We start from the raw sequence: 60,779 nt of genomic DNA on the forward strand, positions 1-60,779 counted from the left end.
TTATAAATTGAGACATAATGCTAAAGATACTGAAAATAGATTAAGGATTAAAATGCACTTTAAAATGGCCTATATCACAGATCTGCAGCCTTGCTACAGGTCTTTCTTCTCCATTCCCAAAGACCAGCAGGCATGCTGGTACATGTAATTGTATGGATTTAGCTTTTAAGGTTGTGCTGTTAACTGTTATCCCAAAAGACTGCTTAACCACCTGCTTTCGGTTCAACTAGCTACATGCCCAGCCAGACCATCTCCCCTTTATTTTAAGGCAGGGTATAAAAGTCCAGTTTTTTATTCCATTCAACAAGCTGGATGAATAAAAAAAAAAAAAACCTGACAGATCCCCTCATCAACACAAATGATGTGAGATGCAAGTATCTCCCCTGCTGCACTACTGGCTGGCAGCACTGATTGAATGCTGGGTTTCCAGCATGACCGTTCGACAGAAGCCGGTAATTAGGTCCTGCTGAACCGGACAATTGTGTGTCGATGTGTACCCTACATAAGCTGGGCTCTTTCTTTAGGCCTTGCATCCCTAGTGCCAGGTCCCTCAGTGATTTCCAAGAAGATTCTGAATGTACCCCCTGGTGCTTCCTTGTATTTCTGGCTTCCTAAGTGTTCCTAGTGTGCTCCCAGTACTTCCTCATGTCCCTGGCTTCCCCAAAAGATCCTAAGTGTGCCCCCCCCCCCCCCCCCCGGTGCATCCTTGTGTTCCTGGCATGATTCCCAGTGTATTCCCAGTACTTACTTGTGTTATTGTCTTCATGAGAAGATTCTTAGTGTACCCCCAGTGCTTCCTCATGTCCTTGGCTTCCTCAGAAGATTCCAAGTGTACCCCCCAGTAATTCCTTGTGCCCATAGATTTTTGAGAAGATTTCAAGAGCTTCATTATCTGTATACATATGTTATGACATTGTTGGTACAGTCATGCCTTGCATTTGTTTCTCATGCACTTTTCTATTTTTATTCATGTGTTCCATTTTTCTATTGTATTCATCTACATGGACTTGCTGTATGCCTATGTTTGACATTCAATAAAAATTTTTGTAAAAGAGAAGATTTCAAGAGACCGCTATAGTCCTTCTGATCCCATTATTCCTAGTGATGCTGCAGTGGGACCCCCCTTGTTCCTATGTCTTTCAGTCTGTCCCCAATGAATCTCAATATGTTCCCCTTTGCACCTGTACCCTTATACCTGTTGTGTCCTTTGAACGTTCCTGTGTCCATGTGTGCCTGTTTCCTTTGTGTACCTTTGCCAGTGTAGTGTTACCCCCAGAGGAGCCGCTGAATTGTTTTGTGATTTCTCTGCACACCTAAAGATGACACAACTTGCTCACCCAGCACTTACTGGCACACCTTGAAAAGAATTCATTAGGCCAAGTATAGCCTTAAAAGGAACAATTAGCAGCCCTTTTCCTCCTCTTCTGGGGTCCCCGGCTAGTGCTTCATCCTTCCAATTTCCCCCATAAGAAGCCGCTTCCTATGGGGAATGGACTGTTTGCATCTATTCAGACACAGCCTTCCTTAGCCCTGCTCCCTGCTCTCTGCTCACAGATTTTGACTAACAGCAGTTGGAGCCAATGGCACCCGCTGCTCTCAGCCAAGCCTGTAAGAGCAAGGAGAGGGGAGAAGAGCTGCTGCTGACGTGCACAGCGCTGGATAAAGATCACGCTCAGAGGAGTATTTAGGGGGACCTGGTGGGAAAGGGGTGACTATTATAAGGTTTTAAACCTTAATGCAGGGAATGCAACAGGGTAAAAAACCCTTTACTCTTACAAGCACTTTAAACACCTGCAGTGTTATGAATACCAGCAATTAACAGAACTAAACTTCATTTACCTAGCAAAAGTATAGAAAGACAGTCCTAACTCTCTATAACAATCCCAGTTTTATCCTACTGACTAGTGATTTGTAAAAAAAAAAAACTGTTTGTCGGCAAAGTTGGGGCCCTAAAGAAAGCACAGCAGTTCCCCAGCAGACAGCAGATTAAGTTGTATGATGTTAATCTCTTACCAGATCCAGGGTGTCCTTCTCTGGGTCTCCTGAAAAATGGTCTGATACAGTAAAAGTCAAGTTTAAGTCAAGACCACAAGAGCGGAAGTTGCTGTGATATCTCTCTTTCAATCCTGAGACAGTGCCTTGTTTCCTTCCCAAATCACGGTTAGCAGGCCATTATGGTAACACCAGAGTGATGCATGTTTGAAGTGTGTTTCCAAAACATGCGACAAAGCATGCATTATCTGTGTGGGTTGCCAAGCATTTGGAAACGCTCAGATGTGAATGCACAGCAATGCAAGCACGATGCCTGTTTGCAGCACGTCTCTGATACACAGATGCACAGATTTGAATGCAGCCTAATTGTTCATGACAACCCAATCACAACAAAATGTGCTATAAATGCGCCAAATGCGACACCCCACAAGTTCTTAAACTTCGTTGGGGCATTTGTCACGCATAGGGCAACCCATTCAAGTTAATGGACTGCCCTATGCGTGTCACACGTTTACGCATGAAAAATGCACAAAAATGCAAGCAGGACTGTGCTTTTATGATACGTTCAGGTGTGAATGAAACCTGCTTGGGAGGAGACTTTTTAGCCAGCAAAGATGAGCTGGGAGGAGAGATAAGGAATAAAAAAAACACTGATTTCATTAAATCCTCTTAGGAAATGCTTCTTATCCATGCTGATGCCACTTCTGTGAGTTAACATTGAAGTCTATGGGGCTGAAATCGCACACCGGAGTGGCACCAAAGTAGTGCAGGAACCTTTTTCCAAAATCTCTGAATGCTGAGTGTCATTCTTTAGTAGTATTCTGCTGCGCTTCCTACTGAGTATTGTAAAATAAAGTGCTAATATGCCATGACACTTAATAACGCATAAATCAAAATGTGCATAAATTCATATACCATGTGAAAAAAATTCATCAATATACAAAGATAAAATAAAATTCATCAGTATAAACGTGAAATCAAAATGAAAAACTCTATGCACTCCATAAATTCAAAAAATAAGCATGTAGCCAGTGGAAAAAGTGCAGGAAGATACGTTTATCCTGATAAGTTTTATTTTTTAACCTTGTATATTGATGAGTTTTTTTTCACATGGTATATGAATTTATGCATATATTGATTTATGTGTTATTAATTGACAGGGCACATTAGCACTTTATTTCACAATATTCAGTAAGAATACTTCTAAAGTTTGGCATCAGGGTACAGCTACCATTAATGCTGCAGCTTCCTAGAGGTGGATAACTAGTGGATTCTACATTACCCACATGCACATTCATTTTTTTATTCATTTTTCACAACTTGGTAGGGTTTTTCACACTCTGCACTAGTGACATTTATAACACATTAGCTGAGTGCCATTGATTAGGACTGGCACCATTGAAAACAATGTGATTTCTCTCGTCAAGTGATTCTGTGCAACTCAAGTCGCTTTCTAAGTTGCACTAGTGAGCCTTAACTTTAGATCAGCAACTAAATACAATTGTTTCCATTTGTTCCCCACTGTACAGCCATGGCCAAAAGTTTTGAGAATGATGCAAATATTATTTTTCACAAACTCTGCTGCTTCAGTGTTTTTGGATCTTTTTGCCAGATGTTACTATGTATATGTATAGGGGATATGATCAACATGTATAAATACATAAGGGGTCCATATAGTGAACTTGGTGTTGAGTTGTTCACATTAAGGTCAACACAGAGGACAAGGGGGCACTCTTTAAGTCGAGAGGAAAACAGATTTAGTCTCAAAATACGGAAAGGTTTCTTCACCGTAAGAGCTGTGAAAATGGGAATTAGATTCCCTCCAGACGTGGTTCTGGCTAGCTCACTAGATTGCTTTAAAAAAGGCCTGGATTATTTCCTGGGGGTACTTAATATAAGTGGGTACTAATATTTATAGGTAAAGTTGATCCAGGGTATATCCGATTACCTCTCGGGGGATCAGGAAGGAATTTATTTCCCCTGCTGTAGCAAATTGGATCATGATTTGCTGGGGGGTTTTCGCCTTCCTCTGGATCAACTGTGGGTATAGGATTGTGTATATGGGATTTAATGGTTGAGTTCCCATTACTGTTTTTTTTTTTTTTTTTTTTATTGGTTGAACCAGATGGACTTGTGTCTTTTTTCAACCTGAGTAACTATGTAACTACAGTATGTAACTATGGTATACTGAAGTATAATTACAAGCATTTCATAAGTGTCAAAGGCTTTTATTGACAATGACATAAAATGTATGGAAAGTGTCAATATTTGCAGTGTTGACTCTTCTTTTTCAAGACCTGCAATTCGGCCTGGCATGCTGTCAATCAACTTCTGGGCCACATCCTGACTGATGACAGCCCATTCTTCCATAATCAATGCTTGGCATTTGTGGGGGGGTTTTTGTTCGTCCACCTCTTGAGGATTGACCAAAAGTTCTCAATGGGATTAAGGCTGGCCATACATGATACAATTTTCTTTCAGTTTTCTGTCAGATTTTCTTGAAATTTACCTTCAAGAATGTAGTACGAAGGCTTGCCTAATTGGATACAAGTGAATGTGTTGTTTAGCTTTGACCTCACATTATGTGGTTTGTGGTAGATCTGACAGAAAATTGTACAACAAAAGTTGGACATGTATGGCCAGCCTAAGGTCTAAGGAATTTCCTGGCCATGGACCTAAAATTTTCGATGTTTTGTTCCCCAAGCCACTTAGTTATCACTTTTGTCTTATGCTAAGGTGCTCCATCATGCTGGAAAAGGCATTGTTCCTCACCAAACTGTTCTTGGATGGTTGGGAGAAGTTGCTCTCGGAGGATGTTTTTGTACCATTCTTTATTCATGGAAGTGTTCTTAGCCAAAATTGTGAGTGACCCCCCTCCCTTGGCTGAGAAGCAACCCCACACATGAATGGTCTCTGGATGTTTTACTGTTGGCATGACACAGGACTGATGGCAACACTCACTTTCTTGGGCACCCTTCACAATTTTTCAAGGCAAAAAGGGACTTTGCAATTAATTGCAATTCATCTAATCATTTTTCATACATTCTGGAATATATGCAAATTGCCATCATAAAAACTGAGGCAGCAGACCTTGTGAAAATAATATTTGTGTTATTCTCAAAACTTTTGGTCATGGCTGTATGCTTTACTGATATTCAAAAACAGGCTGAAGACAGGGATCTTTATTTCCATGTGTCTGTTTTCAGTACTATTTCATTAATTACATAGTAAAATCATGCAAAAGAGAATGACGACGGCTCTTAGGAAAACAAAGGACAAATGTATGAAAGAAGCTCCAGATATTCATCCAAAGAAGGCACTGCAACCTTAGACAGGTACATTTTGTATTCTATATTCTATTACTATTGATCTAGAATAGACTAGATTTATGTTTTGTGTTGTATCACTCATACAGTAACCGTTTATCGGGACTGGTAGAGATGATGCCTGCAGAAGGGAATCTGAAACTGATGACACACATTAGGGCTCGTTCATTATACTGTACATGCATGAAAACTGATGGGAAAACTGCACAGATTTCACTTACAGGGCATACATCAGTTTAGGATCAGTTTTCATGTGCGTTTTAATCAGTTTTTATGTGTGTCAGTTATGTGCCCCGTTCACACCACAGTGTTGATGTCACGTCAGTTTTTTTTTTTTTTTTCTGTGCAGAAAACTGCATACATGTTGCAGATTCCTGCGCAGAAAAATGCGCATGTGATACCATTGTTGTGGTGTGAACAGGGCACATAGAGAACAATTGTTTTTTGTTTTTTTTTTATCCTTGCAGAACACATGTAGAAAAATTGACGTCTCTGAACATGGTGTGAGCAAGACCTTACATCAGTGCCAGTCACCTGCCTGCGGTCGACCAGTAGAGCGCAAATGATGGGTTGCTGACCCCGCATTACATTGTACAAAATATCCTGTAGATACACACTCGACTATGTATGCAAGTGGTGCAAACGGACCTTCAGCATTTATCATCACTGTTCAGGCTGGGTTCACACTGCTCTGACATGACTTTTGATCCAACTTTGCCCTGCAACATTGGTCAGACATCAGTCTGACTTTAATGAACAGGATCCGACTTGAGATGAGTGCAACTTGGGTCTGGTATGGATTTGTTTTTTGTTTTGTTTTTAACATTTTTTGCAGTACCAACATTGCCTCTGACCACAAGTTGCATGTCACAAGTCGGATCAGTTGAGATGCTGATCTGACTTGGATACAACTTCAATGATATTCAATGGGCTGAAATCGGACTTAAGTCGGACAAAAGTAGGGCAGGAACCCTTTCCAAAGTCGGACCGACACAATCTCATAGGGATTCACTGATTTATACTGTACAAGTCATGCGACATGTGCTCTCAAAGTCAGAGCGAATCTGGCACCAGTGTGAACCGGGCCTCAGACATGAAATAGACAAATACAACGTAATATTGTTACTTTTGAATCTACTCTGCTTCAGTCATCTGCAGATCAAGGGGATAAGCTTATATCTGCAGATAATGTCAGTTAAACCAACACAAGTTAAAAAAAAAAAAACATTTTTTCCATAAAATGTGTCTATTTAACCCATTATTATCACTTAGGTTACTCTGTCAAATCTCTAATTAGCTCCCTATCCACCTTCACTCTTTAACTATTGTTAATTTTTTTAAATTGGATTTAACAAATTTTTAATTTATTAAATTTGATTTTTTGTTTTTGTTTTTTGGGGTTTTTTTTGGTTTTTTTATTAAGCCATTATTATTTAAACTTTTTTTTGTTTGTTTTTATTGATCATTCAAAATGAACAATTAAAAACAAACAAAAAAAGTATAAATAAAAATAGGTAATTATTGTGTACATGAACAGTAAATGAACAATAAAAACAAACAAAAAAAGTTTAAATAATAATGGATAATTATTGTGTCACATTTAAAAGAGCTTAATTGAAAGTAAAAAAAAAAAAAAAACATTATTTCTGTTGTAAATAACCTTGCAATGCTTTGTAACAGAGTCATAGTTTTAGCATCATTTTCAAAAAAAAATTACAGAATAGAAATTATATGTTTATTCTACAGCAACGCCATTTTTTTTTCTTTTTATGAAAAATGGTAAATTTTAGCTTTGTGACTTTAATGTCTAGAAATTGTATAGGAAAACGTTTTGGAAAACAACATTATGAAAAGAAAACGTGTTTGTCCTTAAAAAGCAATATATAGTATGTGTTACTTTGTTATTTTTAAAGTGGTTCTAAAGGCGGAAGGGTTTTTTAATCTTAATGCATCTCGATCCAAGGATGTTGCACAAGAGACTCTCCTTCCTTATTGGCTGAGACACAGCAGTGGGCACCATTGGCTCCCGCTGCTGTCAATCAAAGTCAGTGAGCCAATGAGGAGAGAAAGGGGACGAGAGAATGGACACACAGAGTAAAGGCTTGTCTCAGGTGCCCCTATAGCAAGCTGCCAGCAGGAGGAAGGGAGGGACCAGGAGCACCTGTGAGGGACCCAAGAAGAGGAGGATCTGGGCTGCTCTATGCAAAACCACTGCACAGAGCAGGTAAGTATAACATGTTTGTTATTTTTAAACAAAAAAAAGAGACTTTACAATCACTTTAAGTAATGTTATTGCCGAATAAAGAAAACCACAGCAGAAATATAAAATCTGCTCTGGTCTATAAGGGAATGTAATGGTGTGACAGGGGAAGTGGTTCAAGACCCAGGACACCTCTATGTACAGTACTTTTAGAATATCATGGCAAGGGGGTGTCTTTTTCTTGCAACCCATATCATTAGTTTTCTCCTCCTTTTTCCTTTATGATTCACCTTATGTTGCTCTGTTTTGATATTGCACTGGCCTGCCATTACTTCTCTGTATCTGTGCTGACACACATCATAAACCAAAGAACCCAGATTCACAAAAGGTTCCTCATACAAATCCACTGTTTACATTCCATCTTGTATTGTCCGCCCTAATTAAAGTGATTCTAAAGGATGGAATTAAAAAAAAAAAAACAGTGATACTTATGTAGCACTGTCCCCGTGGGGCTTTCTGTGTGAAGACTTCTTGGACCTCTTCTGATTACTTGCAGACAGTCACTTAGGGACAGTTCACTCATCCATCCTTACTCCCAGTTGCTCGTTAATCAATAAACAGTCCAGGGGTTTTGGTTTTTGGTATTTATTGTGGAACTTGGATGGGAGAAGCGAATAGTGGTATACTCCTACTTGAACTATTTACAATTGATAATGACAATTCTCACTTGGGCTCATCAGATTACTTGTGGAAGCAGTCACGCTGCTTTAACCACTTTACCACCGGAGGATTTTCCTGCTAAAAGACCAGGGGTTATTTTGCGATTTTTTACTGCGTGACTTTAACGGACAATCGCGCGGTCGTGCGACGCTGTACCTAAACGAATTTCACGTCCTTTTTTTCCCACAAACAGAGCTTTCTTTTGGTGGTATTTGATCACCTGTGCGATTTTTTGATCACGCGCTATAAACAAAAAAAGAGCGTAATTTTTGCAAAAACAACAATATTTTTCACTTTTTTTTATATGAAATTCCCCCAAAAAAAAATGTAAAAATCAAAATTTTTTAAAATTTTCGGCCAATTTGTTTTACGCTACCTATGTTTGGTAAAAAAAATCGCAAAAAGCGTATTTTGATTGGTTTGCGCAAAAGTTATCGCGTTTACTAACAAAGGGAAAGATTTTTGTCATTTTTGGTGTTTTTTTTTTTAACGAGTAATGGCGGCGATCTGCGATTTTTTTTGCGGTACTGCGACATTGTGGCGGACAGATCGGACCCTTGACTGACATTTGTGACACTTTTGGGGGTACCAGTGACATTACTGCAGTAATCAGTGCTATATATATGCACTGTTACTGCAAAAATGACACTGGCAGGGAAGGGGTTAACAGTATTGGACAGGGAGGGGTTAAGTGTGTCCTAGGGGCGTGATTCTAACTGTGCAGGGACAGGTCTACTAGTGTAAAAACAAAGATCAACAGTTCTACATAGTAGAACTGTTTGATCTTCACTTTTACACAGGGAGAACTGACAGGTGGCTTGTTTACACAAGCCGCTCTGTCTTTCTCCCGCTGTACCGACGATCGTAGTGTGACCGGCGGACATCGGGTCCGCCAGTCACACTCCCGCACTCCTCCGTGAACGAGCCGAGGCGGGCGCGCGCCTCAGCGGGCGCGCGCCCGCCCGCTATTGGCTCTGGAAGGAGTGACAGGCGAGCGACGTAGACCTACGTCACTCTGCCTGGCCGGGGCTGACTGCCGCAGTAAATATACTGTGCGCAGTCGGCAAGCGGTTAACCATACTGCCACTGGTATTGAAGAGTTAAGTCTTCTTGCTCTCTCCAGCAGCGGACTTGATACAACTACATAATCTTCAGGACACTCTCTAGAATCCCCTTGACTGAAACCCGTCCACTGACTCTTCTAGCTGAAAAGATGGTCCTCATAGGACAGGCCCCATGACACAGATCTGTACTCACTGTATGCAGAATCAGATCCTTTCCAGTGTCTCCCTTCTAGTCAGCTCTGCAGGACATCCGGGTTAAGCTCCTCTCTCACTATCAGGCCCTCAGATCGACCACCTGAGGCCGCATGGCAACTTCTACAGAGGAGGGGCAGCGGCCCCCTCCCTCAGGGACCCCTCTCTCCAGCTGAAAGACCCCCAAGCACATGTGCCCTTGGCATTTATATAGTATCGTTGTGAAAAAAAGAAAGTGCGCTAGGTCTGTGATAAGCTGCTACCAGAAAAATAATGTGAAATGTCAAAAATGGGTGGTGCGCTTTATCAATAAATGTGAATGCATAAACTGTGCATGAAATAAATGTGCAAATCAATATACAAACATATAAGGCACATATAACAAAATCAAAGTCCCAAAATTTTCTTGATGAGAATCCAAATGAATATTCAGTGACTGATGTAAACTGGTGATGACAAATCAAAAGTAACAGTGATTCCCTCCACCAGTGTGAATTCCTCCTTACCGGACGGATAAAATAAGTGCTCCTCTATACAAATATTAGATGTCTGTGCTCAAGCCCAAAAAAACGATCCGTGTTCACCACCGTGCATGCTTATAAGCCTGCTTGGCCCCTTACCAGATCGATATGGAAAAGCACTTTGCCACAAATTCCTGGACCGCAATGGCTGTCTCTCAAAATGTCCAAGCAACCGTAGGGAGGACTCGGCAGGAAGATGGTATCATCCAACAATTGCATGTAAGAGAATGACCGCTATAGTGCATTACCTTTTAAAAATTATTTATTAAAAGAAAGATACACTTACAAGTATGCGGATTAGACACAGCGAATGAATGTAGAGGAGCAATGAGGAATTCTAATGAGCCCGGGTCCGGCTGCAGCTCAGATCCCGAGCGACGTCGTGACGGCACGCCTCCTGTCTAACGCGTTTCCACCGATTGGTTATCTTCTAATCCGCATACTTGTAAGTGTATCTTTCTTTTAATAAATAATTTTTAAAAGGTAATGCACTATAGCGGTCATTCTCTTACATGCAATTGTTGGATGATACCATCTTCCTGCCGAGTCCTCCCTACGGTTGCTTGGACATTTTGAGAGACAGCCATTGCGGTCCAGGAATTTGTGGCAAAGTGCTTTTCCATATCGATCTGGTAAGGGGCCAAGCAGGCTTATAAGCATGCACGGTGGTGAACACGGATCGTTTTTTTGGGCTTGAGCACAGACATCTAATATTTGTATAGAGGAGCACTTATTTTATCCGTCCGGTAAGGAGGAATTCACACTGGTGGAGGGAATCACTGTTACTTTTGATTTGTCATCACCAGTTTACATCAGTCACTGAATATTCATTTGGATTCTCATCAAGAAAATTTTGGGACTTTGATTTTGTTATATGTGCCTTATATGTTTGTATATTGATTTGCACATTTATTTCATGCACAGTTTATGCATTCACATTTATTGATAAAGCGCACCACCCATTTTTGACATTTATATAGTATCCCAGCATGCACCAATGCACTTTCCTCTGCCAATTACCGGGGCTGTACTAAATTCCTGTGCACTCATTTGCCAGGTTTCCTCCCACTGTCCAATATGCCTCCCTAATGGACCAGTGTGAAACACTTCAGACAAACTGAGCTGCACCTGAGCACCATGAGCAGACCTCACTAGCAGATCCTGCTCTCTGGTAGGCAGAGAACAATATAGATTTACCTGGCAGTCTTTCTGGTAAGCAGAAAAGATCCAAAACTATATTCTCTCTCTCTCTAACACCTACCTAGGGAGGTGCTACACTTACCTGCTCTGTGTGCAATTGTTTTGCAGAGAGCAAGCCTCTTGGTATGGGGACACTCGAGCAGGCTTGCCCCTGAAGCCGCATTTCTGTGTCATGCACAGAGCGTGGCTCACCCCCACTGCTGTATTAGCCAATGGAGAGAGACAGGCGCGGGAGAGCCACTGTTCTCATGCACATCACTGTATTGAGATGGGGCTCAGGTATGTATAAGGGGGGCCTGGGGGGGGAGCTGCACCCAGGAGGTTTTTTAACTTAATGCATAGAATGTCCATACCATAGTCAAAGCTATGGTATTCCCAGTAGTAACCTATGGCTGTGAAAGTTGGACCATAAGGAAGGCTGAACACTGAAGAAATTATGCTTTTGGAGAAGACTCTTGAAAGTCCCTTGGGCGGCAAGAAGTTCAAACCAGTCAATCCTGAAGAAAATCAATCCTAAATATTCACTGGAAAGACAGATCCTGAAACTCAAATACTTTGACCACCTAATGCGAAGAGAGAACTCATTGGAAAAGACCCTCATGCTGGGAAACATAGCAGGAAAAAGGAGAAGAGGGCGACAGAAAACAAGATGGATAGATAACATCATCGAAACAATGAACATGAAGTTAAGCAAGCTCTGGGAGGCAGTGGAGGACAGAAAAGCCTGGCGCGCTATGGTTCATGAGGTCACGAAGAGTCGGACACAACTAAACGACTGAACAACAACAACAAAAACCTTCTGCCTTTAGGACCACTTTAAGCAGCATTGTAAGTTGTTATCTGTGATTGTCTTTCATTGTTAATAAAAACCCCCCTTGAATAAGATCTGGGTCTAATACAATCTATTTTACAAAAACGTATGGAACAAAGTTCAGGAAAGGTGTCTGTTTCTAGAACACAATTCCTGGGGTGATGACAACAGTTACTGCAACTGGAGACCTGGCGCACTTTATAGATGATCAGGGACACAAGCCCTGGGTGATATTGTCTACCAACACCCCTTGCTTTCGTGTAGTGCCAAAACATATTGAGTGCTGAAAAAAAATACAGTGGAAATGCCTTTAGCGCAGCAAACAAAGTTCAGGAAAAACAAAATTAAACACAATTTTCCTAGCAACTGTAGACTTTATTTGTCTATGAAAAGTGATAGAGCATGAATGCAGAATGCAGAATCCATGAGGTTCCCATAACACACAGCCTGTGTCACTAGAAGCTTTGATAACCCTGCAAGCAGTGCAGGGAGGGGGTGGGTGGGTTGTCTTGTAAACACAGCAGAGAGGGACTCTTACTGTTCAAACATATAGCGATCGGGTGAATTCTCAATATTTAAATCCATTTGAACAGTACAAAACAATTAAAACAACTAGGTCAAACTGGAAAAAATGGTTGCTGCAACCTACTTGTGTATTTTACTAAAAGCTTTATGTTTTTTTTTTTTAAATATCATTCATTGTACATATTTGAATCCCGATTTTTACATTTTGGGTCAATTGAAACTGCAGGCAGGTTTATTAATACCTTGGATAGGCTTATCGTGTAAACTTATTTTGTAGAAAACACAAGAAATCAGTTTTAGAATTTTTCTTTCTTTTGTTTGTTAGAAGCAAAACTGCACCCTTTTTATAAAATGATTGAATCACTTTGGGACCTTTAAACATTCTTACATGAGATGAGAACGTGTCCTTGTGCACATTTAGTTGTGCAGCCATGCTAACTTCAAATGCACCACTGGCAGTTTCATTTCCAGTCCTGCGGTTATTTTACAATTCCACGAATAGCAAATTCTAGAAACTCTTTAGTAATGACCTTTATAAAACTGCTTTATCTACATATTCCACATGTTTCAGAATAGAATTTATTGACAAAAAAAAAAACTGGCAGGCCTTTTTTTGTTTGTTTTTATTAATTTATTACAGGTAATTTTATAGTGCCATCAATTCACCTAGCGCTTTACATACAATTCATTTACATCAGTCCCTGTCCTCAAAGCGCTTACAATCTAGCACCCTCTTCTCATATAATTACTGTAAACACACATATTAGGACCATTTTAGTTAGAAGCCAATTAAAGAAGAACATCAGTCTTCTTTTAAAAAAATAAATAAAAGTCAGCAGTTACAAATACTGTAAAAATAAGGTACCTATCAGTGCCTGGGGTCAAGAGCTGTCTTTGCTGGGCACTGGCACGGACATTTTGGAAATGGGAGCAAACTGTGACTTCCTGAGAATTCATGGCCTGCTCCCCACATGCACAAGATTGTGTGGCACTGTGGGGCCGGTCCTGCATCCTCCTGGAACATCTGATGTGTCCCAGAAGGCTGTGAGCAGGGGGCTTGCCCATTAACTGCACATCGTTCTTGCCTAGGTGACAACTGGGACAATGGGAGAGGGTACATGTTAAAAAAGGCTACCCACTCACCGTGAAAAAAAAAAGTCAAAAGAGTTAAGGCCGGGGGTGGGAAGTTGAATAAGCAGCACTTTCACTTTTGAATGAGGTCTGCTTTACCTTTCCAATATGTCTTTGGTATGTGGGAGGAAACTGGAGTACCAGGCTGTAAGAAACCCAGAACAGCATGCAAACTCCATACAGATAGAATTCTGGTCAGGAATCAAACTGAGGACCCCAATGCTGCAAGGCAGAAGTGCTAAACATATAGCTAATGTGCTGCCCACTATCTTCAGTATTAAAGAGATAAATACAGCAGAAGAAAAACTGTACCAAGTTTGTTGTAACCAAAATCGTGATAAATCAGGATAATCATGGATAACTGAGACCCAGCAGAAGTCATTAGTGCTATAGCACAACGATAGGGAAATGTAATATAGTGTACAATTCATAGATGTTACCACAAGAGCTTAGTTATATAAAAATTGAAAAGGGCTATACTATACTACTAATAGTATGCCAGTTCCATTGGTCAAAGTGGACTCACAAGGACAGAGAATAACTGGGTTGATAGAAGGATGTGGGAGAAGAAGAGGATGACTTAAAAAAAGGAGAGGGAAAGGAAGAGGAAAAGGGGAGGTTGCTTGGTAATGGGAAGGTATCTACAGGGGAGTGATTGCAAGACCTACAATACTGGTGGTGATTTATTAACAGGAAATAGGCAGTTCACTTTGCAAGGGAATTCGCCCCACAGTTAGTGAATGTGGTGAAGTTTCACTTTGTAAAGAATACCAAATCACATGCAAGGAAAATTTTTAAAAAGTCAGTTTTTACTTGCACATGACTGGATGATGGAAGTCAGCAGAGTTTTCCTCATACGCTAAGCTCTCGGATAAATTCCAATGCAAAGTGCTAAATCTATCTCATTAACTGTTAAATTTATTTAAATTTTTAGTAAACTCCATATGTTCATAGAGTCATTTATCATAGCTGATAATATCCTAATGAACACTGATTAGGACATTCTCACTTCTCAGTGATGTCGATACCTAAGCTATTACTAGCTTAAATGCTGTACACAGAGTGGCTAGAAAACAAAGCTGATTTTTTAAGTAGTCCAGTTGCTAATTGAGAAGATTTTCTAGTGCCCTGGTGCCCAACCTGAGGCCCGAGGGCCTCATGCAGCCCTTTGGCACATTTGTGCAGCCCTTGGTGTCATGAATCTACACAGTAATGTTTCATGCTCTGACTGTCTGCTTACCTCCCTGGTCTGTGTATCAGCTTTAGGGACCGTGCTCTCACACCTGTGTGTTTAAGTAATCTTCTCTCTTCATGGCTCCACCCCAGCCTCTAACAGGAAACACTATATTAACCCGCACACTGCAAGCCAGCTTTGCCAGAGCAACAATTGTGTGAAGGCTTCCCTGAGTGGTTCTTGCCGTGTGCTCTACATCTGATCTCCGTGTACTGACTTTTACCTTGTTCACCTTAATATCCCTGTCTGCTTGTTGCCCTGACCTTTGGCTCCTCCTTTTGACCATCCCTGTCTGCTTGTTGCCCCGACCTTTGGCTTGTTCTCCCGACTATTCCTTGTTGCCCTGGACTGGTGCTTCCTCTCCATCCACCAGAGCCAGCCGTGAGCATGAGCTGGGAGACCCTGGGGGCCGCGACCTGGAGTCAGCTGCAGCCAAGTCCATCCTCACCAGCAGAGGCTCTGGTGAAAACTCGCTGGCTCTTAGACTCCGCGCCCACGGGAATCTTATGCTCTAGCTCCCTGTCCAGGACCATGGCTGCAACCCTGTGTAGCTCCTTCTCTGAGTCATCGACCCTAAGCAATTAGCTGTTGGGTTTACAACTGCCACAGTGCGTTCCCCGTCACTTGGTCCTGCAGGTGACGCTGACACTTGGGTCCCCTGAAGTTTCTCTTTTGCCCTGTTATAGTACTGATTCTAGCAGCCTCATGTAATGTCTCCAGTCTATCTGTTTTATTAAAAATGTCCTCAGTCTCTGACCATCTCTTGTATTATGTCCATAGTCTTTGACAATCTCTTCTATTAAGTCCACAGTTTTTGATCATCCCTTTTATGTAGTCTGCAGTCCCTGACTGTCTCTTGTATTATGTCTGCAGTCTATGACGATTCTTGTGCCATGTCTGAAATCTTTTACCATCTCCTGTATCATGTCACAAAACTCTTACCATCTCTTGTATCCTGCCATTAGTATTTGGCTATATCCTGTTATGTGTCTGCTTTCTCTGACACTGAAAATTCACTAAATTTTATGTGCAGCCCTTGATGCTGGGGGCACTTGAGGCCTCGGATATCAAAAAAGTTGACCACCACTGTTCTAGTGGTTCTAGTCTAGTGGATCTCAAAGTATGCCTAAGATGGGGTAGACTAATCAGTAGATTCTAATAAACACAATTTTATCTTGGAAAGTGTCGTGGAAATTAATATACGCTTGATGAAAAAATAACTCTGTTGTGCTAATAAGTGCACTTGTGGATATTAATATATGTCAAGTGGAATAAATCCCGTTGTGCTAAACAGCACAGTTCGCAGCTCTTTTGTATAAGGCATTGGAGAGCTCTCACCATCCTCAGAGACACAGACACAAACAGGCTGGTTCAGTTTGGAAGTTCCCAAATTGGCCTGTGATGAACAATCGTCCTTGTTTTTTTATGGGGCAATAAAAGAACAGAGACAGGAAGTGATGGCTACACCACATCAGCCAATGGCACACTTGTATACATTCAAATGTACAATAGAAATGGGAGTGCATGTACATGAACCAACTTAAGCTGTGTGCAGGAGTTTCCAGCTGGTCTGTATACAATGGAACCAGCATGGATTCTCATGAACACCACCATGCCAGTACATACGCATACACTCACGTCATAACCTGTTAGAGTGAATCCTATATAATATAGTTCATAAAAACCATATTTGATAGTGACTATGCTACTATTTCAGTAAATGAGACCAAATCTGCAAAGAAAAATAGCAGCAGTATTTCAATCATGCGGATCAAGCATAATAGAAAGCTACCAGCCATTATTCCAGCAAAAGGGCAGATATTTATCAAAACGATAATAATTCCACATCACAAACATATCTCCGCCAATGAATATCGAGGCCCCTGCTGGCTGATATACCTTGTGGAGTTTGCATCTCACTGCCATAGATCCGGATCGGCATTCTCTCCAGCGGTAGCCGCTCAAAGCGCCTGCTGTTCAGGAGATCAGGTGAGTGGTATGCAGTTTCCATTCAATGGAAGGTTTCCACAACTACAGGTCTTTCCTCAATGCCAGTTAAAGCCATATTCATTGTGCATAGCGATTACCGGTAAACTGACACTGGGAGACATACTGGCAATTTAAATAAAACACTTCCTGGAAAATGTCCACACAAATATTAATAAAATTTCCACAACAGCCCATTCTCTTTGTCATATACTCCCATGTGTCCCTCAATGAATCTTGATCTTCTTCTTTGAAATAAACAGAAAAACAATCCATTTCAAAGAGTTAAAAAGAAAGATAACGGGTCAAAAGGAAACGAATGTTGACACATAGGTTCCATTCCTCGCGAGGGGACTCAGAGGGAGGACATGACATGAAGGGACGCATTGATCGTCGGTCGGACTGGGATCCTTGGTATCTGATGCAGGGGTAGGGTTTCGGGGCGTCTTGTCTCAGCGAAAGGATGTGTTCATCTGATTGGGCTTGGGTGACTCAGTGGACCAGATAACAGGACAATTTCACTATGGCATATAGTAGGAATAGAAACAAAAACAACATAAGTATATATACTCCTATTTCCTTCAACTAAGATCCAATGGAGAACAAGAAATCCACAAAACCTCCAAAAGCTCTAAAAAGATTACAACCTTCGCTAGCTATAGCTCTGGATCTGCCTTGCAGTGAAGTTACCTCATCCATATGGGCCTGAACCTTATTACTGGTGTCTGTAATTCCAGGTACAACAGTCGTCTCCTATGAATTCACAGAAACCCCCCTTGGAAGTGAAAAGATAATCTAGTGCCATTTTCTCCTGTTGTACTAAAGTCTTCATTTGTCTCTGCTCTTGAGTAATTTCCCTACAGCTTTAACGGTTTCATTGAACATCTCATCCACAATGGATGAGAAATTATTCAACCATTTCATCAGCTCGATCCCCCACCCAGTCCAAGCCGGGAACCATGCCCATGCCTGATCGCGAGAAGAAAACAGTTCTCTGCAAGTCCCGCCTTGCACCCTTGCCCTCCTTCGCAATAACAGATCCTCACGATCAGCAGCAATGTATGATGTGGGTATGAGCTTCACTAAAGCACACAATCCTTTCGCATTTGGGGGCACTACCTTATAAGCTGAAGAACCACACAAAAAGTAATAGGGACCTGTCAACACCGTAAATGAAAAATCGGTCACAGGCACTTAGGAGTAACATAATAGACTGAGGGATTGCTCTCTTAGTCTGTACATCGCAACTGTCCTTCCAGCAGATATAATCTGGTCTTTTGGCGTCATTAAAAATACCAGGAGTTTCATTGGTGAGATTGACTGTTGTACCTGTCCCACATGTTGTAGATACTACCTAATTGTCCCGATACCCAAATTGGATTGGCCAGCAAAGAGCAAGAGTCAGGGCTAACATTAAAACTATAACTGATGTTACCCTCTAGGAATGTGTCATTAAATTCTATGGACAAGTGTCTCCTGGTTGTCTTCCTGTCAATACCAACGTCTGCCATTGCTGGGGTGTAATAGCTAGATGGGGGGTTTGGAGCACATCCAGCAATTAGTTCTGTTTGCCGCCTTAGCCAGCTGAAGTTGCATTTTAAACAGTAGGTTGGGATGCTTGCTGTTCATCATTACCCTTGCTAAAATACCCTAAGCTAAAAACATAAATAAAAACAATACCGCTCATTATCATTCTTGGACAGAGTTGAACAGGTTTTTGCAGTGGCTGGCATGGATCCAGTTAAGCTTCAAAGAAGTTGGCGTTATTAGCTGAACCTGGTATGGCTCAGCTCCAATTCCGTCCTTTGATGTTTCCTCACAATGACCCAGTCACCTGGTTGAATGGTTGAACAGAATGTACACCGGTTATCATGCCAGGGCCTGGGAGAGACTCCCGAACCCTATGATGGACAATAAAAGATGGCAATAAAAGAACAGAGACAGGAAGTGATGGCTACACCACATCAGCCAATGACACACTTGTATACATTCAAATGTACAATAGAAACGGGAGTGTATGCGTGTGTACTGGCATGGCTGTGTTCATGAGAATCCATGCTGGATCCATTGTATACAGACTAGCTGGAAACTCCTGCACACAGTTTCAGTTGGTTCATTTACATGCACTCCCATTTCTATTGTACATCTGAATGTATACAAGTGTATCATTGCCTGATGTGGTGTAGCCATCACTTCCTGTCTTTGTTCTTTTATTGCTTTTATAAACGAGGCTGATTGTTCATCACAGGACAATTTGGGAACTTCCAAACTGAACCAGCCTGTTTGTGTCTGTGTCTCTGAGGATGGTGAGAGCTCTCCAATGCCTTACACAAAAGAGCTGAGAACTGTGCTGTTTAGCACAATGGGATTAATTGCGCTTGGCATATATTAATATCCAAAAGTGCACTTATTAGCACAACAGAGCTATTTGTGTATCAAGCGTATATTAATTTCCACGACAAAAGCCCCACCATATATTTTTAACATTTCTTGACGAAGGCTCAGGAAGGTTATGTGAGGTGGAGTTTTTAGAAGAACCAATGTTTTTCTAAAGATTTGTAGATATAAATGTGCATGTGGTAAATGTAAATCTGCCAATCAAAAACTGTTACTACTTTTTGAAGTATAGTTTGCAATATACATGTACATGGGGGGGATCAATATTCTTCTATTTCTATTCTTCTATTCTTCTATTACATGTTCAGCTTTCCTTCGATGCTTGATTAACATAAAATTACAATGCTTTGCTTCCTAGTACATTTTTTTCAGTAACAACTCATTTACTCTGGCTTTGTTTTTATTTTTCTCAAGAATTGTTCTGCACCGTACAAGACTCCATTTGGTTCACCTATATGGGAAAATTTAGGTCGACATACCAAAATGCATAATGCACAGTTATTTTTACAGTACAAATCATTTTAGTGTTTCTACTTGAAACCTTGGCTTTTGTCACATGCAGTTTTTACTGCACCGAAAGAAGCAGCAAATGACTGTGCACCTACTATGGAGAAGCCCTTGCAATTCTTACAATAGGATCTATAATGCAGCCCATTGATGATTTGATTTTCTTTTCTTCCACCACGGCCCCCCGCATTGCTATTATGTTCTTCCGGCAGGGAGGTGGTGGGACGCAGGGAGCCTTCCTGGCTGGCAGAACACATTGATTACTGCTGGTGGCTATAGCCACGAATGGGGCAGATAATTCATGTAGTATTTACTTCCTCTAATCTATCTGTCCTTAGCACAGGAACACAGGCAAGAGGGTGTGCAGGCAGGAGGGGAAAAAAACGGGCATGAAGACTGGATTGCATGACATCATTTTGGCCCAGGCCAGAAACCAGGAAGCAGCTGCAGAAATATAAAAAACATGTTTAAAAATTAACTCCACTTTTGTTAAGAAAAAAAAACATTACCTTCTGGGTGATTTGTGTACATTGCAAGGATTTTACCAACCTTTGTTGCAGATTCCTACCTTTTGTTATTCTGAAGAAATAGCCGTTTGTTTGTCTGTGTCCATGTGCTAAGTGAATCTGTATGGGAGTGGTTTTATAATTATCATTTAGCTGCACCTGCAGGGCTCTAATGAGATAAGCTACAGGGTCTGCATCCCATTCCCTTTGTGAGTATCACTTCAAAAATTACATTTTTATTGCAGGGGATGCTCAAAATCTGATCTGTATCTTAGTGCAGACTTCTGGGAAAATCATTAGGCAAATCACACAAGCAGGAAATGACATTTCTGGGGAGGTGTTCTGTACACATCTGTGTACAGAACACCTCCAGGCAGCCATATTGCATTGCGTTTTACAGAACATTACAGAGCTGCAGTTTGAGAAGGAAAGTTCATTTTAATACCATTTAATTACAATATGACTTGTGTCACAATTGTATATGCAATATTGTGTTTTTTTCTTTTTTAATTTGCAAATTTTTTCTCCCACGAAAGTGGAGTTTCCCTTTAAAACAAGTAAATATAGTATACCTTCATATCTTTTTACCAATGCTAGCAGCATAAGAATTAAAAATAATTAATGTTGATTGAAAGAGTTTAGTTCCGCTTTAAAATATGTTATCATGTGACTTTTAAATAAATTGTTTTTTTTTTCTACAGAATGCTATCCACATTGACCCTTATATTTTTATCGGTTGTGTACACAGGTATGTATATAATATATAAAGCTATAGATATAATAAAAAGAGAAACCCAGGCCTACGTACAACCCTCACCTTTCCACCTAACAGTCACCCCTTGCTGAATACCTACCTGTTGATACTGCATAGGATCCAAAAATATTACATCTGTGTTTCCAAAATAATACACAGAGTAGTTATGTGATAATATGATTTTTAAAATTATAATAGCAAACACACACAGACTTTGATTTATTTCATGTTTTTAGCGGCTAAAATCGCTATTGCATCTGCATGGAAAAGTCCAGTTATTGATTTTGCCTTGATGAAGCGCAAACTCACCTGGATCATGCTGAACGAAAAGATTGTGAGTGTCTTACGGGACAAGCAATCACGCTTTAAAAAAATTTGGTCTCTCTGGCTTAGCTATTTGTACGTATCAAACACGTGGTGTTGACCCCCAGGCTCGAGAGAGTCTGACCCCTGGGCGGAACCACATTTTTCCTTTTCTTCCTTAGGCCTACTATTCTCTTTTCTATTCTCCTCCAGTATCTCTCTATTCTTTGACTTCCCTATTCATTTTTCCATGTACATGGTACTCCTAGTACTAGTGGAGGGGTCCCTACACCCAAATACCTGGTCGAACAGATGTTTGGATCTGGCCCTAGAATGTTACTGGTTATAAGATGAAAGTATTGCTGTTGTATTGAGCTTTTGACTGATGTTCAGTACTAATGAAGCCCTAGGTTTTAAGGGTTTTTATATTTTCTACTTTGAAAGGCAATGTTTCCCTCCCAAATAGGATCCTCCACATCATAGAACTGCTCATTTTCTTACAGGATGCGTCCAACTTACAAGCTGGCCTCAGTGCACTGTTTCATTGAGCAACTATGTGGCAAATGAGGTTTAATGTTGATAAATGTAAAGTTGTGCACTTGGGGGCTAAGAATATGCATGCATCATACATACTAGGGGGAGTAGAACTGGTGGAATCCATAGTAGAAAAGGATCTAGGGCTTTTTGTAGATCATAAACTTAATAATAGCATGCAATGCCAAGCTGAAGTTTCCAAAGCAAGCAAAAGTCCTTTCTTGTATTAACAGATGCATGGACTCCAGAGACAGAGAGATATGTGTGCTCATCAATGCTATACCCGTCCATTAAAGTCCTTTGTTCTGGTAATCCACTGTATGTCTAGGTCCCTTACACAGTGAGATACTTACCTTTAACAATTCTTCTATTTAAATTACTTATGGATGTGGACAGGGGTCTAGCAGTTCCTTGATTAGCTGCAGCTTCATTACTTTTACTTACAGAGAGATATCATTTTGCCCCTGTACAAATCATTACAAAGCACCAGTTCTCAAAAAGGATATCGGAGAACTGGAGAAAGAGCAGAGAAGGGCAACCAAACTGGTAAGAAGCATGGAGGAGCTCAGCTAGGAGGACAGATTAGAGGAACTGAATTTATTCTCTCTTGAGAAGAGGAGATTAAGGGGGGATATGACCAACTTTATAAATACATCAGGGGTCCATATAGTGAACTTGCTGTTGAGTTATTCACTTTAAGGTCATCACAGAGGACAAGGGGGCACTCCTTAGGTCTAGAGGAAAATAGATTTTGTCTCCAAATACGTAAAGGTTTCTTAACAGTAAGAGCTGTGAAAATGTAGAATAGACTCCATCCAGAGGTGGTTCTGGCCAGCTCAGTAGATTGCTTTAAAAAAATGCCTGGATTTTTTTCTACGTGTACATACTGTAATATAACTGGGTACTAACATTTATAGGTAAAGTTGATTCAGAGAATATCCAATTGCCTCCCGAGTCCCGGGGGATCAGGAAGGGTTTCACCTTCCTCTGGATCAACTGTAGGACTAGGATTGTGTATATGGGTTGCATGGTTGTGTTTTTGTTTTTTTTTTTTGTTTTTTGTTTTTTATTGGTTGAGCTAGATGGACTTGTGTAGTTTTTTAAACTGACTAACTATGAAACTATATAGAACTATAGAATAATAAGCAGTCCAACTTTGCTACTTGTAGCCTTATGTGTACCAATGTTTCTGCATATGTAACATTAGCAAATTACTATTGTTTTTATTTTTTGTTTTTATTCTTATATCTTGGAAAGAAAAACATAATAAAAATGGTTGAAACAGAAAATTATAATAGCAAGTACAGGACCATCTTCTTGCAAAAATCTGAGCTACTCAGCCTTCCCTGGGATCTAAGCAGAACAATGGGGACTAGAGATAAGCTTGGGTGTCCTCTTAAATTATCTTAACCCAAATTCGGAACTCCTGCTCTTTATTATTATGCTGCTGGCCAGCTCATTCCCACCCTGAAGCCCACCTCTTTGTTTACATGGGCTACAGTCCACAGCTTATTGGAGTAAAAAAAAAAAAAAAATGCAAGTGTGAAGCTTGGATAGAGATGAGTTCAATGGATGCCCAAGCTCATGTGTTATGGTGACATCAACCCTGCCTAGATGACACAGACACAGCAGCAGGGTAATGAAATTAATATAACTAACCTTTTTCTCCCCACAGTTTTTCTTTCTGTATAAAGCAGCGTTTTGGCAAGGGGGGGGGGGGGGGACTAATTGAGTACATGCTATTAAAGTGCAAGGTCTGCTTTAAGAGCACGTAAGTATTTAAAAGTCTATAGCCTGGCCTCAGTTCTACCTTAGGGAGTCTTTGGCCATGGGGCTGTACAGTAGGCAAACATTTGGAGCTGTAATGATTAGTGTGAAAGGGGGGATTTTTAAAGTCGTTGCTCCAGAGCTTAGTAAATGAGTTGAAGCTTCACTTTACAAAGAGTACCCAATCACATGCAAGGAAAATAAGAAAAATTGTATTTTTGCTTGCACATGATTGGATGATAGAAATCAACAGAGTTTTCCCTCATATACTAAGCTCTGGAGCAACTGCACTTGCATAGTGCACATTTTATTTGCCTTTAGTAAATCAAACCAATTGTGTTTCCCTTTACATAATTAATGGTACATGGTCATGTATTGCAGAGTCACAGATACATTCCTGCAATTTCGGATATGCAGGTAAGTTTTGGATTTAGTTTAAGTTAAAAGGAGCAGAGTTATTACACATAGCAATGATAAAAATATTTATAAATAATTCTCCAAAATGTATTCATACATTTGGTAAAAAGTAAGAAAAGACAATATGGTGTGGCACTTGCAATTCCCAAATACATATATATAAATAAATTCCCTTCAGTGACACCATACACATAGAGCTGTACTACAATGTACCTCCCTTAGTTATGTCCCTAAAGAGGAGTTCTGCCCTTTACCACCAAAACATTTTAATCAGCACCTGCAAATACTGGAGCTGCTGACTTTTAATATTAGGACACTGATCTGTCCAGGGATCCCGTGATGTCAGCACCCAGCCGATTTTTCTATCGGGTGCTGACGCCGCCATTCGTTGTAAGAGAAACCGTCAGTGAAGCCGGAAGGCTTCACAGCCTTCCGCCTTCACAGACGGTTCCCTACTGAGCATGTGCGAGGTCCGCTGTGCTGTGAATGGCCTGGTGGCAGGGGAAGGAGCGGGGGGGGCTGAATTTTCGAGGGACCTCACCGCAGAAAGGTGCCAAATGTGGCAGCGGAGGGTGGTAGGAAGCAAACAAGCGGAGCTTTCCCTTTTGGGTGGAGCGCCACTTTAACTAGGTAAAGTGCATGTATCAGAAAAGTGCACAAATCAATAACACACAATATTTCAACTATAACAATGCAATATAGTGCATACATTTTTTAAACAATATAAATTCTGTGCAAAAGTCGGCAACACAAGTCTCTATGTGAGGTACATACTGTTCTGTATATCCAATAAATAGTGTTGAGATTCAGTGTTCATGAAGTGCTCATTAAAAAGTGTCTTGTGCCAAGAGGTAGAAAATTCAATATCTTTACTTATTGTGTCTAATATGTGTAGTTCTCCACTATTCTCCACACCACAGACAATATGGGGCTCCATTCACAAAGCGGAACTTAGGACATCTGCGTTTGCAGTAAGATACCGCACAGTTTTCAAAAAGTTTTTTGGCAATGACTAAAAAACGCTAATAAAATACCGCATGTGTTTTTTTATGCAGTCATGCAGTATTTTAGTAGTAAAAGCCTGTGGTAATTTACTAGCGGCGGTAGCTGGCATCCTTAACACAGGCTGTAAATAGCTGGTTGTTAAGGATCGGGCAACTTTGTTGACGGGGACAAGGGCTTCTTCCCCACAACCCTGGCCCGTGGTTGCGGGGGTCTGTGAGCGGGGGGGCGCATCGGAATCTGGAAGCCCCCTATAATAAGTGGGCCCCAGACACCGCCCCCTATGTAAATGAGTATGGGGTACATAATACCCCTACTTATTTCATTAAAAAAAGCGTAATGTAAAAAAGATAGTAGTCAGTTTTTGAGTCCTTTATTTAAAAAAACAAAAATAAAAAAAGTGTCCTGGTGTAGATCCATCATCAATCACAATGCCCATCGCCGCCATCACCAACCCAAAAAAAAACCACTCTGCTCCAGACAAAGGCTCCCGCTGTCTGCCAGCTCCGCTGTTTGACAGTTCTCAAATAGCTAAGGGGCGGCACAACCCGGTGAATTTTTTTTTTTCTTTTTGTGAATTGGCATTCACTCCTGTTTTATGTGGTATTTACTTTACTTGCTTACTTTACTTTACTTATGTGGTAACTCCTGCATAAAGCAATAGTGAATTGACATTAAGGCTTATATGCAGTATTTGGGAAAACATCTAAATACCGCATGCAATCTGGTTCTGTGAATGGAGCCCATATTCTTTTCTTACCTTGGTTGCATGCTATTTTCTAACCACAGTGGGGCAGCTGAACTTGGTAATAGACCCATAGCACGGAGTATTGAATAGATTGATTTGGTAAAATGAAAACTGATTAAAAAAACAAGTGGTTCCTACCAATAAAAATGAATACAAATGGTAAGTCTGCCCCTTTATGAAACTTATGGCAGAACCAGACCACTAGAGCCTGTATACACATGACCACTGGCATCCAAAGCAGGTCCACTTTATCTAATGGTAATGGACCCTAAAAAACAGAAAATATATCTCAGTTTTGGGGTGATCCCTTCACCATCTGTCACACTGTCTCCAAATGGAATGCTAGTTTTAAGCTACAAGACAGAGGTAACATTATGGAGAAGAATAAGGGTATCGTGCCTCTGCAGACAAAGTTTAATGGCTGGAGGCAGAACACAAGCTGCCATGGCAAAGTATGTAAAAAACGCACAACCATTGTTTAAGCTCAAATCCCGGAAGATAAAAAAGATTCCTTGCAGTGGGGCTGTGCCCACACTGCAAGGGTTAATAGCTGGTTTTGTCTAGGAAAGAGGAAAAACTTTTTTACTTGCCTGATCCTCCACAGGTCCTCTGCAGGTGGCGCTCCCCCATGCTCCAGCAGTGGACTGTCCCTCAGCCTCTTCACATACAGGGTAGGGCTAATGATCCCTCTTCACATACAGGGTAGGGCTATTGATCCTGCTCTGGTCTTCATAACATCAGGATCTTAGACTGCTAGAGTGTAGGGGTGCAGAAGCTGTGAGAACTAGTCTAGCTCTGGGAAAGAGCAAAAGATCAGGTAAGTTTATCTTTTTTACTGTTCCCCTAGACATGAATGAGCAACTAACCCTTGCAGTATGGGCACAGCTCCGCTGCAAGGAATAATATTTAATTTGCCTAAAGTTGGGCTTTAACTTTGAGAAAAGTTCCCCTGGAATTTTGGCAGCTAGTCCAGACCAGAGTAATGACCTTGTAACGACAAGCTGTCAATAAAATCATAGCTTGGTTCCAACATTTTTGGAAACTGGGTAGTTTTTGCTAAATAATTATGTACTCTACAAAAAATACTCTTATTTGTAGATGATAAAATGATTTGTATTTTCCAGTAATCAACGATTTTTGTTTTTAGTTTTAGTTCCCTGTTGTACCACAGCAGGTCATCTGACAGATGATATCACAAAGTAAGTTTAAAATTATGAAATTTTCCAAAACAACATGAAATTAAGAAAACAGGTGACTTGAAGTAGTTATTTTTGTAACTTGCTATAGTTGTATTTGTTATAGCATGTTAACCCTTTTTGGCCTACCCCTGCCTTCCTTTAAAAAGGTCTGAACCCCAAGGGTTGGCTGGCTACCATTAGTGAAGACCAAGAGCTGTCTCTCACAGCTCGGTCTCGATGCTGGGAGCATGTAGTGAAGACGCTCTCAGCACAGAAACATTGGTCACCCAGTGACACATATGGGCAGTGTGTGAGGTGAGCGTTAAAGCTTACCTTGTGTTATAACCAGCTTATTACCTTGTAATATAACCAACTCATTACGGAGTGCTTGGCACTCGCTCTGAATCAGGGGTTAATAGTTAATTAACTTGCAGTTAAGGACCTAAGAGAAAATTGGGGAAAGTTATGGAATTCCTAACATCTGTTGGGTACAGTGACTTTATAACTACTTATTGTCAGGAATACTATAACCTATCCATTTTCCTGTAGAGTCTTTTCAAGTTCATGTAGTGTTCAAGCCGTGATAAAGGGGAAGTACCAACCCATTGATTATTTAAAGTGGTTGTTAAGCCACTTGTATGACTTTCTATAATCCTCTTTGTTTTCTAAGCCTGTTTGCCTCTGTCTATGTGTTTTATTTTAGAAAATGCTGCTAATACCTTCATTCAGTGTGCTGCTTGGCGATCAAGTGATTGGCCAGCTCTCTCCTCTCCCCATCTGACAGCTACAGGGGGCGGGCCAAGATTCCCCTGCTGACGTCACAGGGGAGGAGAGGAGGAGTGAGAGAGCCGGCGGGTCACATGATCGCCAAGCAGCACACTGATATAAGGTATTCACAGCATTTTTTTTTTAAACACAGAGATAGAGGTACACAGGCTTAGAAAACAAACAGTATTACATAACATATTAACAGTTATTTCCGTTGCAGCGGGGGGGGGCACGGAGCTGACAGGCAGGGAGGGGAGGGGGGAGCACACAGGAGAGCAGAAAGCAGGGTTGCGGATGATGGAGGCACATACACTGACCACGGTGTCAGGGCTCAGCAGCTATGATACACTGTGGTCAGTTCACAGAGGGGAAGGGAAGAGACTGGCAGAATCTGTTTTTTTAGGTGATAAAAGGGGCCAAATTACACAGCACAAGCACTATACTGTATAACATGCTTTAAGGGAACAAAATCCATTATTTAGTTATTTTTTTAGGTTAGGGTAACAATTGCTTTATCCTTACCTTACTTGAACTGATTAATCATTTTGTTTGACTCTCAGACCATTGGTGTAATGCTTTCACTACAACTTTACCATGGGTTAGCACTATACATTGAAATTACTTTTATAATCATGAGAGATCAAAAGATCCAATGTAGTGGGCAGCACAGTGGCTAAATGGCTAAGTGGTTAGAATTCCAACCATGGCACTACCTGCCTCGAGTTTGCATGTTATTCCTGTGCCTGCATGAGTTTCTTCCCATACTCCATAGACATGCTGGTGGTTTATCTGGCTCCTGTATAAACTGGCCCTAGTACATGTATGTGTGTTAGGGACCTTAGATTGTAAACTCCTTGAGGGCAGGGACTGATGTGAATGTACAATATATATGTAAAGTGCTGCATAAATTGTCGGCTCTATATAAGTACATAAAATAAATAAATGCAATGCTTTACACACACATATTCTAGGTTTTTAAAGCTGTCTGGGCCTCTGTTGCAGAGATTTCCTACTTCCTATTGTCCCACTGGAAGGATTGTCCTACACGGGTGGGAAATTATGGAGAAATCTCTGTAAACAGGGCTACGATATCATTTATGCATATCATAGTTTTAGGTAGCTCCTCTTCATTCTGTAATGATGTATTTCAGTGTGTATTGTCCATCTGGGTGTATGACAAAGAGCCTATCCATATGGGGAACAGATATCTACACAGAGGTAGGAGACCTTTTTTCCTTCCTCATACTGCATAAACAAACACTACTGCCTATGTAATCTTGTCTTAATGCTTTTCTTTCTCAATGGTATTTCTACTATTACACAACTATAGTCATTTGATTTTCTAAATGCTAAGGAAGTGTAGTTAAAGGAACACATACTGCAGTTACATTATTACTATTGACTACATAAAGTAAGAAGGGGATAAAACCCTGCTTCTTTATTTTTTGCTGTCTGTATACCATTGGGTAAAGTTCCTTTTACATCTTGCCCCAGAGATGTGACAAGAAAATAGAGGAAATTTCCTAAAGTAGTCTTTGGATTGGGTGTTCCCTTTGGAAATTTTTTCCTTTTTTGCCCTGGGATAACTCCAAAATACTGGATTTCCCTCCCACCTCTTTATTGGTGACAATGAATTTCAACACACCTGGATCAGTGAGGCTCCCCAGTAGGGACACAGACAGCAATTACAACTTTACAGAGGAACTTACTTAGACAAGATACCTTATTTTGTTAAGGAGTGGGAAAGAGAATTGAATGAGGAGTTTACTCTCCAACAGTTGCAAAAAATATTACGACTTTCACATATTTTGTCTATTAGCACCAAAACTCAGGAGTAATGCTATCAATTTCTGCCATGATGGTACAAGACCCCCTCTCACCTACCAAAGGTTTTCCAGGAGCGATCCCAAGGTGCTGGAGGGGTTGTGGGCAGGAGTGGACATTTCGTCACATTTGATGGATGTGCTCCAAGATTATACAGTTCTGGGACTTCATCTCACCATGATGGGTACAGAAAACCTCCTTTAAGCTGATAAAATGTAATCCTCTTAATTTCTGTTTCATGATATACCCATCTCCATCAAATCTTATAAAAACAGTACTACTCCCTACTTATTAAACACAGTCTAATGCCTAATATCTAGATTTTGAAAGTAAAATGCTTGTCCAACTATAATAGATTGGCAGAAAGAAGTAGATAAATTAATGGAAGCGCAGAGGGGGATCTTTATGTCCAAGAATAAGGAGGAGCAATTCAGAGATATTTGGGCAGGGTGGATGTATTAGTCCTATGGGATTACAGGGCAGGACTGGTAATCCTATTTCTGCTTATAGGTCTGCCATAGGAATAACTAGAGAACCCACTAACTATTTTTGTTTCTATAGTTTATTATTACATAAAATCTTGAGGTACACATTTTTTTAAAATGGCTACAAGACATAAAGTTACTACATTCCCATCAGACTCTGACGGTATCTTACGTGTTACAGACAACCCCTATTCTTACTTGAATCTTAGTGTAGGACAGGTACTGACATATTGAGTAAGACTATGCCTATTCTTATTGTGTCAATCTTAGCTCCAAGTTATATATAAACACCTATGTCACCATTGTACCAACTATAAACTGTAAGGCTCCATGTACACGGGACGCTGGAAATGGCCGTTTAGGAGCAGTTGGGCGTTTTTTTCAGAAGCCCCTGAACCCATCTACATTTTATCTTATCTGTCCATGTACACCAATTCGTTTACAGTCATTTGCAGGCAGTTGCGTTCAGGGACTGTTTTTAGAACGCAATTATTTGCGTTCGAACGTGTGTTTCCCGGCGTTTCAAACGCACAAACGCGTCTGAACGCGTCTGGACGCGTCCGAACGCGTCTGAACGCGATGACCCGCGTTTAGCGTTCGCGTTTTTCCATTTTAAAGGGGAATAATTTTTATGACCTCTAGGAACGCTTCTAAACGCAAACGCCCGCAAACGCTGCTAAACGCCCACTAAACGCGGGTACAAACGCGACTGAACGGACGTTTCAAACGTCCTAAAAATTCCAGCATTCAAAGGGACTTTTAACAACGTCCCGTGTACATGGAGCCTAACTGATTCACCTGCTGTGATGCAATACGTAAAGCTACTTGAATCTGTATTTAAACCTTGTTTGTTTTATCCTGTATAACTAAATAAAGATTATATAAAAAAAAATCTTTACAGACGGTCAAACATTTTCCCACACTATTCAATACTAAAATGTTTTGCCTAGAGATAAACTTTATAAGGCATTATTCACAGATTCTGTATTTTTTTTTTTTTTTTTTACAATTTTTTGAATGATGTTCATGTACATAAACCTACTTGTAGCTTATATTTTTTGACCTTTTTGACACGTAAACCCATATGTACATTGATCTTTACAGAACTCCCCTATATGCGTGGCTGCTATTCATGCTGGAGTAGGCTCTAATGGAGGGGGATATGTCACAGTAGTGAAGATGCCAGGTCAAGCAAACTACATTGGCTCCATTAAGAATGGCATCGGCAGCCTTAGTTATCAGACATCAGCCAGTTCCTTCAAGTTGCTTACTAACCTCACTGCTTCAACTGTTTCTTCTTCCAGCACTGCCCCTCCTACCTCTTCAACTGCTCCAAGTTTTACCTCTGCCGATACTGTCTCTCCTTCATCCAGCACTGCCCTTCCTGCTTCATCTTCTTCTAGCACTGCCCTCCCTGCTTCATCTGCTAGCACTGTCCTTCCTGCGTCTTCTACTGCTCCTTCTTTTAGCACTGCTCTCCCTACCGCTCCTCCTCCTAGCACTGCTCTTCCTGCCACTTCTGATGCTATAATCACCACTGGTGTTTCAGACACTACTACTGCTCTTCCTTCGAGTACTGGCCTTCCTGCCACTTCTGATGCTTTAATTACTACTGGTGTTTCAGACATTACTACCGCTCCTCCTTTTAGTACTGACTTTCCTGCCACTTCTGATACTATAATCACCACTGGTGTTGCAGACACTACTACCACTCCTCCTTCTAGTACTGACCTTCCTGCCACTTCTGATGCTATAATCACTACTGGTGTTGCAGACATTACTACCACTCCTCCTTCTAGTACTGACCTTCCTGCCACTTCTGATGCTATAATCACTACTGGTGTTGCAGACACTTCTAGCACTCCTCCTTCTAGTACTGACCTTCCTGCCACTTCTGATACTATAATCACTACTGGTGTTGCAGACACTACTACCACTCCTCCTTCTAGTACTGACCTTCCTGCCACTTCTGATACTATAATCACTACTGGTGTTGCAGACACTACTACCACTCCTCCTTCTAGTACTGACCTTCCTGCCACTTCTGATGCTATAATCACTACTGGTGTTGCAGACACTTCTAGCACTCCTCCTTCTAGTACTGACCTTCCTGCCACTTCTGATACTATAATCACTACTGGCGTTACAGACACTACTACCACTCCTCCTTCTAGTACTGACCTTCCTGCCACTTCTGATACTATAATCACTACTGGCGTTGCAGACACTACTACTGCTCCTGTGAAAGCTGATGCTTTAGTTGATAATAGTGCTTCGATAAATGAAATTCTTCAACCTGACACTTTAGTAGCTGACAATGCGCTTGCTGCTCCTAATGCTCCAATTTCTACTGATACCCTTATCCAAAGTGCACCTCAAACAACTGATCTTACAACTGTGACCCCGGTTGATGTAGGTAAGATATATTTTTTTCTGATTTGTGACGTGTGAACATATAAGTTTAGTTTTCAATATTTATGAAGGAATTGTAAAGACTAGGCCATACACCACTAGTACATTTCAGATCTGACAGCAAGATGCTACTTTTACTAAAGCATTGTTTTCTTTTCCAGTATATTCACATAGAAATAAGATTTCTTTCCACCGCACATTTCAAAAAACATCCAGGGGGTTCCAATGTTGTTTGCCAGGGTTTGTAGAAGATATTGGACCACTCTATATTGCTGAACAGTTAAATAGGTGATTTCTATTTTCTGAAAGTTCGGCGGAAGTACTCTTTGCTGAGCCCCACTCAGCAGATGCATGACACGTCTGTATACACTCCACTATGCAGAGCAGACACAGCTGCTCTCCTCTTTGGTGCAGTCAAATGTAAATGGACTGCATGTCTGTTTCTTTTCGATTGTCATCCGATCTGCTGGACGATTGGCGACCGTATCGTTAAACGTCTAATTTCAGTGGATTTTATCAGGTCAGATGCCCGGCGGGTGTCAGCGAACACATGTCCTCATTGAGAACAATGGGTGGTCCAATCGGGTCCGCCTGAAAAACTGACAGGCGGAAATGATCGGTCCGAAAGTATTCACTCCCATCCCCCTTATTTGTTTTTTTTTTTTTTACAACCAGAAATTAAACTGGATTTTTGGAGCTTTGTTCTGTGTGATGTACATAACATGCCTACAAATTTGAAGGGGCAAAATGTTTTTTGTTGTGACACAAACAATAAGAAGAAAAAAAAACTCAAATAATATGAGCCCCTGAATCAGTTAATAATATGCAATGCAATGCAATTAATACATTGATTTGCTTTTGCAGGGGGGGGCCTGGTTAGGAAGGTGTGGAGCCTGGAGGCAGCAGGCAGGCAAAAGAAAAAAATCCTGCTTTCCTCAATGTTTTTAGGCAGCCTAAATGTTTGTCACTGTAATTAAAGTGACACTAAATTATATCCTTACTCACCAAAAAGAATCCATGCACATCTTTTACTTACTAGCTCTGTAATCTATTTTGGATGAAAACTCTGTTTTTCTGCCTCCTTGTAACGTCCTCTGTGAGCTCCCAAACATCTTCTTTTATCCCTTCACTTCTGTTTGTTTGGAACAAGCAGTGCACTGCTCTATGAACATCCCATAGTCCAGGAATTCCCAAACTATGGCCCTCCAGTTGTTCAGGAACTACAATTTCCATCATGCCTAGTCATGTCTGTGAATGTCAGAGTTTTACAATACTTCATGGGATGTGTAGTTCTGCAACAGCTGGAGGGCCGTAGTTTGGGAATCCCTGCCATAGTCCATACTTCAAAGTCCCTAGTCCATCTCGGTACTGAGCATATGAGAGTGTCTATGCTCCTACATACAGTGAGATGATTGAGAACAAACGTAGAAACCTTCAACCAAAAAGGCAGGTCACAGCAGGAAAAAAAAAAGGCTGAGAAGAATATGTAGCCCTTATTATGATGGGTTCTTCATTCTGCTGTGATTCTGCAAACCGCTCCCCTCTGACACACCTTACTATTTATTACTATACAGAAAATAAACCACAATCTACCTCACAGTAGATAAAGTGAATATATTGTGGCAAAGCGGGTAAATGCAATGCAAAAAGCAACAAACAGGCAACAGAATATGTTTAAATATGTTGAACTAAATAAAGTGAATACCAATCTATAATATGGCAGTTAAATTAGACCACAACAAGGCTAAACCAATTTGAACTGGTACCCACACAGAATTAATAAAGAACAGCATAAATGTTAAAAAGTATAATTGTCACGAAAAAAGTCTCACTGTTACTGTACCTTTGGCAATTACTGGTTAAAAAGTGTCCCCATGCACACTGTGATAATACCCCTAGATGTGGGTATACATGGATGTCCTGAATGGGGTAACCCTGAAAGGTGGTTGTTTAATAACTGGTGCCTATATTTCAATATTAAGCCAGCCAAAGTTGGTACCCATTTGTACAGTGGTGCACTTGTTGCTGTCTCTTTGAAACTGCATACATTAACCACTTGCCGACCGCCGCACGACTATCTACGTCGGCGGTCAGCCCCTCACAGGCAAACTAACGTAGGGCTACGTTGCTTGCTTGTGAGGGTCTAGGGAGCGAGCGCGCGCCCCCGGAGGCGCGCTCCCGCTCCCGCGTGGTCACGGACCCCCCCGCGCGTGTGACCAGCGGACCCGATGTCCGCCGGCCACTCGGCGATCGGCGGGGGGAGAGGGAGAATGTCAGGCAACTTGTGTAAACAAGCTGCCTGTCATTCTCCTCGCTGCAAAGACACTGATCACATGGATCTACTATGTAGATCCATTGATCAGTGTCCTTACAGCTGAAGCCACAGCCAATCACAGTAGAAAGGGACACACACAGCCTCTCCCTCCCAAATAAAGTTAACCCCTTCACTACCAGTGTATTTTTACAGTAACAGTGCATATATATAGCACTGATTACTGTAGAAATGTCACTGGTAACCCCAAAAGTGTCAAAAATGTCAGTCAAGGGTCCGATCTGTCCGCCGCAATATCGCAGTACCGCAAAAAAATCGCAGATCGCCGCCATTACGCGTTAAAAAAAAAACAACAAAAATGACAAAAATCTTTCCCTTTGTTAGTAAACGCGATAACTTTTGCGCAAACCAATCAAAATACGCTTTTTGCGATTTTTTTTACCAAACATATGTAGCATAAAACAAATTGGCCGAAAATGTTAAAAAATTTTGATTTTTACATTTTTTTGGGGGGAATTTCATATAAAAAAATGTGAAAAATATTGTTATTTTTGCAAAATTGACGCTCTTTTTTTGTTTATAGCGCGTGATCAAAAAATCGCACAGGTGATCAAATACCACCAAAAGAAAGCTCTGTTTGTGGGAAAAAAAGGACGCCAAATTCGTTTAGGTACAGCGTCGCACGACCGCGCAATTGTCCGTTAAAGTCACGCAGTGCCGAATCGCAAAATACCCCCTGGTCGGAATGGGGGTAAAATCTTCCGGGGCTTAAGTGGTTAAATGATTATTGGGCTGCTAAGTAATGTGCAGTCTCTACTGACATTAAACTGTGGACAGTGGTGGTATAAGAACAGTTGATTCCGCTTGCCACTCTTGGTACATAGCAAGTCCGGTCCAGAACACTTGGCAGTCAGTTGGAATCCATTCCCTAGTGGCTCAGCCATCATGATTAGCATACCTCCCAACTTTTTGAGATGGGAACGAGGGACACCTATAAGCAAAAGTATGTAGGCATAGGACACACCCCCTGCCACGCTCCCCTTAAAGAAGAATTATACAATAAAAATGATTAGATAAACCCAAGAGTGCTTTTTTCCCATTACTGTTCCTTTATACTGGCTTTTGAAATTTTCAAATGCAGAAATTTAGAAATTGGATGAATGGTTTAGCACTGGGAAACACTTTTTGAAAGATAAAAAAGTGCATTTTATATACGTACAACTACAGTATATAGATCAGACCAAAATAAGGGACAATTGAGGAAGAAAGAGGTACAGAAGGACTTTGTTCCAAATCAGGGACTGTGCCTTGAAATCAGGGACAGTTGGGAGCTGAACAAAAGGTTAGAAGATAATGTTGTAGGTTGCAATATTTTAAAATAATGCTAATTTCGATCAGGCAGTACCACACCCAATGTGTAATGTGTAACACCTAAGGCTTTTGTTCACCTGTTCGGCACTTTAGAAAGCCCAAACAGCAACATCACTCACCTGGAAAGATTTCTGCTTATAAGGGGACTCCCAGTTGGCTGTGTGTTGGCACCACCACCCTGCTTCTTCATGGATAGGACAGTGACTCACCGCTGGGAGATAAAAGCATTCATCATTTTGTGCCCAACTGTTGACCACAGGCCTGCTCTCAACATCCCTAGGCCATGGGCCTTTATATATGTATAAAGGAATGTCCACACGAAAAATAGATTTAATTATAAGATATATAGATTTAAAAAATAATTAAATAATAATATCAGAATGACATATCAGAATGACATAGTGACAGAACTCTTGAGCACACACCACCATACACTGAGAAGACATTTTGTAGCAGTCATTTGGGTGCAGAATGCCATCACATAATAAATGTTCCCTTCTGCATTTCCACTCTCCTTGGGAGCACTACAGGATTGGGACCAAACTTCCTTTATACTAGATTCACAGCATTCCACTTCTGTCCCCAAGATTAACAAGGTGCTTTTCTGTAGTAAACCATTCTGTCTCTCTATGTCTCATTCTATAGCCAAGTAGATCATAATCATCATCAGACCGTAACAAGAGTCAGGGACAGGGTGACTACAGCAGTTTTTTCTGGGTGTTAGACTACCTCACCCAGAGTTTCAGCCCCGTTAGGGGTCCTTGCAGTAGCAAACTTCATCCACATGGATGCGGGTTGTTTGGCTCTCATGTCCCATCTCACACAGGCTCGTCCCTGCCTGGCATTTATATGGGCACTAACTCCATCCTTTACATCACTACAGGAAGGCTTTGTCTAAAAGGGGACCTAACACCCACTTACATAACTCCTTATTAGCACAGCCATTTGGAACAGAGCCATCCAGTGGCAAACTAGCTAACTGCACCTGCTTACATGCTACACAATTCTAAGTTTAGCTTACATTTGAGATAAGGCTTTCTTTTAGTACTGGATGTTCTATCACAGGTCAACATAACTCAAAAATTGTTTTGTTTTTTTTATAAAATTTTTATAAATTGTACATTTTCTTTTTGCTTTAAATTTCTTTTCAGGACCTATTAGCTGCTCAACCTATTTAGACCTTCTGAAAGGTGACCTATTACAGTGAGTATCTGAGTACTTAACTGAAACAACCTTAACTTTGTTTATTTCATGTCAGCCAGCCAGTCAAGCTTTTGGAGAAACAAAAGGACAAGCTGACAAGTTGGTTTCGTTAGTATATCTTATTCCTCTGATGCCACCCTTCTGTGGGCGGGGGCCACTCGCCCTTCATGCAGGGGTACTGTTCAACGTGTGTGCACACATCAATGCCTGGGACAAAGAGGGGACTGCAGCCATGTGGTAATTAAACATTAAAGCGGAGCTCCGGCCTCAAAAATGTTTTTTTCGATAAAAATACCCCCGGGACAGTCAGGGCTAGTGCATTTAAGCAACGATAGCCTCTGAACTGTCCCCGGGTTCACTTACCTTTTAGAAGAAATACTTACCTTGAAAATGTCTTGTCCAGCGCTGCTATCTCAGGTGTGGGCAGCTGAAGCCAGAGCGTCCTCTTCGGTGTCCTTTTTGGTGACGTCGGAGTCCCAGAATGCCCTGCACCGGCCCTGCTCGTCACTTCTGGTGCAGGCGCGTCATCCCTGCACAGCTTCTGGGCATGCCCAGAAGCTGTTTAGCAGGGAATGACGCGTCTGCACCGGAAGTGACGAGCAGGGCCGGTGCAGGCGCATTGACTCCTGGGAGCGATGACGCTCATCTCCCAGGAGCCATCACAAACAGGAAGAGACAGCGCGGGCCGCGGCCGCAGAGGGAGGAAGTGGAAGGAAGGTAAGTATATTTTCTTCAAAAAACAAGGTAAGTAAAGCAAAAAAAAAAAAAATTGTGATTATCCAATTCTTTTTCAGGTTACTTAGAGCAAGCAGATGTCAAATTTTCGTTTTTAGGCTGGAACTCCACTTTAAGGCAGGTCCCCAACTTAGAGATGAGCCGTGCCACTGTGTGCAGTAAAAATACAGGGTTCCTCTAAAAAGTGCTGTCCTGTGTCACTACACACTGTTACCTGATGTATGTTGCAATTTGGAGGGACACTGCTTAACCCATGCCCTCTCCATCAGTCCAGGGTACCTCTATCACCTCACTCCCAGTGACAGAATGGGGTCCTGCCATGCACATAGCACAGACCTCATTTGTGTACTTTTTAACTCCTTCACTCCCTTAGTATGCGGTCAGGCTATGGGTCTCCGTAACATGGGTTCGGTCCCGGCTGCCACAGGATGCCGACTGCTGGGGAGGGAGCCAGATCACTGACCCCCTCACTATCAAATGACCCTCTGCCATGCCAGGTACCACACTTCATGACTGATTGCAATGTACCTTACCCATAGCAACCACATTCCTCCTGTTTGTCTTGCAGAGCAAACTTTTTATAGTGGCTTTGCTTCATATTCTATCTGTCCTTTACTGACCCTAGTTCTTTCAAACACCCAGAACCATCATGTACCCCTTTGATTAACTTCAGACCAGGCTTAGGATAGTTGATGCAACTTTTACTTAAAATATAATTTCAATACAGTCTCATACCTACCAACGGGAACAAGGGACACCTATTAGCAAAAAGTAGCAAAAGTATGTAGGCATAGGACACACCCCCTTAAGGAGAATTATACAAAAAATCAGTAGTTAAACTCACAAGTGCTTTTTATTTTTTTTTACCACTACTATTCCTTTATTTTGGCTTTTGAAATTTGCAAATGCATCATTTTAGAAATTGGAAGAAAGGTTTAGCACTAGGGAACTCTTTGAGATAGATAAGTAAATCATAAAGTGTTCTTGCCTATGGCAAGTACACTTAATATTCTTTCACATATATATTATTCTTATTATAGTGAAATCCTATGGGAAAATTTGGCACCCTATCTCCTCCCACAGTTTTTACACTACATAGACAAATAATATACTGAAACGAGCGGATAGTTTCCCGATCGCGTTGCTATTACTTTTTGGAAGGTTTCGCCAAATGGTTCGCGAAATATCGTCGATTTTGTGTTGAAATTTGGAAAAAATTGGCCCCATAGGAATGAATGGCGGAATGTTCAAAACTAGAGTGGGGCCTGAAAATAGTTAGAGGGTGAGCGAAGAAATCTTGCCACAATTTCTAAACTGCTGCCACTCCCTCATTTTTAGGGCCACCTACACAAATGTTACATCAAAACTTTCTAAGCCATAGCCCTAATAGTTTTTACACTATGACCGTTTGTTTCCAACTTACGCTGTCCATTGACATTCATTGAAACTGGACTCAAACTATCTAAAATTTCAAGGCCGTTTTCTAACCTGTGACTGTGCCTTCAATTTTTAAGTTTCATAGATATACTATACAAAAATGTCGGCCGGGGTCTTGTGATTCCTACAGTATAAGTCTCTAAGCTGTGAGGTTTAGAGCTTTTACACTATGACCGTTTGTTTCCAACTCACGCCGTGAAATTGGCCCCAAAGGAATGAATGGCGGAATGTTCAAAACTACAGTGGGGAAATTGTGTGAAGTGTTCTTCCCGGAACATTCCGGAATAGGGATCGACCGATTTCGGTTTTTCGTTGCAGATACGGATACCGATATTTTGGCCATTGCATATTGGTATAGGCCGATATGGGCCAATATTTTGTACATTTAAAGTTTTGCAAAATAAACACAATTTTCGACTCAAATCTGTTACTGAACATGTTAATGTTTGTTTATTAACATTTTTAACATTAAGGGCTCCTTCTTCACACCTTAACTGCATTAAAAATGATAGGAAAACCGTACTTGCAGGGACATCAGTTTCACATCATTCTGATTGGGAATGATGCATAAACTGCTGCAGTAGTGCTAGTGTATTTTTCTAGCTATGATAATTGAATATGAAAGCCTTATTTTAATGAAAAAAAAAAAACATGCATTACAAGTCTAGTCAATCTGCTATTTGGTATACAAAAAAAAAAAAAATCTTTGCTTGTAAATTCTTTAGATCTAGAAACACCTATTGCCGATCCTCACAAATTATATTTAATTCACTGGTTTCAAGCATGGTTCATTGCAATCTATAATGAAATGCTCAATTCTACAAAACTGCTAGCAGTGTCTCAAACTTATATAAATAAATGACCTTTAGAAAAAAGATGGGTGGCCGGCTGGCTGGCACAAGGCAGCTGTGGGTAGGTGTATGTATGTGGCGGCTGTGTTAAACACACTGTGTGCACTGTACATTCACTGTCCCGAGACTCCCCGACTCCGGACAAGGCTGAGGGAGGCAGCCTAAGAAGGCAGAAGTTGTTCCAGTACGCGGAGGCGCGTGGAGCAACATACGCAATGACGTCACGACAATATTGGCAATATCGGTAACCTCCGTGGCCGATTCTGATACAGTCAGGTCCATAAATATTGGGACATCGAAACAATTCTAATCTTTTTGGCTCTATACACCACCGCAATGGATTTGAATTGAAACAAACAAGATGTGCTTTAACTGCAGACTTTCAGCTTTAATTTGAGGGTATTTACATCCAAATCAGGTGAACAGTTTAGGAATTACAACAGTTTGTATATGTGCCCATGGGCATCCGCAGAACTTTTTTCAGGGGGGGGCATCATTTTAAGGTCATTCGTGCTCCGCCCCTTTTTGACAGTGTCATGAAGGGGAGGGGCTTAGTCATTATCAAATAAAGCGCAGGCATGCAGGTTTAAGAAACCTGATGCAAAAGCTTAATAGAAGGATCAATCTGCCATTGTCTGATTAGCAATTTCTAATCTTTTTTTTGGTTTACACTATTGAATGCACCACATTATTTATACACACATGATCAAGGCACTACAACTGCCTGTCCGTTTTCATCCGATCCGATCCTATTAGTAAATACAGCTGGTACTACTTGTCGTCCTCCAGGCTGTCTAGATAGATCTACTCATTATAACAGTATATAACAGCAGTAGATGTAGTATTTATGTAGAGAAATTAGAGATCTGTGACTCTATAGGTTCAGCAAACAGGATCCCAGGCGCAGCTGGTACTTGTAGTCCCCCCAGGCTGTGTAGATCTATTCACTATAATATTAGATGTCATATGTCTGTTTTACAATTAGAGATTAGGGACTCCATAAGCAAAGCAGACAGGAGGACCCCAGGTGAAGTTGGTACTTGTAGTCCACAGGCTGTACAGATCTGCTCATCATTATTATATAACAGCAGTAGATGTCTAATGTCTTATGTGTGCAGTACAAAGGGAGATCTGGGGCTCTATAGGCTGAGCAGACAGGATCCCTGGTGCTTGCAGCTGGTACCTGTAGTCCTCCAGGGCCCAGGCTGTAAAGATCTGCTCAGCTCACTCACTAAGCACTATAATATTATATAACAGGCAGCAGGCTAGCAATAGATGTAGTAATAATGATGTCACTCACATGGATGTCAGTTGTCAGTATGACAGTCAGTATCTCAATGTAATTGAGATAAAGAAAGAAAACCCGCGCTATGAAGATGTAAAGGAATGAAAGGGCTGCAGCCTCCCTAAAATATAGCGATGCTATATCTAATTAATGGGTGTATAAAGGGATAGGGAATTTGGCGCTGCCCGAGGGGGTATTATAAATAAATATCAAAATTCAATTTTATAGACTCTTATATATGTAGGTATATATCTCTTAGACCTCTACTTCATAGCCATATTGTATATAAGTATAAAGTGACTGGTGTTAAAAAAGTGATATGGTGCTGTGTAATAAGTAAATTCAATAGAATATATCTAAAAACACATAAATTGATTCCTTTGAGTGACACGGTAAAAAGGCAATTAAAACTTTAAATATAATACATATGTGGTAAATCAAAATATATTATAAATCAATATAAATATTATGATGATTAAACGGTGATCTGTGCATATAAGCAATAAGGTGCGAGGTGATTGGTGACTCAAAATATAGACATGGTATATAACTAGCAATTATATACACTCTTAATGTGCCAAGTGATAAGTGTATGGGGAATACGGTATATTCCCAGGGATCCAAAACAAACTGGAAAAAAAATATATAGGTGCAGATATATCAATACACTCCACTCAAAGTATATCTCAGATTAATTTAAACATAAAAAAGATGTGACATGGTAAATAAAGTTCATAAGTGAGCGAGACACACCATTAACGCTCGGGCAGCGCCAAATTCCCTATCCCTTTATACACCCAATGTAATTGATTGTCACTTTCAGTGACAAGAAGACTTACCCTGTCTCTCTCTCTTCTTCACCGCTCAGCCAGGTCATAGCAGCAGGTCACTCACTCTGTCACTCCAAAGCTCGGCCGCAGCGCTGCCTCTCCCGCCTCCTCTCCAGGGCACGCTGACGCTGAGGCTCCTCTCTCCTCTGCGGGCCGCAGCTCCGCCCCTTGCTGAGCTGAGTGACATCAGCAGCAGTCAGTAGGGAATCCCCGCCCCGCCCCCTGCAGCTGTCGTCTCTCAGAAGGGCAGGAGAGGACCGAGGACGGAGAGAGGAGGGAGCCAGAGCCGGCGGGCTGGCGGATCAGCGCTGCGCTCGTGTGCTGCTGATAAGTGTGATATCTGTGTGTGATATTCCAGGGGGGGGGGGGCACTCGCCCTCCCTTGCCCCCTGCTGCGGATGCCCATGTATGTGCCTCCCACTTTTTAAGAGACCAAAAGTAATGGGACAGATTAACAATTATAAATCAAACTTTCACTTTTTAGTACTTGGTTGCAAATCCTTTGCAGTCAATTAAAGCCTGAAGTCTGGAATGCATAAACATCACCAGATGCTGGGTTTCATTCCTGGTGATGCTCTGCCAGGCTTCTACTGCAACTGTCTTAAGTTCCTGCTTGTTCTTGGGGCATTTTCCAGTTTTGTCTTCAGCAAGTGAAATGCATGCTCAATCGGATTCAGGTCAGGTGATTGACTTCGCAATTGCATAACATTCCGCTTCTTTCCCTTAAAAAACTCTTTGGTTGTTTTCGCAGTATGCTTTGGGTCATTGTCCATCTGCACTGTGAAGTGCCGTCCAATGAGTTCTGAAGCATTTGGCTGAATATGAGCAGATAATATTGCCCGAAACACTTAAGAATTCATCCTGCTGCTTTTGCCAGCAGTCACATCATCAATAAATACAAGAGAACCAGTTCCATTGGCAGCCATACATGCCCACGTCATGACATCACCACCACCATGCTTCACTGATGAGGTGGTATGCTTTGGATCATGAGCAGTTCCTTTCCTTCTCCATACTCTTCTCTTCCCATCACTCTGGTACAAGTTGATCTTGGTCTCATCTGTCCATAGCATGTTGTTCCAGAACTGTGAAGGCTTTTTTAGATGTTGTTTGGCAAACTCTAATCTGGCCTTCCTGTTTTTGAGGCTCACCAAAGGTTTACATCTTGTGGGGAACCCTCAGTATTCACTCTGGTGAAGTCTTCTCTTGATTGTTGACTTTGACACACATACACGTTTCTCCTGGAGAGTGTTCTTGATCTGGCCAACTGTTGTGAAGGGTGTTTTCTTCACCAGGGAACGACTTCTTCTGTCATCCACCACAGTTGTTTTCCGTGGTCTTTTGGTGTTGCTGAGCTCACCGGTGCGTTATTTCTTTTTAAGGATGTTCCGAACAGTTGATTTGGCCACACCTAATGTTTTTGCTATTTCTCTGATGGGTTTGTTTTGTTTTTTTCAGCCTAATGATGGCTTGCTTCACTGATAGTGACAGCTCTTTGGATCTCATATTGAGAGTTGACAGCAACAGATTCCAAACGCAAATAGCACACTTGAAATGAACTCTGGACCTTTTATCTGCTCCTTGTAAATGGGATAATGAGGGAATAACACACACCTGGCCATGGAACAGCTGAGCAGCCAATTGTCCCATTACTTTTGGCCCCTTAAAAAGTGGGTGGCACATATACAAACTGTTGTAATTCCTACACCGTTCACCTGATTTGGATGTAAATACCCTCAAATTAAAGCTGAAAGTCTGCAGTTAAAGCACATCTTGTTTTGTTTCATTTCAAATCCATTGTGGTGGTGTATAGAGCCAAAAAGATTCAAATTGTGTCAATATCCCAATATTTATGGACCTGACTGTATATCAGGGAAAGTGCATATCGGCTTTGCCGATAATCGGTCGATCCCTATTCCAGAACATTCCGCCATTCATTCCTATGGGGCCAATTTCTAAACTGCTGCCACTCCCTTATTTTTAAGGCCACCTACACAAATTGTATATCAAAATGTTCAGGAATGAATGATGGAATGTTCTAAACTAGTGTGGTGGCGGCAAGAACACTTCCCACAATTTCCCCAGAAATTGTATGTTTTCTAGTTTTATATACAACTCTATAGATCAGAAGAAAATGAGGGGACAAATGAGGAGGAAAGAGGCATGGCAGTCCTCCTCTGCGGTATCACAGCATTTTCTTGAGCAGAAACAGCCTTGGACCCCGGCCTTCCCCCCTTTTATAATACCGGATGGAAAAGCTGGGTCCAAAAAGCTTGGGAACAGCAAAGCACAGATTATCCCTTTCCAACCTGAGTCAGGTAATGTCTAACTTCCACCGCCATCATCATAATCTTCCAGTGCGGCAGTAGTATCCCTGTTTTGTTTTTTTTAAAGTAAATTTAGGCTTTAAAATTTACTTCACAGAGCAGAATCACAATACAATCAGATAAAGAACTACTATAAAATGTCCAAACATGTTTACAATATATATTTTTGACACGTAAGAGTTTACTTCTGTCATTTATGTTGATACATTTCATTTTATTATCCATTTCTGTTTTTTTGTTTTAGAGTTTGGTGCCCTGCATCGTGTGACTCTTCATACATAGTTTGGGGAACCAATATTTACACATCTGTAAGAATTTTTTTTGTTCTCCTTTTACATGCAAGTAGCTGCCTTGGCCTGTATGCTGTAAGTTTTAAAATGTTGCATTCATATCCAATGAAACAAGGCCCCAACTAGGGCAATACATTTGCCCAGGCATTTTAAACTGAGCAGTCAATATTTTTAGGGAACAGAGGAGGAAGGCATTCGTGGTGTTCGGCTGTTGGTGATGGAATATTGACGGAGTCAGTCCTCAGCACTGTAATGTAAAGGGGCACTGTGATATGAAGGGGACTGCATTGTAAAGGGGCACTGTGATATGAAGAGGGCTGCATTGTAAAGGGGCACTGTAATGATTACATTGCTCCTTTACATTGCAGTCCCCCTTATATATCACAATGCTCCTTTTTATTCTCTGCTTCCCCTGCACAGTACTACCTTCGGCATGGCAGAGGCAGGATTCAGCCTGTGTGTCCTCTTCAGGTTCCCGCCAACTATGTCAATCTATCAGTAGGGCATGGGGGCGAGAGTAGCTGCAGATCTGGATCATAATGACAAGCGAGTGATTACCCGCTTGTTAGTATGGAAAGACTCACACTCTCTGTGCAGAGCCCCAGATCCTCCCACCCTCTTATCTGCTGGTAGGATGACATTGCTGGCAGGGCGGGAGAGCCAATAGAGGAGACACAGGTATGGGCATGTAGAGGGAGGTGAGCAGTGATCGCGGTCTGTATTGGCCCAGTGCGAATTGTGGTCCCCGCATACCTCCCGCTGTACGGCCCGGTCATCAACATGCCACTCTTGTTAGAACATACAGCCCCAACCCACCAAGCAAATGCCCAGTGTGCCCTTTGGCCATTCCGGACCATTTTTTTTTTTTTAGTTTTGGGTAGTGTATGATGACCACTGTCAACTTTATTAATATTTATCTATTATTCTTTTTTATGCTGCCTATGTTTCATTTGGGAGATTTCCCATTACTTCTGTCCTTGAGACAAATAGGAAGTAAAATTTAATTTCTCCAAGCAAGGGAAATTATATATAGGACAAATAGAGAGGCGAATTACCACAGAGGGGACACAGACAACAATAAAAATGTAACAGAGTCTATAACCTTTCCCCACCCTATCCAAATTTAAACAAGATCCTACCCAATGGGTAGATAGCAATATATGGGTTGCCAACTCCCAGCACAGAGGCGTAACTAGAACCTTCAGGGCCCCGGTGCAGGAAACCATGAAGGGCCCCCTGGACCTCTGGCCGGGGCCCTTCCCTTCAAGCCTGGGACTCTTCCCACTGATCCTGGGGCCCTTTACTCTCGTTGCGGGACCCTTTCACAAGTTCTGCAGTGGGCCACCTTCCTGCGATGTTGGGGCCTCCCCACAGTGGCGGAATGCCAGGGCCCGGTTGCAAGTGTGACCTTTACGATCCTGGAAGTTCACCCACTGGTGTCAGTTGTTTTTATTTTTTTGGTATTTTAATTGTATTATTTTTTATCATTTTATTTTATTTTTTTTACAATGTCACTGACTATGACTCTGTCCATTCAGAAAAGGAAGGAGCTGGCTGGTAAATTACCTATTTACCGACCCCTTCCTGGTTCTCTATTGTGACACATCCCCTGCAGCAGCCGGCAGGAGAGGGTAGGGAGCACAGTAGGGGGGGGAAGCTCAGTAGGGGGGGAAGCAGAGTAGGGGGGGGGGACCAGGGGAGCACACAGGGGCCCAGAGACAGCAGAACACAAGTGAACTGGATGGATAGGAGGAGGGGCGGGGGCAGCATACAGAGGAACCAATCTCCTCCATTTTCCCCCTGCAGCTACAGGAGGAAAAAGTAGGGCAGTGATTTCTCTACATGCGGCCCCTGCTGCCCCTCCTATCCAGGTGTACAGGGGAGCCTCACAGGGCCCCCTGGAGCATGGGGCCCGGTTGCGACCGCAACCCCTGCAACCCCTGTAGTTACGCCCCTGTCCCAGCATAAAACCTAATGTGACAGGGAGGCTGCATGGGTTCCCTGGAGCATGGGAGGAGTCACCTCCCACAGTAGTGTCCTGTGCCCCACCTCCCCCCAAGGCAGTATCCTCTCCCTCCTCCCCCCACTACCACAATACTGTGCTCTGCCCCCCCCCCACACACACACAAACATATAGCAATGTCCTAGCTCTCCTACCGTACACAGGTGTATACAGCAGATCAGAGAGGGAGAGAGGGAGAGAGGGAGGCAGCACAGTTCTAGATGGAGGGCGGGAGGGGGAGCTGCCGGAGTTAAAGCATTTATTACCCCAACACTTCGTATTCCTGATATGTGCCCGTTGTACCATGTATTTCTATGAGAAAGTATCCTGTTCTCTTTGTATTGCTTCCTTTTTGTTAAAATCCCTGGTGTTCCTGCCAATTCCTCAGTTTTTCTATCAAAAACTGACCGCACTAAGCAGGAAAGCACATTGTGGTCAGTTTTCTAGCTATGCTTGGAAATCAGTGTGTTTTTCTTCAATGATCAGACTTGTCCTGACATGCAAACCCCCAACCCCCCCTGCACAGCCATTCGCTTTGAAGCTCCTCCCCCCAGCAATTATGCAGCTAAGAACAGAGGGAATGTGATCACTTATAAAAAAGGGGAAAAAGGTATTTATAATTTTTTTTTTATATCTATACAAAAAAATGTTGCCTTTCAATCCCTATTTAAGCTGAAAAGGTTGTTTTACAAGGTGTTTGTTTACAATCACTATAACTTTTCATATTAACAAGCTGGTGATTGGTTGCTAGGACCGCCCTGCATCCTAGCAACCAATCATCTGCCGGTTAACTTGAAAGGTTAACTTGAAAGGTTAACTGGGGCAGCTCCCACTCCTGCCCTTCATCTAGATCTGTGCTGCCCCCCTTCTCTCTGCTCTGCTGTGAGGATGAGAGCATCAGAGGCTGAAGGGAAGGACCGGTGTTCCGTGAGAATTACCTACCTGTGAGAAAAACCTACCCCTTGTCACTTCCGGTTGCACGGCACTGTATGTAATGCGGACAGCTGTGCTGCAATACGAGTGATCTCCACTCCTGTCCCTGTCACTTCCCTCATCTCGGCTAGTAAATATAAAAGCGGCGGCGGGTGTATGAAAAGATAAATCACGGAGCCGCCAGCCGCTTTTATATTAACTAGCCCAGATGAGGGAAGTGACAGGGACAGGAGCGGAGATGACTCGTATTGCAGCCGAGATGTTTTAATGTAACCGCCGCGTGGGTAGGTTTTTTCCACGGAACACAGTGATAATTTCATACTAGTGCGCATGCGCACTAGTCAGCTCCTCTGCTGGTGCATTACGTATCCGGGGCTGTGAGCATGCGCACTGCTGCGCTGCTCAGCTGTTCCTGGCCGGAAGTGACGAGGGTAGGTTTTTCTCACGGGGTAGGTAATTCTAACGTTACACCGGCAAAGAACAAAGAAGGGACGTGTTTGCTATCTACCCATCATCTGCTAACAGTCAATGGATAAATCGCGATCGACAGGTTGCCAACCCCCATTCTAGATGGATCTTAAATCCTTGTAAAAACAGCCCTGACAATTTTCCAGAAAACTAAGTACATATTTTTTTGTTTCTAGGACTCTGACATCTGTGCTGCAGCAATCCATGCGGGGGTGATGCCCGTCTCCGGAGGTTATTTAACTTTGAAAAGGGAAACTGCACAGGATTATTATTCTGGATCTTATCAAAACGGGATTAAATCCTTATCCACCACCTATTATTCTGATTCCTTGGTATTTGTCTAGGATACTGTGTACCACGTGGCAATACTATATTTAGTTTATTCACAATATACACAAAGATTTAAGTTTAAAATAGAATAGAATGACTACCAGCTGCTGCTTTGTATTTGTATGCTCTATTGATGAAATTTCTATGTTGACAATTCACAGAAGGACATTATTACAGTGTAAAGCCATCTAAAATACCTGGTTGAAGCAGCCATGGGCACAGAGGAGATAAGGGTCTACTGAACACCAGGAAATCTATCTGCGTCAAAGCTTTGATGGAAACTACAGGAAAAATAAAGGACACAGTTTAGGTTTCTTCTAAGCTTCCTGTCAGATGCATATGGCCTCTATCCGTATGCATACATTCTTTCCCAAAATTCAGCTTCGAGCAAAAGTAACCTGGCACACTTACAGTGGGTATAGAAAAGAATCACCCCCATCTCCCCCCCCCCCTCATTTTAAAGAATCACAATTTGTTGCTTTGCAGCCTGAAATTAAGACAGACACAGTTTTGTTTAATCCAACTGTATTTCCTCAGTGCAACTTATAACAGCCAAGTAAAAGATGTAACACCCACATTTCAGAAAAATTCACAAAAAAAAATCAATAACAGAGTCACTGAGTTGGAAAAGGGATCACCCCCCCCCCCCCTCCTAAAAATGACTTGTAAACTCAATCAGATATAGATAAGTGGCACACAATGCCATTTGACTTTCAACTGTGTTCAGCTGTAGTCATTTTGATTACCTCAACATGCTTTCCTGGAGCATTTCAGTCCCTAGTAGTGGAACTGAAGCAAACATTCAACTATTGGTGGCAAGGCACGGTCAAAAGATCTCCGGGATAAGGTTGTAGACAGGCACAAGTCAGGAGGTGGATACAAAAAAATGTCAAAGGCTTTATCAATGCCTAGAAGCACCGTAAAATCTATTATTAGGAAGTGGAAGGTATTTGGTACAACACAGACCCTCCATGGATTAGGACGTTGCTTCAAACTGGATGAAAGAGCCAGGAGGAAACTGGTCAGAGAGGCTACTAAGAGGCCGACAGCAACTCTGAAGCAGTTGCAGGAAATTATGACAAAAAGTGGTCATTGTGTGCCATGTGACAACAATATCATAAATTCCCTACAAATGTGGTTTGTATGGGAGGGTTGCAAAAAAAAAAAAAAAAAAGGACACATACAGTCACAACTAAGCTTTGCCAAAACACATCTTGAAGATTCTGAGTCCATGTGGAAAAATGTGTTATAGTCAGGTAAGACTAAAATTTAATTATTTGACCTTAACACCATCCACTTATGGGGAAGTTTCTCTGCAGTAGGGACTGGAGCACTTGTCAGGATAGAAAGAAAATGGATGGGGCAAAATATTGTCAAGTTCATGAGGAAAATCTATTGCCCTCTGCCAGAAAGTTGTCAATGGGAGGAAGGTTTAACCTTCAACATTGCAATGACCCAAAGCACACTGCAAGAATGACCACGCAGTGGTTGAAGGAGAAAAAGGTGAATGTCCTTGTATGGCCTAGTTAGAGCCTATACTTAAAGGAGTTGTAAAGTAAGGAGAGTTTTTTTATCTTAATACAGTCTATGCATTAAGATAAAAAACCTTCTGTGTGTAGCAGCCAATCCAGCACCCCCTAATACTTCCCTGTGTCCAGACTTGTATAAAGTACTCTAAATTTCTACTTGAGTAAAAGTACAAGTGCTCGATCAAAAAATTACTTGAGTAGAAGTGGAAGTGCTCGCAGAAAAAGTTACTTAAGTAGAAGTACTAAAGTATTCAACATTTTTTTTACTTAAGTATTGCAAGTAGTTTTTTCAAAAAATTTGCTACTTAAGTACTAAAAGTAAAAAGTACCAGTAGTTTTGAAAAAAAATTTCTACTCAAGTACTGAAAGTAGAAGTACAAGTACTGTGTTATGTAGTTATTAAAGAAATAAGTCAAAAGTTTGAACATCATATTGTTTTTATTATTTCAAATGATTTATTCAAATGATTAACCTGTGTTTGTTAGTAGTTTCTTGATGCACTTTAAGCGCTGTAGCACCATTTATTTGTTTGTTTCATATTTTCTTTTTATTGGAAAGATTTGGTATAGCAGCTTTTATTATACACAGCCTTTATTTTCGTATGCGCTGATTTACAAATGACATTATACACGTTTTTTTGAGCTTTATGCAACCTGCCATCTACTGTTCTGGCAGTGGTAATTTTTTTAAAAGTAACGAGTAACTATGCAGCACAAAAAAAAAATACTTGAGTAGAAGTATCGAAATCATCGAAAAAATGTAGTGAAGTAAAAGTAGAAGTAGGAGAAAAAAATTCTACTCTAGGAAAGTACAGATACCGCATTTCGGTACTTAAGTACAGTACTTAAGTAGTTCTACTTCGTTACTATACATCTCTGCCTGTGTCCCCTCTCTGTCCAATGATGTCCATGAGTCCCTCGGCCGTTCTGGAACTCTCCCTCCTGATTGGCTGAGATATTTGCGCCATTGGCACCCCCTGCTCACAGCTAGTGAGATAGGAGCTAGGGGGGAGGGGGTGCCGAGCCCCATCCTGTGTGTCTTATAGACACGCAGAAAGGGGCTCAGGAGTGAGCATGCATGAGTGCCCCTATAGCAAGCGGCTATAAAATCTTGCCACTGCACAGGAGCTTCCTGTAATAAATACCAATCACTGTTGCTCTCTCTCCTTGTTGACTGTAGTTTTTTCCAGGCAAACTGTAGTGTGTGGAGCCTGGTGGGCACAGGTGCTGCACAGGTCATGCACAGCACAGTAATGATGTTACAGCTGTTTTACATGTTAATAACTATGTTTGCAAACGCATTTGGTGAACACAACATGGATTAATAGCATTTGTGGCTTTTAAACAATAAATTTCAATAAAAGTTTTTATGTTTGGAGTTCAGTTTTATATAAAAAAAGCACTGTCATTGTAATCCACAATCTGTTCTTGATGTCTGTATTTCCTTCTATCACCACCAGCACAAGCCTCAAAGAAGGAGGATTTGTGAGCCTCTGAAACGCATTGGCTGTTTCTACTGAATTGTTATTAAGATTAATACATTTTTACCAGACCATTTATAGACTTGTGGTGCTCTCATCCTTTGCAGTTTCATTGGATAATACAAATATGAGTGAGCTATTGGTAACATCGTTTTGAAAATGCTTGCTGACTGGCTTTATAACAATCGAAAGCTGGCCATACATTATACAAGTTTCTCATTCAATTTCCTTTAGATTAACCTTAAACTATGTAGTGCAAGGGCCTGCCTGCTTGCATACAACTACAAAGTGTTTAGGTTTGACCTTATATTTTATGGTTTTGGTAAATCTAAAGGAAAATTGTACAAGAGAATTGTATAATGAATGGCCAGCTTTAATTACTAGCCTAAAATTATGCAGATGAGTAAAGTCAAAAGTGAGGGAAAAGTCAGAAGCCCTTATCTTATCTACATGTTTGGGTCAGTGATCAAAAATTTTCGAAGCCAAAGGGTTAGGATTTCCAGCCAAGCCAACTAACATTTTTAGAAAGATGGCTGAACAATGAAGGCTTCTACTGATATCAGCTGTAGCATATAAGATTAGGCAACAGCTGATGCAGTTACTAAATGAGTCATCAAGGCAGAAAATAAACTGTACTTAGTGTAGTTGTCAGCAGTTCTAGAAAAACAGAAGTCAATGTGACTGACACCGAACAAACAAATAGCAAGATTATAGAAGAATCTTGGAATGTCTTAGTTTAGTCATAGGTGTACGCAGCCTATTGTATTAGGGTCATGGGCATCCACAGAACTTTTTTCAGGGGGGGGGCATCATTTTAAGGTCACCCATGCTCTGCCCCTTTTCAACAGTGTCATGAAGGGGAGGGGCTTATTCATTATACTTAAAAAAAAAAATAATAATAATAATTGATACTGTTCCCTTAAAGCATGTTATACAGCACAGTGCTTTGCTGTGTAATTTGTCCCCTTCTATCACCTAAAATACCTGGCTGATCCTGCCTGGCCATGTCCTCCCCTCTGTAAACTGGACCACTGTATACCATGGCTGCTGAGCCCTGACGTTGAGGTCAGTTTATGTGCCTCCAACACCCACAGCCCTCCTGTCCTCCTCTGTCCTCTCTCCCCCTCTCTCCCTGCCTGTCTGCTCCTGTATCAGTGCCTGCCTCCTCCTCTCCTGCTGCTGTAGTTTAATTTCAAGTTTCATATCCTGTCTACAGTCTGTTTAATAATCCTGTGTGCCCCTCTGTCTGTGTTTTATAAAAATAAGCAATTCTTTACAAGTTTTCAGAGCGCCACTCGCCGCTCACGTGACCTGCCTCCTCTCTCTTCCTCTCCCCTTCCCCTCCTCCTCCCCTCCCGATTGACATCAGGGAAGAATTCTCGGCCCCATGCGCTGCAGGCAGCTGTCAGACGGAGAGAGGAGAGAGCCGACTAGTCACGTGAGCAGCGCTCGGCCCTCTGAAAACTGGTAAAGGACGGCTTATTATTATAAAACACAGACACACAGGCACACAGGATTATTAAACAGACCAGACAGGATGGTATAAAGTGGCTTAACAACCATTTGAAATTGGAAGTTGAGATTCCAGGGGGGGGTGGCATTTGCCCCCCCCTTGCCCCTACCTGTGGACGCCCATGATTAGGGCGTTCACCCAGAAGCTTAAACACACATGCCTTTCTCTGCAGCCTCAGTTGCACTGGACAGTGAATGAACAGAATAGTGATCAGTGCTGAGCTGCTTCCTGTTCATTCACAAACACAAGCATAGTAAACACAGCTTACTATGCTTCAATTATGAATGAACACAGTGAGTGAGTGTGTTCATTTATAAAAGGAAGGGGTCGGAAAAATGACATATTTACTAGCCCCTTTCCCCACTCTTCATTCTGAGAGTGCAACTTGGGGGGAAGCCCAGGCAATAGGGGGAATGGGCACAGCAGGCAGTGATTAGGGTGTGCCCAGACACACCCCTGCGCACGCCTATGAGTTTAGATTTGTGTCATTGGTAAATATGGGTGATCTAACTACTATCTAACAAACAAATGCCACACCACCACTCTACAGGGGTCATATTGTAAAATTTAATATTCACCCCCTTTTTTATGGATAGTGTAGGACCCACTGATAATGGGGTACTTTGACGCAGTGGTGGGCTTGAGCACGATATGGCCATATGGTGGGACTAAATCCCCATTTTTATTTATGGATTGTCTCCATATTTGATAGTCATTTCTTTTGCATGTGTGCGCTATTCTTTTTTAATATGCATGTCGCTTGGTTCATAGCTGCACCGGCTTTAGATATACATGTTCAGGTTTTGCTACCCCAATTTTTTGCTTGTTTAATATATATATATTGTGACAGGAAGTCAGCTAAATCTGGGAATGTAGTCACAGGAAGGAGATACATTTCCACCTGATTTAGAAAGTCCATTAATTAATTTAGGGTGTTGGCTACAGAGCTAGCCAGCAGGAAGTTGAAAGGCCTTCACCTGTTCAGAATGAGGGAGTTAAGGCTCTATAATTTGTTCAGAGAAAGTCCTATTGTTTGCTGCCTCCAGAAGCTGCATCCTGAAGCCATGTGGGCTGGGAGCAGGAGGACAGTCAGCGTGTGCCTCCCGACAGGATGTGTGGGCCTGGGAGAAGACCCCCCGGAGTGATGTGTGCCCGGGACGGTAACCAAGGGTGAATACGTCTCAAAGGTGAGAAGACGAACTGTTGATGTGAAAGAAACAAAGGACTGTGTTGCCCTGTGAAGCTATTATAAAAGGACTATTGAGTGTCCGCTGTAGGACAAGGAAGTCTGCCCGACGGTAGGTTGGAGACAGACACTTAGGCAGGTTCCAGTTGTGAGAAGGTAGCCGCCCACAGAGGCAAGGATTTATTTTCTGTTTTATTTTATTTTGGATGTTTTGCTGCATACAGCCTGGTGAAGAAAACACCATTTAATAAACCACACTGTTTGTTTGCAAGCACTTGTCGGCTACCTCTCTGGGAAAACGCACCCCCCAAGGGGTCATCCACACCCGCCACCGAGCTAATCCCTCACATATGGTGGAGGTATGCAGTGGGCATAAGCAGAGATCCCTGCAAGGAAGTGCATATGTTTGATGAACTTTATCTGGTGCATGAGATTGCACAATCTATGTGTGCAGGAGAGAAGATCCTGACAGAAAAAAAAAAGTGTTTTAAAGAGACAGCGGTCTCAAAATTTTTTGATGAACTTTGTTGTGTCTGGTGCAAGTGACTGCACAAACTGTGTGTGCAGGAAAAGAGATCTTGCAAGAGAGAGAGAAAAACTACATGTGTTAAAGAGACAGTGGTCTGAAAAATTTTTGCTGGACTGTGAAAAATTTGTTTGTGGAGTTATTGAAGATGGGGCGTTCAAAACGCCTGAAGAATGCAAAGATAGATGAAATGAGAGACCGGATTCTATGGATGGAGGGGATGTTGCCGTCTGAACCAGCCCCATCCATGCCTAAAGAGAGTCTACTAAAGAGGAAGGTTGTTGTTCCTAGCAACACTGATGAAACCGCTATGGAGACGGTGTGCTCAGATGAAAAGTAAACTCAAAATGGAGGAGATGTTGAAACATCTGATTATATCAAATGCAGCTCAACAGCAAGCAAATGCAGCTCAACAGCAGGCAAATGCGGATTTTCAGCAGAGCTTTGCAGCTCAACAAAAGGCTCATCAAGAGAGCATGGCAGGCTGGAAACAGAGACGCCAGCAGCCAATGGAGGCCATCGGTTTGGAGGAAACCGAGTATGTGTGCAGGGCTGAGTTGGATGCCTTGCAACGGAAAATGGAAGAAAAGGAACAAGCCTTGGAATTGCTTAAAATGGAGCATAGAAACTTGCAGGAAACAAATGAACTACTCAAGTCTCATGTGTCACAGTGGGAAGAATCCACTGCTCTTCTTTTGGTCGAGTTGCAAAAACGCAGAGAGACTATAATGGAGAAAGATACCATCCTCATGGAAAAGGAAAGTGAAATTCAGACTTTGCAGAAGCAAAGTATGGCTGATATGTTGGAGTTGCGTAATCAGCTGGAAAAAAGTCTTCAGTCTTTGGGAGCTACAAAAATAGACCTGCAGGAGTCGCAGGAACAGAATGTTGCTCTGGAAGCGACATTGTCTCTCAGCGACAAAGAGAAAAGTGAAAGAGAGGCTAAATTACTGAGTACTGTGTATGAGCTCACTACTTTAAGCAATGTGGTAAATGAATGGCGTGCGGACTGTGAAAGTTGGAAAGGGGAAGCCCAACGTGTCCAGCAGCAGTTAAAGGAGAAAGAAGCCTGTGTGGCAGAATTACAATCTCATTCCCAGAAACTAGCCAATGAGGTGAAGGCTCTTATGCAGGGAAAAGGAGATTGTGAACATAAGAGGGAAAAAGTAGAGGCACAGCTTCTGGAATCGCAAGTCAAGGTGTCAGAAGGTGACCGATTGTGTGCTAAGCTGTCAGAGAAGGCAAACCGACTGCAGGTTGAGTTGGACAATGTTATAAATCAGCTTTCTCAAGCAGACAGAAAATCTAGAGAAATTGCGGAAGATTTTTCTATCTTGGAATCGCAGCTGCAAGACACGCAGGAACTCTTACAGGAAGAGAGGTGTCAAAGGCTGAGTTTTAGCACAAAGCTCAAACAAATGGAAGATGAGAAAAATGGCTTCCTGGAACAATTAAAAGAGGAGGCGGAAGCAAAGAAAAACCTATCAGAGCAAGTCGCAACATTGCAAGCTCAGATAGCGGTTATGAAAAAACGCATGGAAGAAAGCGTTGGTTCATTACAGTGTGTTGAAGATGTGAAAAAGAAGTTTGATCAGATGCTTGGTGAAGAGAAGAATGTGTCTGCAAAATATGCAGAAGAACGCGCACGTGCAGAAACGGAGGTGCGTGATAACGAGAGCAAAGCCCTGTTCTTGGCTCGCTCTTTGGAGGAAGCTCTAGAGTGTAAGGCTGAACTAGAAAGTGTTAAACAGCTGCGTACAGAAATGGAAGAATTGGTCAGCTCCAAGGATGATGTTGTGAAAAGCGTTCAGGAGCTAGAAAAGTCTAAGCGAGCCTTAGAACAGCAAGTAGAAGAGATGAAGATTCCGTTGCAGGAACTGGAAGAGGAATTCCAGGCAACAGAGGATCTGTCCCAAAGAGGGGATAGTGTGCCTAATGCAGTTTTTTAAAGGATCAGTGTTTTGGGGTCTGTCCTGAGTGAGCCTCAGAAATGTGACGACATGTGGCTTGAATCACCCCTTTGGAATAAACCGTTCCTTCAAAAACTTCAAGCATTGGAAAATGTATCATTAGAACTTCAGCAAACAAAGGAGCTGAGTAAGAAATGTGGTGATTTCTCAGTTCAGGCTGAAAACCTAGTGGAGAAAACTAAGGCTGTTGGTGAAAACGTGAAGCAAATGAATAAGTGCCTTTCAGGGAGTGTTTCCAAAATGGAACTGGTGAAAGACGGGTGGCAGAAGTTTGATCGTGATCTTGAGATGCATTCCATGTGGAATTCAGATAGAGAAAAAGAACTAGGTGACCTTGAGCGGTCAAATAGTTCAGCAGAAAGTGCATTGAAGAAACCTGTAAAAGAATGTGTTGCAGTTCCATGCTTCTTCACTGATGCAGAGAGGAGGTCTATAATGGATACCACCCAGATCGCTGGGTTCAACTGTGTTGTTGCCTTTGACCCCTATGTTGGTGGAAGGAAAGTTGATGATGTTCTGGTTGGCTTCTTCTGTGAAGAGTTTGGCAAGAAATATAAACTGAATATCAAATCAAATAGTAGGCCTTTACTGCGACTCGCTCAGGAGGGCGAAAAGTTTAAGAAGTTGATGAGTGCAAATGCTTCAGATCTGCCTATGAATATGAAATGTTTGGTGAATGAGATTGATATCTCTGGGAAAAGGAACAGGGGTCACTTTGAAGAAATGTGTGACAGCCTGTTGTCTCAATTGGAAAATCCTCTGCACAGCATCTTAGAGCAAGCAAAGCTCAAGAAGGAAGATCATTCCCTTTTACAACAAAAAGTCAATGATTGTGTACAGATGTATGGAGAGGCAACTCAAGTCACAGAGGGATGTCAAGAGTCCCTACTTGGAACAAAGCTTAGTGAAGCAAAGGTTCTCAAAGTTTTGTGGAAAACATTTATGGATTGCAGAGAGAGGCGTCTTAAGAATGTTGAAGACATTAAGACTAGCCCAATTGAGTTGCCTATGGATCACGGTCCTCCATGGTGGATTGGACAGACGGTTATGAGGGACAAGCTGTCTGACATTTATGAGAAAGCTGTCAATGAAGATGACAGAAACGAGAAGGAGCAAAATGATGCCAAAAATGCAGTTGAAGAATGTGTATATGAGATGAGAGACAAACTGTGTGGCATTTATGAGAAATCCGTCAATGAAGATGACAAAACAGTTTCATCCGGAAGCTTGAGGATAATAGGAGGCTTATCAGTGAGTCAGCAGTGCCTGACACATGCGTGCCTGGAAATATGTGTCCCAACCCTAGGGTTGAAACAAGAGGGGGGGGTATGTGACAGGAAGTCAGCTAAATCTGGGAATGTAGTCACAGGAAGGAGATACATTTCCACCTGATTTAGAAAGTCCATTAATTAATTTAGGGTGTTGGCTACAGAGCTAGCCAGCAGGAAGTTGAAAGGCCTTCACCTGTTCAGAATGAGGGAGTTAAGGCTCTATAATTTGTTCAGAGAAAGTCCTATTGTTTGCTGCCTCCAGAAGCTGCATCCTGAAGCCATGTGGGCTGGGAGCAGGAGGACAGTCAGCGTGTGCCTCCCGACAGGATGTGTGGGCCTGGGAGAAGACCCCCCGGAGTGATGTGTGCCCGGGACGGTAACCAAGGGTGAATACGTCTCAAAGGTGAGAAGACGAACTGTTGATGTGAAAGAAACAAAGGACTGTGCTGCCCTGTGAAGCTATTATAAAAGGACTATTGAGTGTCCGCTGTAGGACAAGGAAGTCTGCCCGACGGTAGGTTGGAGACAGACACTTAGGCAGGTTCCAGTTGTGAGAAGGTAGCCGCCCACAGAGGCAAGGATTTATTTTCTGTTTTATTTTATTTTGGATGTTTTGCTGCATACAGCCTGGTGAAGAAAACACCATTTAATAAACCACACTGTTTGTTTGCAAGCACTTGTCGGCTACCTCTCTGGGAAAACGCACCCCCCAAGGGGTCATCCACACCCGCCACCGAGCTAATCCCTCACAATATATATATATATATATATATATATATATATAAAGATCAAAAAAGGAGCGATGTCCCCAAATTTGTAGATCATTGGGTACAACAATGTAGCAATTCTCCAAACAGGCCAGCCCAATGTACTCTAAAATGTACTCTCAAACCCCAATCTCACCACCATCCCTAAAATATACCAAAATAATATAATAAGAAACCAGAAAAGGTCCTGATGACTTCAACTGGAATGGCTCAGGTCGAGAAAATAATTCCTAAAGCAATAACCGCTTACCCGTACATCCCCCTGCATTAGGGTTGCCACCTCGTCCCTTAAAACCAGGACACATAATAATTACACGGGTTCTGAGGCTAATATAATGCATAGAACCTGTGTAATTAATGTGTGTCCTGGTTTAAAGGGACGATGTGGCAACCCTAGGGAAGAGGCATTGAAAACAATAAACCTGCGCTTACAGTATTAGGATAATGTATGTATAGGTGGTTGGGTGCCACAAGAGAAGCCCCTTCTGGAGGATGGTATTGAATTAAGGCAGTATTAAACCAAAAAGCAAACATTTAATATATTGCAGCTTACCAATTTTTAGATGTGATGGCTATATTCGTTTACTTTTGTAGGCTTTCCTTCTTGTTTCATCTGGTGATCTGGTGAGCCAGCATGTTTGTTGTTTTTCAGAAGTACAAGCTCTCCAGTAGAATGTATTAGTTCACACAGATGAGACAAACTACGTAAAAGAGAATTGTGGGTTTCTTTTTTTTTTTTTTTTTATTCATACTTACCTAGGTGGATGCAACATCTGTCCGATGCTGCATCTGTCCCTCGGCGCCTCTGCACTGAGAACCGAGCAATCGAACACTGCCGATCGTGCAGTTCTGACAGCACCCCGAGCAGAGAGCTGCTGACTTCTTTCTCCACGCTCATTGGAGCACTGGGCTGTGGAGGGGGCGGGAGCGGCCGGCCCAGGCTCTCAGCATCTTGCTGAGAGGCTGAGCTGGGTGTCAGTCCAGGCACCTGGCAGATGCTGACTTCCATCGTCGGTATGATGCAGTGCCTGGACCAACTTCTGTGACATCAGCAGAGAGCAGACTGCAGGCCACTCTCTGCTGAAAACGGGTCACAGGAGTGCAGGATGCACTGCACTCCTGTGATCCATAGGAGATGTACAGCCAAATAAGCTTTGGCTGTACATCTCCTTTAACACTGGCAGGGGAAAATAAAGCGATCAGCTTGTGGGTGAGTGCAACATGGTGCGGCAGCAAAAGCACACACACAGTCCATGTACAAATAGTGGAACTTGCATTGAAGTAAAGGCAAAACAGTTCACAACAAACTCAGTGGGAGGAGGTCCAACCAGGAACATTCATGGATGCCAACAGCGTGTAGTGGAGCAGGTATCAGCTGAACTGAAAACTTCTGTGTGGAGGCCATTTGGAGCTCAAATGGGAAGATGTCCAAGACATTTGCGGAGCCCTAAGCTTTCCTTACCTGTCTAGAACCTTTTCCTGCCTCGAATACTGTCCCTGACAGACAGTGACCTGTCCCTACACTACCCACACGTGAATGCACAAGAAGCCCAGGGGTAAGGGTCTTAAATATACTCTGCCACACCCAAGATGGCCACCAGAGTCCCATGGGTGGCCAGCAACCAAACAGATCGCTGCCCCAGTGACTCAGGAAACCATAGAGGAACCATGTAGGAGGTGGGTTACTGGCTAGATCACC

The 60,779-nt window shown here is 41.9% G+C and overlaps 1 pseudogene across 1 annotated transcript; it reads left to right on the forward strand.

Annotated features, from left to right (window-relative positions):
- Positions 1-5,227: 5,227 nt before the first annotated feature.
- LOC309561556 lies at positions 5,228-48,852 on the forward strand (annotated as a pseudogene). The gene is made up of 10 exons (XR_014226214.1): positions 5,228-5,327; positions 21,014-21,060; positions 24,052-24,087; positions 26,985-27,036; positions 28,935-29,001; positions 31,197-31,665; positions 31,942-32,508; positions 37,299-37,350; positions 45,060-45,123; positions 48,685-48,852. The product of XR_014226214.1 is annotated as an uncharacterized misc_RNA (transcript).
- Positions 48,853-60,779: the final 11,927 nt, after the last annotated feature.

Source organism: Pelophylax lessonae (genome assembly GCF_965119305.1).
Source record: "Pelophylax lessonae genome assembly, chromosome: 8".
In the NCBI taxonomy this organism is placed as follows: domain Eukaryota; kingdom Metazoa; phylum Chordata; class Amphibia; order Anura; family Ranidae; genus Pelophylax; species Pelophylax lessonae.